The 66,892-nt window shown below is 27.6% G+C and overlaps 1 protein-coding gene across 1 annotated transcript; it reads right to left on the bottom strand.

The window, feature by feature from the left end:
• Window positions 1-45,688: 45,688 nt before the first annotated feature.
• On the bottom strand, window positions 45,689-46,906 carry LOC125774311 (uncharacterized). Its single transcript, XM_049444586.1, has one exon. The coding sequence runs from the start codon at window positions 46,904-46,906 to the stop codon at window positions 45,689-45,691; it is 1,218 nt and encodes a 405-aa protein (XP_049300543.1).
• Between the last annotated feature and the right edge of the window lie 19,986 nt (window positions 46,907-66,892).

The raw sequence follows: 66,892 nt of genomic DNA, 5'->3' as shown, positions 1-66,892 counted from the left end.
GTTAGGTTTTTTCGAAAAAGTTAGTTTTGGTATAAGTTAGGTTTTTTCGAAAAAGTTAGTTTTGGTATAAGTTAGGTTTTTTCGAAAAAGTTAGTTTTGGTATAAGTTAGGTTTTTTTAGAAAAAGTTAGTTTTGGTATAAGTAAGGTTTTTTAGAAAAAGTTAGTTTTGGTAAAAGTTAGGTTTTTTTAGAAAAAGTAAGTACTGGTATAAGTTAGGTTTTTTCGAAAAAGTTAGTTTTGGTATAAGTTAGGTTTTTTCGAAAAAGTTAGTTTTGGTATAAGTTAGGTTTTTTTAGAAAAAGTTAGTTTTGGTATAAGTTAGGTTGTTATGAGAAAGTTAGGTTTTTTCGAAAAAGTTAGTTTTGGTATAAGTTAGGTTTTTTCGAAAAAGTTAGTTTTGGTATAAGTTAGGTTTTTTCGAAAAAGTTAGTTTTGGTATAAGTTAGGTTTTTTCGAAAAAGTTAGTTTTGGTATAAGTTAGGTTTTTTTAGAAAAAGTTAGTTTTGGTATAAGTAAGGTTTTTTAGAAAAAGTTAGTTTTGGTAAAAGTTAGGTTTTTTAGAAAAAGTTAGGTTTTTTCGAAAAAGTTAGTTTTGGTATAAATTAGGTTTTTTCGAAAAAGTTAGTTTTGGTATAAGTTAGGTTTTTTTAGAAAAAGTTAGTTTTGGTATAAGTTAGGTTTTTTCGAAAAAGTTAGTTTTGGTATAAGTTAGGTTTTTTCGAAAAAGTTAGTTTTGGTATAAGTTAGGTTTTTTTAGAAAAAGTTAGTTTTGGTATAAGTAAGGTTTTTTAGAAAAAGTTAGTTTTGGTAAAAGTTAGGTTTTTTAGAAAAAGTTAGGTTTTTTCGAAAAAGTTAGTTTTGGTATAAGTTAGGTTTTTTCGAAAAAGTTAGTTTTGGTATAAGTTAGGTTTTTAAGAAAAAGTTAGTTTTGGTATAAGTTAGGTTTTTTCGAAAAAGTTAGTTTTGGTATAAGTTAGGTTTTTTCGAAAAAGTTAGTTTTGGTATAAGTTAGGTTTTTAAGAAAAAGTTAGTTTTGGTATAAGTTAGGTTTTTAAGAAAAAGTTAGTTTTGGTATAAGTTAGGTTTTTAAGAAAAAGTTAGTTTTGGTATAAGTTAGGTTGTTATGAGAAAGTTAGGTTTTTTCGAAAAAGTTAGTTTTGGTAAAAGTAAGGTTTTTTAGAAAAAGTTAGTTTTGGTATAAGTTAGGTTTTTTCGAAAAAGTTAGTTTTGGTATAAGTTAGGTTTTTTCGAAAAAGTTAGTTTTGGTATAAGTTAGGTTTTTATGAAAAAGTTAGGTTTTTTCGAAAAAGTTAGTTTTGGTATAAGTTAGGTTTTTAAGAAAAAGTTAGGTTTTTTCGAAAAAGTTAGTTTTGGTATAAGTTAGGTTTTTTAGAAAAAGTTAGTTTTGGTATAAGTTAGGTTTTTTCGAAAAAGTTAGTTTTGGTAAAAGTAAGGTTTTTTAGAAAAAGTTAGTTTTGGTATAAGTTAGGTTTTTTCGAAAAAGTTAGTTTTGGTATAAATTAGGTTTTTTCGAAAAAGTTAGTTTTGGCATAAGTTAGGTTTTTTCGAAAAATTTAGTTTTGGTATAAGTTAGGTTTTTAAGAAAAAGTTAGGTTTTTTCGAAAAAGTTAGTTTTGGTATAAGTTAGGTTTTTAAGAAAAAGTTAGTTTTGGTATAAGTTAGGTTTTTTCGAAAAAGTTAGTTTTGGTATAAGTTAGGTTTTTTCGAAAAAGTTAGTTTTGGTATAAATTAGGTTTTTTCGAAAAAGTTAGTTTTGGTATAAGTTAGGTTTTTTTAGAAAAAGTTAGTTTTGGTATAAGTTAGGTTTTTTCGAAAAAGTTAGTTTTGGTATAAGTTAGGTTTTTTCGAAAAAGTTAGTTTTGGTATAAGTTAGGTTTTTTCGAAAAAGTTAGTTTTGGTATAAGTTAGGTTTTTATGAAAAAGTTAGGTTTTTTCGAAAAAGTTAGTTTTGGTATAAGTTAGGTTTTTATGAAAAAGTTAGATTTTTAAGAAAAAGTTAGGTTTTTAAGAAAAAAATAGTTTTGGTATAAGTTAGGTTTTTGAGAAAAAGTAAGGTTTTTAAGAAAAAGTTAGTTTTGGTATAAGTTAGGTTTTTAAGAAAAAGTTAGGTTTTTAAGAAAAAGTTAATTTTGGTATAAGTTAGGTTTTTGAGAAAAAGTTAGTTTTGGTATAAGTTAGGTTTTTAAGAAAAAGTTAGGTTTTTTCGAAAAAGTTAGTTTTGGTATAAGTTAGGTTTTTTCGAAAAAGTTAGTTTTGGTATAAGTTAGGTTTTTTCGAAAAAGTTAGTTTTGGTATAAGTTAGGTTTTTTTAGAAAAAGTTAGTTTTGGTATAAGTAAGGTTTTTTAGAAAAAGTTAGTTTTGGTAAAAGTTAGGTTTTTTTAGAAAAAGTAAGTTTTGGTATAAGTTAGGTTTTTTCGAAAAAGTTAGTTTTGGTATAAGTTAGGTTTTTTCGAAAAAGTTAGTTTTGGTATAAGTTAGGTTTTTTTAGAAAAAGTTAGTTTTGGTATAAGTTAGGTTTTTAAGAAAAAGTTAGTTTTGGTATAAGTTAGGTTTTTTCGAAAAAGTTAGTTTTGGTATAAGTTAGGTTGTTATGAGAAAGTTAGGTTTTTTCGAAAAAGTTAGTTTTTTTATAAGTTAGGTTTTTATGAAAAAGTTAGGTTTTTTAGAAAAAGTTAGTTTTGGTAAAAGTTAGGTTTTTTCGAAAAAGTTAGGTTTTTTCGAAAAAGTTAGTTTTGGTATAAGTTAGGTTTTTTCGAAAAAGTTAGTTTTGGTATAAGTTAGGTTTTTAAGAAAAAGTTAGTTTTGGTATAAGTTAGGTTTTTTCGAAAAAGTTAGTTTTGGTATAAGTTAGGTTTTTGAGAAAAAGTTAGTTTTGGTATAAGTTAGGTTTTTTCGAAAAAGTTAGTTTTGGTATAAGTTAGGTTTTTAAGAAAAAGTTAGTTTTGGTATAAGTTAGGTTTTTAAGAAAAAGTTAGTTTTGGTATAAGTTAGGTTTTTTCGAAAAAGTTAGTTTTGGTATAAGTTAGGTTGTTATGAGAAAGTTAGGTTTTTTCGAAAAAGTTAGTTTTGGTAAAAGTTAGGGTTTTAAGAAAAAGTTAGTTTTGGTATAAGTTAGGTTTTTTTTAGAAAAAGTTAGTTTTGGTATAAGTTAGGTTTTTTCGAAAAAGTTAGTTTTGGTATAAGTTAGGTTTTTATGAAAAAGTTAGTTTTGGTATAAGTTAGGTTTTTTCGAAAAAGTTAGTTTTGGTATAAGTTAGGTTTTTTTAGAAAAAGTTAGTTTTGGTATAAGTAAGGTTTTTTAGAAAAAGTTAGTTTTGGTAAAAGTTAGGTTTTTTAGAAAAAGTTAGGTTTTTTCGAAAAAGTTAGTTTTGGTATAAGTTAGGTTTTTTCGAAAAAGTTAGTTTTGGTAAAAGTTAGGTTTTTTAGAAAAAGTTAGTTTTGGTATAAGTTAGGTTTTTTCGAAAAAGTTAGTTTTGGTATAAATTAGGTTTTTTCGAAAAAGTTAGTTTTGGTATAAGTTAGGTTTTTTTAGAAAAAGTTAGTTTTGGTATAAGTTAGGTTTTTTCGAAAAAGTTAGTTTTGGTATAAGTTAGGTTTTTTCGAAAAAGTTAGTTTTGGTATAAGTTAGGTTTTTTTAGAAAAAGTTAGTTTTGGTATAAGTAAGGTTTTTTAGAAAAAGTTAGTTTTGGTAAAAGTTAGGTTTTTTCGAAAAAGTTAGTTTTGGTATGAGTTAGGTTTTTTCGAAAAAGTTAGTTTTGGTATAAGTTAGGTTTTTTCGAAAAAGTTAGTATTGGTATAAGTAAGGTTTTTTCGAAAAAGTTAGTTTTGGTATAAGTTAGGTTTTTTAGAAAAAGTTAGTTTTGGTATAAGTTAGGTTTTTTAGAAAAAGTTAGTTTTGGTATAAGTTAGGTTTTTTAGAAAAAGTTAGTTTTGGTATAAGTTAGGTTTTTTAGAAAAAGTTAGTTTTGGTATAAGTTAGGTTTTTTCGAAAAAGTTAGTTTTGGTATGAGTTAGGTTTTTTCGAAAAAGTTAGTTTTGGTATAAGTTAGGTTTTTTCGAAAAAGTTAGTATTGGTATAAGTAAGGTTTTTTCGAAAAAGTTAGTTTTGGTATAAGTTAGGTTTTTTAGAAAAAGTTAGTTTTGGTATAAGTTAGGTTTTTAAGAAAAAGTTAGTTTTGGTATAAGTTAGGTTTTTAAGAAAAAGTTAGTTTTGGTATAAGTTAGGTTTTTTCGAAAAAGTTAGTTTTGGTATAAGTTAGGTTTTTTAGAAAAAGTTAGTTTTGGTATAAGTTAGGTTTTTTAGAAAAAGTTAGTTTTGGTATAAGTTAGGTTTTTTTAGAAAAAGTTAGTTTTGGTATAAGTTAGGTTTTTATGAAAAAGTTAGGTTTTTTCGAAAAAGTTAGTTTTGGTATAAATTAGGTTTTTTAGAAAAAGTTAGTTTTGGTATAAGTTAGGTTTTTAAGAAAAAGTTAGTTTTGGTATAAGTTAGGTTTTTTCGAAAAAGTTAGTTTTGGTATAAGTTAGGTTTTTTAGAAAAAGTTAGTTTTGGTATAAGTTAGGTTTTTAAGAAAAAGTTAGGTTTTTTAGAAAAAGTTAGTTTTGGTATAAGTTAGGTTTTTTAGAAAAAGTTAGTTTTGGTATAAGTTAGGTTTTTTCGAAAAAGTTAGTTTTGGTATAAGTTAGGTTTTTAAGAAAAAGTTAGTTTTGGTATAAGTTAGGTTTTTTCGAAAAAGTTAGTTTTGGTATAAGTTAGGTTTTTTAGAAAAAGTTAGTTTTGGTATAAGTTAGGTTTTTTAGAAAAAGTTAGTTTTGGTATAAGTTAGGTTTTTAAGAAAAAGTTAGTTTTGGTATAAGTTAGGTTTTTAAGAAAAAGTTAGTTTTGGTATAAGTTAGGTTTTTTCGAAAAAGTTAGTTTTGGTATAAGCTAGGTTTTTTAGAAAAAGTTAGTTTTGGTATAAGTTAGGTTTTTTAGAAAAAGTTAGTTTTGGTATAAGTTAGGTTTTTTCGAAAAAGTTAGTTTTGGTATGAGTTAGGTTTTTTCGAAAAAGTTAGTTTTGGTATAAGTTAGGTTTTTTCGAAAAAGTTAGTATTGGTATAAGTAAGGTTTTTTCGAAAAAGTTAGTTTTGGTATAAGTTAGGTTTTTTAGAAAAAGTTAGTTTTGGTATAAGTTAGGTTTTTTAGAAAAAGTTAGTTTTGGTATAAGTTAGGTTTTTAAGAAAAAGTTAGTTTTGGTATAAGTTAGGTTTTTAAGAAAAAGTTAGGTTTTTTAGAAAAAGTTAGTTTTGGTATAAGTTAGGTTTTTTAGAAAAAGTTAGTTTTGGTATAAGTTAGGTTTTTTCGAAAAAGTTAGTTTTGGTATAAGTTAGGTTTTTAAGAAAAAGTAAGTTTTGGTATAAGTTAGGTTTTTTCGAAAAAGTTAGTTTTGGTATAAGTTAGGTTTTTTAGAAAAAGTTAGTTTTGGTATAAGTTAGGTTTTTTAGAAAAAGTTAGTTTTGGTATAAGTTAGGTTTTTAAGAAAAAGTTAGTTTTGGTATAAGTTAGGTTTTTAAGAAAAAGTTAGTTTTGGTATAAGTTAGGTTTTTTCGAAAAAGTTAGTTTTGGTATAAGTTAGGTTTTTTAGAAAAAGTTAGTTTTGGTATAAGTTAGGTTTTTTAGAAAAAGTTAGTTTTGGTATAAGTTAGGTTTTTTCGAAAAAGTTAGTTTTGGTATAAGTTAGGTTTTTTAGAAAAAGTTAGTTTTGGTATAAGTTAGGTTTTTTCGAAAAAGTTAGTTTTGGTATAAGTTAGGTTTTTAAGAAAAAGTTAGTTTTGGTATAAGTTAGGTTTTTTCGAAAAAGTTAGTTTTGGTATAAGTTAGGTTTTTGAGAAAAAGTTAGTTTTGGTATAAGTTAGGTTTTTTCGAAAAAGTTAGTTTTGGTATAAGTTAGGTTTTTAAGAAAAAGTTAGTTTTGGTATAAGTTAGGTTTTTATGAAAAAGTTAGGTTTTTTCGAAAAAGTTAGTTTTGGTATAAGTTAGGTTTTTAAGAAAAAGTTAGTTTTGGTATAAGTTAGGTTTTTATGAAAAAGTTAGGTTTTTTCGAAAAAGTTAGTTTTGGTATAAGTTAGGTTTTTAAGAAAAAGTTAGTTTTGGTATAAGTTAGGTTTTTTCGAAAAAGTTAGTTTTGGTATAAGTTAGGTTTTTATGAAAAAGTTAGGTTTTTTCGAAAAAGTTAGTTTTGGTATAAGTTAGGTTTTTATGAAAAAGTTAGTTTTGGTATAAGTTAGGTTTTTTCGAAAAAGTTAGTTTTGGTATAAGTTAGGTTTTTCCGAAAAAGTTAGTTTTGGTATAAATTAGGTTTTTTCGAAAAAGTTAGTTTTGGTATAAGTTAGGTTTTTTAGAAAAAGTTAGGTTTTTTCGAAAAAGTTAGTTTTGGTATAAGTTAGGTTTTTAAGAAAAAGTTAGTTTTGGTATAAGTTAGGTTTTTATGAAAAAGTTAGTTTTGGTATAAGTTAGGTTTTTTCGAAAAAGTTAGTTTTGGTATAAGTTAGGTTTTTTCGAAAAAGTTAGTTTTGGTATAAGTTAGGTTTTTATGAAAAAGTTAGTTTTGGTAAAAGTTAGGTTTTTATGAAAAAGTTAGTTTTGGTATAAGTTAGGTTTTTTCGAAAAAGTAAGGTTTTTTAGAAAAAGTTAGTTTTGGTATAAGTTAGGTTTTTTCGAAAAAGTTAGTTTTGGTATAAATTAGGTTTTTTCGAAAAAGTTAGTTTTGGTATAAGTTAGGTTTTTTAGAAAAAGTTAGGTTTTTTCGAAAAAGTTAGTTTTGGTATAAGTTAGGTTTTTATGAAAAAGTTAGTTTTGGTATAAGTTAGGTTTTTTAGAAAAAGTTAGTTTTGGTAAAAGTTAGGTTTTTTCGAAAAAGTAAGGTTTTTTAGAAAAAGTTAGTTTTGGTATAAGTTAGGTTTTTTCGAAAAAGTTAGTTTTGGTATAAGTTAGGTTTTTAAGAAAAAGTTAGTTTTGGTATAAGTTAGGTTTTTTCGAAAAAGTTAGTTTTGGTATAAGTTAGGTTTTTTCGAAAAAGTTAGTTTTGGTATAAGTTAGGTTTTTTAGAAAAAGTTAGTTTTGGTATAAGTTAGGTTTTTTCGAAAAAGTTAGTTTTGGTATAAGTAAGGTTTTTATGAAAAAGTTAGGTTTTTTCGAAAAAGTTAGTTTTGGTATAAGTTAGGTTTTTAAGAAAAAGTTAGTTTTGGTATAAGTTAGGTTTTTTCGAAAAAGTTAGTTTTGGTATAAGTTAGGTTTTTTAGAAAAAGTTATTTTTGTTATAAGTTAGGTTTTTTCGAAAAAGTTAGTTTTGGTAAAAGTTAGGTTTTTTCGAAAAAGTAAGGTTTTTTCGAAAAAGTTAGTTTTGGTATAAGTTAGGTTTTTGAGAAAAAGTTAGTTTTGGTATAAGTTAGGTTTTTGAGAAAAAGTTAGTTTTGGTATAAGTTAGGTTTTTTAGAAAAAGTTAGTTTTGGTATAAGTTAGGTTTTTTCGAAAAAGTTAGTTTTGGTATAAGTTAGGTTTTTTCGAAAAAGTTAGTTTTGGTATAAATTAGGTTTTTTCGAAAAAGTTAGTTTTGGTATAAGTTAGGTTTTTTAGAAAAAGTTAGTTTCGGTATAAGTTAGGTTTTTTAGAAAAAGTTAGTTTTGGTATAAGTTAGGTTTTTATGAAAAAGTTAGGTTTTTTCGAAAAAGTTAGTTTTGGTAAAAGTTAGGTTTTTTCGAAAAAGTAAGGTTTTTTAGAAAAAGTTAGTTTTGGTATAAGTTAGGTTTTTTCGAAAAAGTTAGTTTTGGTATAAGTTAGGTTTTTGAGAAAAAGTTAGTTTTGGTATAAGTTAGGTTTTTTCGAAAAAGTTAGTTTTGGTATAAATTAGGTTTTTTCGAAAAAGTTAGTTTTGGTATAAGTTAGGTTTTTTTAGAAAAAGTTAGTTTTGGTATAAGTAAGGTTTTTATGAAAAAGTTAGGTTTTTTCGAAAAAGTTAGTTTTGGTAAAAGTTAGGTTTTTTCGAAAAAGTAAGGTTTTTTAGAAAAAGTTAGTTTTGGTATAAGTTAGGTTTTTTCGAAAAAGTTAGTTTTGGTATAAGTTAGGTTTTTAAGAAAAAGTTAGTTTTGGTATAAGTTAGGTTATTTCGAAAAAGTTAGTTTTGGTATAAGTTAGGTTTTTAAGAAAAAGTTAGTTTTGGTATAAGTTAGGTTTTTTCGAAAAAGTTAGTTTTGGTAAAAGTTAGGTTTTTTCGAAAAAGTAAGGTTTTTAAAAAAAAGTTAGTTTTGGTATAAGTTAGGTTTTTTCGAAAAAGTTAGTTTTGGTATAAGTTAGGTTTTTATGAAAAAGTTAGGTTTTTTCGAAAAAGTTAGTTTTGGTATAAGTTAGGTTTTTTCGAAAAAGTTAGTTTTGGTATAAGTTAGGTTTTTTCGAAAAAGTTAGTTTTGGTATAAGTTAGGTTTTTATGAAAAAGTTAGTTTTGGTATAAGTTAGGTTTTTATGAAAAAGTTAGGTTTTTTCGAAAAAGTTAGTTTTGGTAAAAGTTAGGTTTTTTCGAAAAAGTAAGGTTTTTTCGAAAAAGTTAGTTTTGGTATAAGTTAGGTTTTTATGAAAAAGTAAGGTTTTTTAGAAAAAGTTAGTTTTGGTATAAGTTAGGTTTTTGAGAAAAAGTTAGTTTTGGTATAAGTTAGGTTTTTTAGAAAAAGTTAGTTTTGGTATAAGTTAGGTTTTTTCGAAAAAGTTAGTTTTGGTATAAGTTAGGTTTTTTCGAAAAAGTTAGTTTTGGTATAAATTAGGTTTTTTCGAAAAAGTTAGTTTTGGTATAAGTTAGGTTTTTTCGAAAAAGTTAGTTTTGGTATAAGTTAGGTTTTTTCGAAAAAGTTAGTTTTGGTATAAGTTAGGTTTTTTCGAAAAAGTTAGTTTTGGTATAAGTTAGGTTTTTAAGAAAAAGTTAGTTTTTTTATAAGTTAGGTTTTTTCGAAAAAGTTAGTTTTGGTATAAGTTAGGTTTTTGAGAAAAAGTTAGTTTTGGTATAAGTTAGGTTTTTTAGAAAAAGTTAGTTTTGGTATAAGTTAGGTTTTTTCGAAAAAGTTAGTTTTGGTATAAGTTAGGTTTTTTCGAAAAAGTTAGTTTTGGTATAAATTAGGTTTTTTCGAAAAAGTTAGTTTTGGTATAAGTTAGGTTTTTTCGAAAAAGTTAGTTTTGGTATAAGTTAGGTTTTTAAGAAAAAGTTAGTTTTGGTATAAGTTAGGTTTTTATGAAAAAGTTAGGTTTTTTCGAAAAAGTTAGTTTTGGTATAAGTTAGGTTTTTATGAAAAAGTTAGTTTTGGTATAAGTTAGGTTTTTTCGAAAAAGTTAGTTTTGGTATAAGTTAGGTTTTTATGAAAAAGTTAGGTTTTTTCGAATAAGTTAGTTTTGGTAAAAGTTAGGTTTTTTCGAAAAAGTAAGGTTTTTTAGAAAAAGTTAGTTTTGGTATAAGTTAGGTTTTTTCGAAAAAGTTAGTTTTGGTATAAGTTAGGTTTTTAAGAAAAAGTTAGTTTTGGTATAAGTTAGGTTTTTTCGAAAAAGTTAGTTTTGGTATAAGTTAGGTTTTTTAGAAAAAGTTAGGTTTTTAAGAAAAAGTTAATTTTGGTATAAGTTAGGTTTTTGAGAAAAAGTTAGGTTTTTTAGAAAAAGTTAGTTTTGGTAAAAGTTAGGTTTTTTCGAAAAAGTTAGTTTTGGTATAAGTTAGGTTTTTTCGAAAAAGTTAGTTTTGGTATAAGTTAGGTTTTTTAGAAAAAGTGAGTTTTGGTATAAGTTAGGTTTTTTCGAAAAAGTTGGTTTTTTTATAAGTTAGGTTTTTTCGAAAAAGTTAGTTTTGGTATGAGTTAGGTTTTTTCGAAAAAGTTAGTTTTGGTATAAGTTAGGTTTTTTCGAAAAAGTTAGTATTGGTATAAGTTAGGTTTTTTCGAAAAAGTTAGTATTGGTATAAGTTAGGTTTTTTCGAAAAAGTTAGTTTTGGTATAAGTTAGGTTTTTAAGAAAAAGTTAGATTTTTAAGAAAAAGTTAGGTTTTTAAGAAAAAGTTAGTTTTGGTATAAGTTAGGTTTTTGAGAAAAAGTTAGGTTTTTTATAATAAGTTAGTTTTGGTAAAAGTTAGGTTTTTTAGAAAAAGTTAGGTTTTTTCGAAAAAGTTAGTTTTGGTATAAGTTAGGTTTTTTCAAAAAAGTTAGTTTTGGTATAAGTTAGGTTTTTTCGAAAAAGTTAGTTTTGGTATAAGTTAGGTTTTTGAGAAAAAGTTAGTTTTGGTATAAGTTGGGTTTTTTCTTAAAAGTTAGTTTTGGTATAAGTTAGGTTTTTTCGAAAAAGTTAGTTTTGGTATAAATTAGGTTTTTTCGAAAAAGTTAGTTTTGGTATAAGTTAGGTTTTTTAGAAAAAGTTAGTTTTGGTATAAGTTAGGATTTTTCGAAAAAGTTAGTTTTGGTAAAAGTTAGGTTTTTGAGAAAAAGTTAGGTTTTTTAGAAAAAGTGAGTTTTGGTATAAGTTAGGTTTTTTAGAAAAAGTTAGTTTTGGTATAAGTTAGGTTTTTTCGAAAAAGTTAGTTTTGGTATAAGTTAGGTTTTTTCGAAAAAGTTAGTTTTGGTATAAATTAGGTTTTTTCGAAAAAGTTAGTTTTGGTATAAGTTAGGTTTTTTAGAAAAAGTTAGTTTTGGTATAAGTTAGGATTTTTCGAAAAAGTTAGTTTTGGTATAAGTTAGGTTTTTTAGAAAAAGTTAGTTTTGGTATAAGTTGGGTTTTTTCTTAAAAGTTAGTTTTGGTATCAGTTAGGTTTTTTCGAAAAAGTTAGTTTTGGTATAAGTTAGGTTTTTGAGAAAAAGTTAGTTTTGGTATAAGTTAGGTTTTTTAGAAAAAGTTAGTTTTGGTATAAGTTAGGTTTTTTCGAAAAAGTAAGTTTTGGTATAAGTTAGGTTTTTATGAAAAAGTTAGGTTTTTTCGAAAAAGTTAGTTTTGGTATAAGTTAGGTTTTTAAGAAAAAGTTAGTTTTGGTATAAGTTAGGTTTTTAAGAAAAAGTTAGTTTTGGTATAAGTTAGGTTTTTAAGAAAAAGTTAGTTTTGGTATAAGTTAGGTTTTTTCGAAAAAGTTAGTTTTGGTATAAGTTGGGTTTTTTCTTAAAAGTAAGTTTTGGTATAAGTTAGGTTTTTTTAGAAAAAGTTAGTTTTGGTATAAGTTAGGTTTTTTCGAAAAAGTTAGTTTTGGTATAAGTTGGGTTTTTTCTTAAAAGTTAGTTTTGGTATAAGTTAGGTTTTTAAGAAAAAGTTAGTTTTGGTATAAGTTAGGTTTTTTCGAAAAAGTTAGGTTTTTTCGAAAAAGTTAGTTTTGGTAAAAGTTAGGTTTTTTCGAAAAAGTAAGGTTTTTTAGAAAAAGTGAGTTTTGGTATAAGTTAGGTTTGTTCGAAAAAGTTAGTTTTTTTATAAGTTAGGTTTTTTCGAAAAAGTTAGTTTTGGTATGAGTTAGGTTTTTTCGAAAAAGTTAGTTTTGGTATAAGTTAGGTTTTTTCGAAAAAGTTAGTATTGGTATAAGTTAGGTTTTTTCGAAAAAGTTAGTTTTGGTATAAGTTAGGTTTTTAAGAAAAAGTTAGTTTTGGTATAAGTTAGGTTTTTAAGAAAAAGTTAGTTTTGGTATAAGTTAGGTTTTTTCGAAAAAGTTAGTTTTGGTATAAGTTAGGTTTTTTCGAAAAAGTTAGTTTTGGTAAAAGTAAGGTTTTTTAGAAAAAGTTAGTTTTGGTATAAGTTAGGTTTTTTCGAAAAAGTTTGTTTTGGTATAAGTTAGGTTTTTTCGAAAAAGTTAGTTTTGGTATAAATTAGGTTTTTTCGAAAAAGTTAGTTTTGGTATAAGTTAGGTTTTTTAGAAAAAGTTAGTTTTGGTATAAGTTAGGATTTTTCGAAAAAGTTAGTTTTGGTATAAGTTAGGTTTTTTCGAAAAAGTTAGTTTTGGTATAAGTTAGGTTTTTTCGAAAAAGTTAGTATTGGTATAAGTTAGGTATTTTCGAAAAAGTTAGTTTTGGTATAAGTTAGGTTTTTAAGATAAAGTTAGTTTTGGTATAAGTTAGGTTTTTTCGAAAAAGTTAGTTTTGGTATAAGTTAGGTTTTTATGAAAAAGTTAGGTTTTTTCGAAAAAGTTAGTTTTGGTATAAGTTAGGTTTTTTAGAAAAAGTTAGGTTTTTTCGAAAAAGTTAGTTTTGGTATAAGTTAGGTTTTTAAGAAAAAGTTAGTTTTCTTATAAGTTAGGTTTTTATGAAAAAGTTAGGTTTTTTCGAAAAAGTTAGTTTTGGTATAAGTTAGGTTTTTAAGAAAAAGTTAGTTTTGGTATATGTTATTTTTTTTCGAAAAAGTTAGTTTTGGTATAAGTTAGGTTTTTAAGAAAAAGTTAGTTTTGGTATAAGTTAGGTTTTTTCGAAAAAGTTAGTTTTGGTATAAGTTAGGTTTTTTCGAAAAAGTTAGTTTTGGTAAAAGTAAGGTTTTTTAGAAAAAGTTAGTTTTGGTATAAGTTAGGTTTTTTCGAAAAAAATAGTTTTGGTATAAGTTAGGTTTTTTCGAAAAAGTTAGTTTTGGTATAAGTTGGGTTTTTTCTTAAAAGTTAGTTTTGGTATAAGTTAGGTTTTTAAGAAAAAGTTAGTTTTGGTATAAGTTAGGTTTTTTCGAAAAAGTTAGATTTGGTATAAGTTAGGTTTTTTCGAAAAAGTTAGTTTTGGTATAAATTAGGTTTTTTAGAAAAAGTTAGTTTTGGTATAAGTTAGGTTTTTTCGAAAAAGTTAGTTTTGGTATAAGTTGGGTTTTTTCTTAAAAGTTAGTTTTGGTATAAGTTAGGTTTTTAAGAAAAAGTTAGTTTTGGTATAAGTTAGGTTTTTTCGAAAAAGTTAGTTTTGGTATAAGTTAGGTTTTTAAGAAAAAGTTAGGTTTTTTCGAAAAAGTTAGTTTTGGTATAAGTTAGGTTTTTTCGAAAAAGTTAGTTTTGGTATAAGTTAGGTTTTTTCGAAAAAGTTAGTTTTGGTATAAGTTAGGTTTTTAAGAAAAAGTTAGTTTTGGTATAAGTTAGGTTTTTTCGAAAAAGTTAGTTTTGGTATAAGTTAGGTTTTTAACAAAAAGTTAGTTTTGGTATAAGTTAGGTTTTTTCGAAAAAGTTAGTTTTGGTATAAGTTAGGTTTTTAAGAAAAAGTTAGTTTTGGTATAAGTTATTTTTTTTTCGAAAAAGTTAGTTTTGGTATAAGTTAGGTTTTTAAGAAAAAGTTAGTTTTGGTATAAGTTAGGTTTTTTCGAAAAAGTTAGTTTTGGTATAAGTTAGGTTTTTTCGAAAAAGTTAGTTTTGGTAAAAGTAAGGTTTTTTAGAAAATGTTAGTTTTGGTATAAGTTAGGTTTTTTCGAAAAAGTTAGTTTTGGTATAAGTTAGGTTTTTTCGAAAAAGTTAGTTTTGGTATAAGTTAGGTTTTTAAGAAAAAGTTAGTTTTGGTATAAGTTATTTTTTTTCGAAAAAGTTAGTTTTGGTATAAGTTAGGTTTTTAAGAAAAAGTTAGTTTTGGTATAAGTTAGGTTTTTATGAAAAAGTTAGGTTTTTTCGAAAAAGTTAGTTTTGGTATAAGTTAGGTTTTTAAGAAAAAGTTAGTTTTGGTATAAGTTAGGTTTTTTCGAAAAAGTTAGTTTTGGTATAAGTTAGGTTTTTTCGAAAAAGTTAGTTTTGGTATAAGTTGGGTTTTTTCTTAAAAGTTAGTTTTGGTATAATTTAGGTTTTTAAGAAAAAGTTAGTTTTGGTATAAGTTAGGTTTTTTCGAAAAAGTTAGTTTTGGTATAAGTTAGGTTTTTAAGAAAAAGTTAGTTTTGGTATAAGTTAGGTTTTTTCGAAAAAGTTAGTTTTGGTATAAGTTAGGTTTTTTCGAAAAAGTTAGTTTTGGTATAAGTTGGGTTTTTTCTTAAAAGTTAGTTTTGGTATAAGTTAGGTTTTTAAGAAAAAGTTAGTTTTGGTATAAGTTAGGTTTTTTCGAAAAAGTTAGTTTTGGTATAAGTTAGGTTTTTAAGAAAAAGTTAGTTTTGGTATAAGTTAGGTTTTTTCGAAAAAGTTAGTTTTGGTATAAGTTAGGTTTTTAAGAAAAAGTTAGTTTTGGTATAAGTTATTTTTTTTCGAAAAAGTTAGTTTTGGTATAAGTTAGGTTTTTAAGAAAAAGTTAGTTTTGGTATAAGTTAGGTTTTTATGAAAAAGTTAGGTTTTTTAGAAAAAGTTAGTTTTGGTAAAAGTTAGGTTTTTTAGAAAAAGTTAGGTTTTTTAGAAAAAGTGAGTTTTGGTATAAGTTAGGTTTTTTAGAAAAAGTTAGTTTTGGTATAAGTTAGGTTTTTTCGAAAAAGTTAGTTTTGGTTTGAGTTAGGTTTTTTCGAAAAAGTTAGTTTTGGTATAAGTTAGGTTTTTTCGAAAAAGTTAGTTTTGGTATAAGTTAGGTTTTTTCGAAAAAGTTAGTTTTGGTATAAGTTGGGTTTTTTCTTAAAAGTTAGTTTTGGTATAAGTTAGGTTTTTAAGAAAAAGTTAGTTTTGGTATAAGTTAGGTTTTTTCGAAAAAGTTAGTTTTGGTATAAGTTAGGTTTTTAAGAAAAAGTTAGTTTTGGTATAAATTAGGTTTTTTCGAAAAAGTTAGTTTTGGTATAAGTTAGGTTTTTTAGAAAAAGTTAGTTTTGGTATAAGTTAGGTTTTTTCGAAAAAGTTAGTTTTGGTATAAGTTAGGGTTTTAAGAAAAAGTTAGTTTTGGTATAAGTTATTTTTTTTCGAAAAAGTTAGTTTTGGTATAAGTTAGGTTTTTAAGAAAAAGTTAGTTTTGGTATAAGTTAGGTTTTTATGAAAAAGTTAGGTTTTTTCGAAAAAGTTAGTTTTGGTATAAGTTAGGTTTTTAAGAAAAAGTTAGTTTTGGTATAAGTTATTTTTTTTCGAAAAAGTTAGTTTTGGTATAAGTTAGGTTTTTAAGAAAAAGTTAGTTTTGGTATAAGTTAGGTTTTTTCGAAAAAGTTAGTTTTGGTAAAAGTAAGGTTTTTTAGAAAAAGTTAGTTTTGGTATAAGTTAGGTTTTTTCGAAAAAGTTAGTTTTGGTATAAGTTAGGTTTTTTCGAAAAAGTTAGTTTTGGTATAAATTAGGTTTTTTCGAAAAAGTTAGTTTTGGTATAAGTTAGGTTTTTTAGAAAAAGTTAGTTTTGGTATAAGTTAGGATTTTTCGAAAAAGTTAGTTTTGGTATAAGTTAGGTTTTTTAGAAAAAGTTAGTTTTGGTATAAGTTAGGTTTTTTCGAAAAAGTTAGTTTTGGTATAAGTTAGGTTTTTTCGAAAAAGTTAGTTTTGGTATAAATTAGGTTTTTTCGAAAAAGTTAGTTTTGGTATAAGTTAGGTTTTTAAGAAAAAGTTAGTTTTGGTATAAGTTAGGTTTTTTCGAAAAAGTTAGTTTTGGTATAAGTTAGGTTTTTTCGAAAAAGTTAGTTTTGGTATAAGTTGGGTTTTTTCTTAAAAGTTAGTTTTGGTATAAGTTAGGTTTTTTTAGAAAAAGTTATTTTTGGTATAAGTTAGGTTTTTCCGAAAAAGTTAGTTTTGGTATAAGTTGGGTTTTTTCTTAAAAGTTAGTTTTGGTATAAGTTAGGTTTTTAAGAAAAAGTTAGTTTTGGTATAAGTTAGGTTTTTTCGAAAAAAGTTAGTTTTGGTATAAGTTAGGTTTTTAAGAAAAAGTTAGTTTTGGTATAAGTTAGGTTTTTTCGAAAAAGTTAGTTTTGGTATAAGTTAGGTTTTTAAGAAAAAGTTAGTTTTGGTATAAGTTAGGTTTTTTCGAAAAAGTTAGTTTTGGTATAAGTTAGGTTTTTAAGAAAAAGTTAGTTTTGGTATAAGTTATTTTTTTTCGAAAAAGTTAGTTTTGGTATAAGTTAGGTTTTTAAAGAAAAAGTTAGTTTTGGTATAAGTTAGGTTTTTTCGAAAAAGTTAGTTTTGGTATAAGTTAGGTTTTTATGAAAAAAGTTAGGTTTTTTCGAAAAAGTTAGTTTTGGTATAAGTTAGGTTTTTTCGAAAAAAGTAAGGTTTTTTAGAAAAAGTTAGTTTTGGTATAAGTTAGGTTTTTTCTTAAAAGTTAGTTTTGGTATAAGTTAGGTTTTTTCGAAAAAGTTAGTTTTGGTATAAGTAAGGTTTTTATGAAAAAGTTAGGTTTTTTCGAAAAAGTTAGTTTTGGTATAAGTTAGGTTTTTAAGAAAAAGTTAGTTTTGGTATAAGTTAGGTTTTTTAGAAAAAGTTAGTTTTGGTATAAGTTAGGTTTTTTCGAAAAAGTTAGTTTTGGTATAAGTTAGGTTTTTTCGAAAAAGTTAGTTTTGGTATAAATTAGGTTTTTTCGAAAAAGTTAGTTTTGGTATAAGTTAGGTTTTTTTAGAAAAAGTTAGTTTTGGTATAAGTTAGGTTTTTAAGAAAAAGTTAGTTTTGGTATAAGTTAGGTTTTTTCGAAAAAGTTAGTTTTGGTATAAATTAGGTTTTTTCGAAAAAGTTAGTTTTGGTATAAGTTAGGTTTTATTAGAAAAAGTTAGTTTTGGTATAAGTTAGGTTTTTAAGAAAAAGTTAGTTTTGGTATAAGTTAGGTTTTTCGAAAAAGTTAGGTTTTTTCGAAAAAGTTAGTTTTGGTATAAGTTAGGTTTTTATGAAAAAGTTAGGTTTTTTCGAAAAAGTTAGTTTTGGTATAAGTTAGGTTTTTAAGAAAAAATTAGTTTTGGTATAAGTTAGGTTTTTTCGAAAAAGTTAGTTTTAATATAAGTTAGGTTTTTTCGAAAAAGTTAGTTTTGGTATAAGTTAGGTTTTTTCGAAAAAGTTAGTTTTGGTATAAATTAGGTTTTTTCGAAAAAGTTAGTTTTGGTATAAGTTAGGTTTTTTTTAGAAAAAGTTAATTTTGGTATAAGTTAGGTTTTTAAGAAAAAGTTAGTTTTGGTATAAGTTAGGTTTTTTCGAAAAAGTTAGTTTTGGTATAAGTTAGGTTTTTTCGAAAAAAGTTAGTTTTGGTATAAATTAGGTTTTTTCGAAAAAGTTAGTTTTGGTATAAGTTAGGTTTTTAAGAAAAAGTTAGTTTTGGTATAAGTTAGGTTTTTTCGAAAAAGTTAGTTTTGGTATAAATTAGGTTTTTTCGAAAAAGTTAGTTTTGGTATAAGTTAGGTTTTTTTAGAAAAAGTTAGTTTTGGTATAAGTTAGGTTTTTAAGAAAAGTTAGTTTTTGGTATAAGTTAGGTTTTTTCGAAAAAGTTAGTTTTGGTATAAGTTAGGTTTTTAAGAAAAAGTTAGTTTTGGTATAAGTTAGGTTTTTTCGAAAAAGTTAGTTTTGGTATAAGTTAGGTTTTTTCGAAAAAGTTAGTTTTGGTATAAGTTAGGTTTTTAAGAAAAAGTTAGTTTTGGTATAAGTTAGGTTTTTTCGAAAAAGTTAGTTTTGGTATAAGTTAGGTTTTTTCGAAAAGTTAGTTTTGGTATAAGTTAGGTTTTTTCGAAAAAGTTAGTTTTGGTATAAGTTAGGTTTTTTAGAAAAAGTTAGTTTTGGTATAAGTTAGGTTTTTTAGAAAAAGTTAGTTTTGGTATAAGTTAGGTTTTTAAGAAAAAGTTAGTTTTTGGTATAAGTTAGGGTTTTTTAGAAAAAGTTAGTTTTGGTATAAGTTAGGTTTTTTAGAAAAAGTTAGTTTTGGTATAAGTTAGGTTTTTTAGAAAAGTTAGTTTTGGTATAAGTTAGGTTTTTATGAAAAAGTTAGGTTTTTTCGAAAAAGTTAGTTTTGGTAAAAGTTAGGTTTTTAAGAAAAAGTTAGTTTTGGTATAAGTTAGGTTTTTATGAAAAAGTTAGGTTTTTTCGAAAAAGTTAGTTTTGGTAAAAGTTAGGTTTTTAAGAAAAAGTTAGTTTTGGTATAAGTTAGGTTTTTATGAAAAAGTTAGGTTTTTTCGATAAAGTTAGTTTTGGTAAAAGTTAGGTTTTTTCGAAAAAGTAAGGTTTTTTAGAAAAAGTTAGTTTTGGTATAAGTTAGGTTTTTTCGAAAAAGTTAGTTTTGGTATAAGTTAGGTTTTTAAGAAAAAGTTAGTTTTGGTATAAGTTAGGTTTTTTTCGAAAAAGTTAGTTTTGGTATAAGTTAGGTTTTTTAGAAAAAGTTAGGTTTTTAAGAAAAAATTAATTTTGGTATAAGTTAGGTTTTTGAGAAAAAGTTAGGTTTTTTAGAATAAGTTAGTTTTGGTAAAAGTTGGGTTTTTTCGAAAAAGTTAGTTTTGGTATAAGTTAGGTTTTTTCGAAAAAGTTAGTTTTGGTATAAGTAAGGTTTTTTAGAAAAAGTTAGTTTTGGTATAAGTTAGGTTTTTTAGAAAAAGTGAGTTTTGGTATAAGTTAGGTTTTTTCGAAAAAGTTAGTTTTTTTATAAGTTAGGTTTTTTCGAAAAAGTTAGTTTTGGTATGAGTTAGGTTTTTTCGAAAAAGTTAATTTTGGTATAAATTAGGTTTTTTCGAAAAAGTTAGTTTTGGTATAAGTTAGGTTTTTTCGAAAAAGTTAGTTTTGGTATAAGTAAGGTTTTTTCGAAAAAGTTAGTTTTGGTATGAGTTAGGTTTTTTCGAAAAAGTTAATTTTGGTATGAATTAGGTTTTTTCGAAAAAGTTAGTTTTGGTATAAGTTAGGTTTTTTCGAAAAAGTTAGTTTTGGTATAAGTTAGGTTTTTAAGAAAAAGTTAGTTTTGGTATAAGTTAGGTTTTTTAGAAAAAGTTAGTTTTGGTATAAGTTAGGTTTTTTCGAAAAAGTTAGTTTTGGTATAAGTAAGGTTTTTTCGAAAAAGTTAGTTTTGGTATAAGTTAGGTTTTTAAGAAAAAGTTAGTTTTGGTATAAGTTAGGTTTTTAAGAAAAAGTTAGTTTTGGTATAAGTTAGGTTTTTTATAAAAAGTTAGTTTTGGTATAAGTTAGGTTTTTTAGAAAAAGTTAATTTTGGTATAAATTAGGTTTTTAAGAAAAAGTTAGTTTTGGTATAAGTTAGGTTTTTTATAAAAAGTTAGTTTTGGTATAAGTTAGGTTTTTTTCGAAAAAGTTAGTTTTGGTATAAGTTAGGTTTTTTAGAAAAAGTTAGTTTTGGTATAAGTTAGGTTTTTTCGAAAAAGTTAGTTTTGGTATAAGTTAGGTTTTTTCGAAAAAGTTAGTTTTGGTATAAGTTAGGTTTTTTATAAAAAGTTAGTTTTGGTATAAGTTAGGTTTTTAAGAAAAAGTTAGTTTTGGTATAAGTTAGGTTTTTTAGAAAAAGTTAATTTTGGTATAAATTAGGTTTTTTCGAAAAAGTTAGTTTTGGTATAAGTTAGGTTTTTTCGAAAAAGTTAGTTTTGGTATAAGTAAGGTTTTTTCGAAAAAGTTAGTTTTGGTATAAGTTAGGTTTTTAAGAAAAAGTTAGTTTTGGTATAAGTTAGGTTTTTAAGAAAAAGTTAGTTTTGGTATAAGTTAGGTTTTTTCAAAAAAGTTAGTTTTGGTATAAGTTAGGTTTTTTCGAAAAAGTTAGTTTTGGTATAAGTTAGGTTTTTAAGAAAAAGTTAGTTTTGGTATAAGTTAGGTTTTTTATAAAAAGTTAGTTTTGGTATAAGTTAGGTTTTTTAGAAAAAGTTAATTTTGGTATAAATTAGGTTTTTTCGAAAAAGTTAGTTTTGGTATAAGTTAGGTTTTTTCGAAAAAGTTAGTTTTGGTATAAGTTAGGTTTTTAAGAAAAAGTTAGTTTTGGTATAAGTTAGGTTTTTTAGAAAAAGTTAGTTTTGGTATAAGTTAGGTTTTTTAGAAAAAGTTAGTTTTGGTATAAGTTAGGTTTTTTCGAAAAAGTTAGTTTTGGTATAAGTTAGGTTTTTTCGAAAAAGTTAGTTTTGGTATAAATTAGGATTTTTCGAAAAAGTTAGTTTTGGTATAAGTTAGGTTTTTTTGAAAAAGTTAGTTTTGGTATAAGTTAGGTTTTTTAGAAAAAGTTAATTTTGGTATAAATTAGGTTTTTTTCGAAAAAGTTAGTTTTGGTATAAGTTAGGTTTTTTCGAAAAAGTTAGTTTTGGTATAAGTTAGGTTTTTTAGAAAAAGTTAGTTTTGGTATAAGTTAGGTTTTTTAGAAAAAGTTAGTTTTGGTATAAGTTAGGTTTTTAAGAAAAAGTTAGTTTTGGTATAAGTTAGGTTTTTTAGAAAAAGTTAGTTTTGGTATAAGTTAGGTTTTTTCGAAAAAGTTAGTTTTGGTATAAGTTAGGTTTTTTAGAAAAAGTTAGTTTTGGTATAAGTGTAGGAGTGTGAGTGTCACTCGGTGACTAATAATTCTGTATATAAGTTGTTGAAAATAAACCAGCAAAACAGTTGCTGCCTGGACTTCAAAAAGGAAACAAGCGCTATTTGCTTTCCTACATGGGGGCTCGTCCGGGAACAGAATTCCGCGAATAAGTGTATTGTGCTTTGTGCGCTGTGGTAAACACTTCGCGTGTTGAGAGTGTACTGTGTGTACGCTGATTACGCTGTGTGCGTTGTGTACTGTGTGTACGCTGGTTACGCTGTGTGCGTTGTGTACTGTGTGTACGCTGATTACGCTGTGTGCGTGTGTACTGTGTGTACGCTGATTACGCTGTGTGCGTGTGTACTGTGTGTACGCTGATTACGCTGTGTGCGTTGTGTACTGTGTGTACGCTGATTACGCTGTGTTCGTTGTGTACTGTGTGTACGCTGGTCAAGCTGTGTGCGTCGGGTTAGTGTGCTGTGTGCACGCCGGTTTTGCTGTGTGCGTTGCGTGTAGTGCGTGTTGCGCGCGTCGGTAGAAAGTTCGATAACACGTGTCCATTAGCCAAAAATGGAAAAGTTGATCGAAGAGTTTACGCGAACGGGACTAGTGCGCAAGTGTGAAACGGCCGGATTGCCAACAGCCGGTAACAAGGAAGATCTGGCAAAGCGGTTGGTCGACGCTGGCCTAGAAAACATGGAAGGTGATCCCGAGAAGGATCCCATGAATTCCACCGGTTATCTCGATGCTGAAACGATGCCAGCCGTTAGCACAGCATTGGTGCAAAAAACGGATCATGTCCATCCATACTCCTTTCGCGACGTAGAAGATGGCATAGAGACGTTTGGCGAGGACATCAGTCGAGACGTAAACGAGTGGATCGCCGATTTTGAGAGCGTGGCTAACATTGCCGGGTGGTCAAAGAGTCAAATGTTTATCATGTGCCGAAAGAAACTCGTGAAAACGGCTAGGAAATTCGCGACTACTTTGCGTGATATTAAACATTATGATCAGCTACGTGACGCGCTAATTAAAGAATTCGGAACCATCGTCAGGGGAAAGGATGTTCACCGGAAACTTGCATCGCGTGCGAAAAGAAAAAATGAAAATATGTTGGATTACATATACGAGATGCAAAGGATTGCGGCGAGTATCGAACTCGACCAGGATAGTTTGATCGAGTACATAGTTGACGGTGTGACCACGGAGGTCAAAACTCGAGCGTTGCTGTATCGAGCTAAAACAATTGCGGGTTTGAAAGAAGAGCTCGTGTTGCTGGAGCGAGCCGAGAGAAAAACCGAAAAACCATTTCTTAGAAATCCACGATCGGCAACGGAAGCTATACCACAAAAAGCATGTTACAATTGTGGTGAAATGGGTCATTTTCGTAAGGACTGTAAGAAGGTTGAAAGTGTTCCGAAAAAAGAAAATAGAAAAGAGAAAAAAACGAAGTGCTATTCGTGCGGTGACAGTGGGCACATTTCGACAGCTTGCCCGAAAAAGTTGAAACCAGCAGTGAACAATATAACTAGTCGATACCCGACAATTTCTGTGAAAATTGACGGACACTCCTTCGATGGAATGATCGACACGGGCAGCGATGTGACATTGTTACGCGAAGACGTGGTGCAAACAATTCGGCGAAAGTATAAGAACAGTAATCGAATTGTTCGCGGGTATGGCGGAGAGCGTCAGTGTGTTAGAGGAGAGTTATTCGTAGAAGCCGAAGTTGGTATCGTAAAAAGAAAAATTAACTTTCTTGTGGTTCTGTGTAAGGCAATCGACACACAGGTACTGATCGGTATGGATTTCCTCAACACAGTGGAGTATGTTATCAATAATAGTGTGGTAGAGATACGTGAGAAAAATGATCATTGTGATCAAGACGACGAACAATGGATACATCACTTGGATTGTGGTGTGCAAGAATCGTTGGACGTTCCCAGTAAGTACGAGAAAGAGGTGCTGACCATAGTATCGGACTATGAGAGTGGGAAGTTGTGTGATGATTCCTTTGAAAACGACAAAACCGTAGGTGAAATGAGGATCAAATTACACGACGATGAAATTGTGTGTGCGCGACCTCGTCGTTTAGCTCCGTTGGAAAAGCAAATCGTGAAGGAGCAAGTGCGTGAGTGGATTAAAGATGGAATTGTTCGACCATCGTTTAGTCCGTACTCCAGTGCGGTTGTTGTTGTGCCAAAAAAAGGAGGAAAACATCGTGTGTGCATCGATTATCGCGAGTTGAACAAAAAGATAGAGCGCGACAAATACCCGACACCGAACATTGAAGATCAAATTGATGCATTGGCTGAGGCGCGTGTGTATACAACGCTTGATTTAAAAAATTCATATTTTCACGTGAAGCTTAGTGCGGAAAGTTGTAAATATACGTCGTTTATTACAACAGAAGGACAATATGAATTCCTGAGAGCACCATTCGGGTTGTGTACAAGCGGCAGTTCGTTTTGCAGATTTATCAATTCAGTGTTCAAGGAATTGATCGACGCGGGTGAAATTCTGTCGTATATCGATGACATTATTATTCCGTCCAGGAGCGAGGACGAAGGGCTCGTTAAGCTACGACGTGTTATGGAGCTAGCTGCAAAGGCTAATCTGCAGTTTAATTGGAGAAAATGTGCTTTCTTGAAAAGGCGCGTTGAATACCTCGGTTATTCGGTGTATGAAGGGAAAATCGAGCCATCGCAAGAAAAGATTGAGAAGGTGCGACATTTTCCGAAGCCAAGAACGGTTAAGGCATTGCAACGATTTCTTGGACTGGCAAGCTATTTTCGGAAGTTTGTTCCGGATTTTGCCAAACGATCGCGTTCGTTGACCATGCTGCTGAAGAAGGATGCTGAGTTCGTCTTTAATGCTGATGCTGATTGTGCATTTGAGGACCTCAAAGCCGCGTTGTCGCAGTATCCAGTGCTGATGATTTTCAAGCCCGGTGTGGAAACTGAAGTTCACACAGACGCTAGCAAGGAAGGGTTAGCGGGAATCTTGATGCAGCGGTCGGTAGAAGATGGATTATTCCACCCCTGTTATTTTTACAGTCGCGTAACGAACAGTGCGGAGCGGAATTATCATTCGTATGATTTGGAAGCATTAGCGGTCGTGGAATCGTTGAAAAAATTTAGGTATTACCTTTTAGGACAAAAGGTTACGGTCATAACAGATTGTATTGCATTCAAGCAATCGATGTCGAAAGTAAATCCAAATGCAAGAGTCGCTAGATGGTTCGTTGTGTTGTCAGAGTTCGATTATCAGATTCAACATCGATCGGCTGAAAAGATGAAACATGTAGATGCGTTATCTAGGGCGACTATAATGCGAATATCTCTCACGGTGAGCAAGAGAATTATTCAGGCTCAACAGGAAGATGCGAAAATAGCAGCAATTAGAAATGCGATAAGTTCTGGTGAATGTTGCGAAGACTTTCATATTGTTAACGGTGTGTTATACAAGACAGAACATGGTAAAGAAAAAGTTGTCATACCAACACAAATTGAGTCGAGCATCATCAGGGAAGCTCATGAGCAAGGTCATTTTAGTGTTAAAAAGACAAAAGAACGTTTATCGGATGATTACTATATTGCTGATATAGAGTCCAAAATAAGGAAATGCGTTGATAATTGCGTTAGGTGTATTGTGAGTGAGAGGAAACGTGGTAAGGCTGAAGGTGAGCTTAAACCTATCCCGAAGGGGGAGTTGCCCCTCGATACTTTCCATGTGGATCATTTGGGTCCGATGCCTTCGACACGTAAATCATACAATTACCTTTTTACTATCGTGGACGCATTTACAAAGTACGTATGGTTATTCCCAACAAAAACCACAAATGCGGAAGAAGTGGTTAAAAAGTTGAAGATAGTTTCAGAAATATTCGGAGATCCGAGACGCATAGTTTGTGATCGTGGAGCGGCATTTACGTCCGGATTATTTATAAACTATTGTGCGGAACGCGAAATTGAATTACATACAATTGTAACGGGTGTCCCCCGAGGAAATGGACAAGTGGAGAGAATCCACAGGATTATTATACCTGCTTTGACAAAGTTATCGGTTCAGAACCCAGAAGAATGGTTTAAGCATGTCAGTTACGTTCAGATTGCGATTAATAATAGTTGGCAGCGTGCCATACGAATGACACCGTTTGAACTTTTAACAGGAGTAAAAATGAAAACGAAAGCAGATATTGTTATACACGACATTTTGGAAGAGGAATTACAAAATGGATTTGTAAATGATCGGGCTGAGTTAAGAAAGTTAGCTGGCCAAGGAATCGAAAGGATTCAGCAAGAAAATATTCGATCTTACAATTTGCGTCGTAAACCGGTACGAAAATATCAAATAGGAGATTTGGTGGGTGTACCAGTGACCCAATTTGGGGTAGGACGTAAGGTGAAGGCTAAATTTTATGGACCTTATAGAATTTCAAAGATACTTCCGAATGATCGCATAGAAGTAAAGAAATTAGACCAGGAATCAGAAGGTCCACAAGTAACGACAACAGCCACGGATTGCGTGAAACCGTGGAACAATTATGATGATTAGAATGTTTGTAAGTCTTTCTTCCAGGTGGAAGAACAGTCAGGAAAGGCCGTGTAGGAGTGTGAGTGTCACTCGGTGACTAATAATTCTGTATATAAGTTGTTGAAAATAAACCAGCAAAACAGTTGCTGCCTGGACTTCAAAAAGGAAACAAGCGCTATTTGCTTTCCTACATAAGTTAGGTTTTTATGAAAAAGTTAGGCTTTTTCGAAAAAGTTAGTTTTGGTAAAAGTTAGGTTTTTAAGAAAAAGTTAGTTTTGGTATAAGTTAGGTTTTTTCGAAAAAGTTAGTTTTGGTATAAGTTAGGTTTTTTCGAAAAAGTTAGTTTTGGTATGAGTTAGGTTTTTTCGAAAAAGTTAGTTTTGGTATAAGTAAGGTTTTTTAGAAAAAGTTAGTTTTGGTATAAGTTAGGTTTTTTAGAAAAAGTGAGTTTTGGTATAAGTTAGGTTTTTTCGAAAAAGTTAGTTTTTTTATAAGTTAGGTTTTTTCGAAAAAGTTAGTTTTGGTATGAGTTAGGTTTTTTCGAAAAAGTTAGTTTTGGTATAAGTTAGGTTTTTTCGAAAAAGTTAGTTTTGGTATAAGTAAGGTTTTTAAGAAAAAGTTAGTTTTGGTATAAGTTAGGTTTTTTATAAAAAGTTAGTTTTGGTATAAGTTAGGTTTTTTAGAAAAAGTTAATTTTGGTATAAATTAGGTTTTTTCGAAAAAGTTAGTTTTGGTATAAGTTAGGTTTTTTCGAAAAAGTTAGTTTTGGTATAAGTAAGGTTTTTTCGAAAAAGTTAGTTTTGGTATAAGTTAGGTTTTTAAGAAAAAGTTAGTTTTGGTATAAGTTAGGTTTTTAAGAAAAAGTTAGTTTTGGTATAAGTTAGGTTTTTTAGAAAAAGTGAGTTTTGGTATAAGTTAGGTTTTTTCGAAAAAGTTAGTTTTTTTATAAGTTAGGTTTTTTCGAAAAAGTTAGTTTTGGTATGAGTTAGGTTTTTTCGAAAAAGTTAGTTTTGGTATAAGTTAGGTTTTTTCGAAAAAGTTAGTTTTGGTATAAGTAAGGTTTTTAAGAAAAAGTTAGTTTTGGTATAAGTTAGGTTTTTTATAAAAAGTTAGTTTTGGTATAAGTTAGGTTTTTTAGAAAAGGTTAATTTTGGTATAAATTAGGTTTTTTCGAAAAAGTTAGTTTTGGTATAAGTTAGGTTTTTTCGAAAAAGTTAGTTTTGGTATAAGTTAGGTTTTTTAGAAAAAGTTAGTTTTGGTATAAGTTAGGTTTTTTAGAAAAAGTTAGTTTTGGTATAAGTTAGGTTTTTTCGAAAAAGTTAGTTTTGGTATGAGTTAGGTTTTTTCGAAAAAGTTAGTTTTGGTATGAGTTAGGTTTTTTCGAAAAAGTTAGTATTGGTATAAGTAAGGTTTTTTCGAAAAAGTTAGTTTTGGTATAAGTTAGGTTTTTTCGAAAAAGTTAGTTTTGGTATAAGTTAGGTTTTTAAGAAAAAGTTAGTTTTGGTATAAGTTAGGTTTTTTCGAAAAAGTTAGTTTTGGTATAAGTTAGGTTTTTTCGAAAAAGTTAGTTTTGGTATAAGTTAGGTTTTTTCGAAAAAGTTAGTTTTGGTATAAATTAGGTTTTTTCGAAAAAGTTAGTTTTGGTATAAGTTAGGTTTTTTCGAAAAAGTTAGTTTTGGTATAAGTTAGGTTTTTAAGAAAAAGTTAGTTTTGGTATAAGTTAGGTTTTTTAGAAAAAGTTAGTTTTGGTATAAGTTAGGTTTTTATGAAAAAGTTAGTTTTGGTATAAGTTAGGTTTTTAAGAAAAAGTTAGTTTTGGTATAAGTTAGGTTTTTTAGAAAAAGTTAGTTTTGGTATAAGTTAGGTTTTTTAGAAAAAGTTAGTTTTGGTATAAGTTAGGTTTTTTAGAAAAAGTTAGTTTTGGTATAAGTTAGGTTTTTTCGAAAAAGTTAGTTTTGGTATAAGTTAGGTTTTTAAGAAAAAGTTAGTTTTGGTATAAGTTAGGTTTTTTAGAAAAAGTTAGTTTTGGTATAAGTTAGGTTTTTTAGAAAAAGTTAGTTTTGGTAAAAGTTAGGTTTTTTAGAAAAAGTTAGGTTTTTTCGAAAAAGTGAGTTTTGGTATAAGTTAGGTTTTTTCGAAAAAGTTAGTTTTTTTATAAGTTAGGTTTTTTCGAAAAAGTTAGTTTTGGTATAAGTTAGGTTTTTAAGAAAAAGTTAGTTTTGGTATAAGTTAGGTTTTTTCGAAAAAGTTAGTTTTGGTATAAGTTAGGTTTTTTAGAAAAAGTTAGTTTTGGTATAAGTTAGGTTATTTAGAAAAAGTTAGTTTTGGTATAAGTTAGGTTTTTAAGAAAAAGTTAGTTTTGGTATAAGTTAGGTTTTTAAGAAAAAGTTAGTTTTGGTATAAGTTAGGTTTTTTAGAAAAAGTTAGTTTTGGTATAAGTTAGGTTTTTTAGAAAAAGTTAGTTTTGGTATAAGTTAGGTTTTTTAGAAAAAGTTAGTTTTGGTATAAGTTAGGTTTTTTCGAAAAAGTTAGTTTTGGTATGAGTTAGGTTTTTTCGAAAAAGTTAGTTTTGGTATAAGTTAGGTTTTTTCGAAAAAGTTAGTATTGGTATAAGTAAGGTTTTTTCGAAAAAGTTAGTTTTGGTATAAGTTAGGTTTTTTAGAAAAAGTTAGTTTTGGTATAAGTTAGGTTTTTTAGAAAAAGTTAGTTTTGGTATAAGTTAGGTTTTTTTTTAGAAAAAGTTAGTTTTGGTATAAGTTAGGTTTTTATGAAAAAGTTAGGTTTTTTCGAAAAAGTTAGTTTTGGTATAAGTTAGGTTTTTTCGAAAAAGTAAGGTTTTTTAGAAAAAGTTAGTTTTGGTATAAGTTAGGTTTTTTCGAAAAAGTTAGTTTTGGTATAAGTTAGGTTTTTAAGAAAAAGTTAGTTTTGGTATAAGTTAGGTTTTTTCGAAAAAGTTAGTTTTGGTATAAGTTAGGTTTTTGAGAAAAAGTTAGTTTTGGTATAAGTTAGGTTTTTTAGAAAAAGTTAGTTTTGGTATAAGTTAGGTTTTTTCGAAAAAGTTAGTTTTGGTATAAGTTAGGTTTTTTCGAAAAAGTTAGTTTTGGTATAAATTAGGTTTTTTCGAAAAAGTTAGTTTTGGTATAAGTTAGGTTTTTTCGAAAAAGTTAGTTTTGGTATAAGTTAGGTTTTTTCGAAAAAGTAAGGTTTTTTCGAAAAAGTTAGTTTTGGTATAAGTTAGGTTTTTTCGAAAAAGTTAGTTTTGGTATAAGTTAGGTTTTTTCGAAAAAGTTAGTTTTGGTATAAGTTAGGTTTTTAAGAAAAAGTTAGTTTTGGTATAAGTTAGGTTTTTTCGAAAAAGTTAGTTTTGGTATAAGTTAGGTTTTTTCGAAAAAGTTAGTTTTGGTATAAGTTAGGTTTTTAAGAAAAAGTTAGTTTTGGTATAAGTTAGGTTTTTTCGAAAAAGTTAGTTTTGGTATAAGTTAGGTTTTTAAGAAAAAGTTAGTTTTGGTATAAGTTAGGTTTTTTCGAAAAAGTTAGTTTTGGTATAAGTTAGGTTTTTGAGAAAAAGTTAGTTTTGGTATAAGTTAGGTTTTTGAGAAAAAGTTAGTTTTGGTATAAGTTAGGTTTTTTAGAAAAAGTTAGTTTTGGTATAAGTTAGGTTTTTTCGAAAAAGTTAGTTTTGGTATAAGTTAGGTTTTTTCGAAAAAGTTAGTTTTGGTATAAATTAGGTTTTTTCGAAAAAGTTAGTTTTGGTATAAGTTAGGTTTTTTCGAAAAAGTTAGTTTTGGTATAAGTTAGGTTTTTTCGAAAAAGTTAGTTTTGGTATAAGTTAGGTTTTTTTAGAAAAAGTTAGTTTTGGTATAAGTTAGGTTTTTTAGAAAAAGTTAGTTTTGGTAAAAGTTAGGTTTTTTAGAAAAAATTAGGTTTTTTAGAAAAAGTGAGTTTTGGTATAAGTTAGGTTTTTAAGAAAAAGTTAGTTTTGATATAAGTTAGGTTTTTTCGAAAAAGTTAGTTTTGGTATAAATTAGGTTTTTTCGAAAAAGTTAGTTTTGGTATAAGTTAGGTTTTTTTAGAAAAAGTTAGTTTTGGTATAAGTTAGGTTTTTAAGAAAAAGTGAGTTTTGGTATAAGTTAGGTTTTTTCGAAAAAGTTAGTTTTGGTATAAGTTAGGTTTTTTCGAAAAAGTTAGTTTTGGTATAAGTTAGGTTTTTTCGAAAAAGTTAGTTTTGGTATAAATTAGGTTTTTTCGAAAAAGTTAGTTTTGGTATAAGTTAGGTTTTTTTAGAAAAAGTTAGTTTTGGTATAAGTTAGGTTTTTAAGAAAAAGTTAGTTTTGGTATAAGTTAGGTTTTTTCAAAAAAGTTAGTTTTGGTATAAGTTAGGTTTTTTCGAAAAAGTTAGTTTTGGTATAAGTTAGGTTTTTAAGAAAAAGTTAGTTTTGGTATAAGTTAGGTTTTTTCGAAAAAGTTAGTTTTGGTATAAGTTAGGTTTTTTCGAAAAAGTTAGTTTTGGTATAAGTTAGGTTTTTTAGAAAAAGTTAGTTTTGGTATAAGTTAGGTTTTTAAGAAAAAGTTAGTTTTGGTATAAGTTAGGTTTTTTCGAAAAAGTTAGTTTTGGTATAAGTTAGGTTTTTAAGAAAAAGTTAGTTTTGGTATAAGTTAGGTTTTTTCGAAAAAGTTAGTTTTGGTATAAGTTAGGTTTTTTCGAAAAAGTTAGCTTTGGTATAAGTTAGGTTTTTTAGAAAAAGTTAGTTTTGGTATAAGTTAGGTTTTTTCGAAAAAGTTAGTTTTGGTATAAGTTAGGTTTTTATGAAAAAGTTAGGTTTTTTCGAAAAAGTTAGTTTTGGTATAAGTTAGGTTTTTTTAGAAAAAGTTAGTTTTGGTATAAGTTAGGTTTTTAAGAAAAAGTTAGTTTTGGTATAAGTTAGGTTTTTTCGAAAAAGTTAGTTTTGGTATAAGTTAGGTTTTTTCGAAAAAGTTAGTTTTGGTATAAGTTAGGTTTTTAAGAAAAAGTTAGTTTTGGTATAAGTTAGGTTTTTTCGAAAAAGTTAGTTTTGGTATAAGTTAGGTTTTTAAGAAAAAGTTAGTTTTGGTATAAGTTAGGTTTTTAAGAAAAAGTTAGTTTTGGTATAAGTTAGGTTTTTGAGAAAAAGTTAGTTTTGGTATAAGTTAGGTTTTTGAGAAAAAGTTAGTTTTGGTATAAGTTAGGTTTTTTAGAAAAAGTTAGTTTTGGTATAAGTTAGGTTTTTTCGAAAAAGTTAGTTTTGGTATAAGTTAGGTTTTTTCGAAAAAGTTAGTTATTTTATAAGTTAGGTTTTTTCGAAAAAGTTAGTTTTGGTATGAGTTAGGTTTTTTCGAAAAAGTTAGTTTTGGTATAAGTTAGGTTTTTTCGAAAAAGTTAGTATTGGTATAAGTTAGGTTTTTTCGAAAAAGTTAGTTTTGGTATAAGTTAGGTTTTTATGAAAAAGTTAGTTTTGGTATAAGTTAGGTTTTTAAGAAAAAGTTAGTTTTGGTATAAGTTAGGTTTTTTCGAAAAAGTTAGTTTTGGTATAAGTTAGGTTTTTTCGAAAAAGTTAGTTTTGGTAAAAGTAAGGTTTTTTTAGAAAAAGTTAGTTTTGGTATAAGTTAGGTTTTTTCGAAAAAGTTAGTTTTGGTATAAGTTAGGTTTTTAAGAAAAAGTTAGTTTTGGTATAAGTTAGGTTTTTAAGAAAAAGTTAGTTTTGGTATAAGTTAGGTTTTTTCGAAAAAGTTAGTTTTGGTATAAGTTGGGTTTTTTCTTAAAAGTTAGTTTTGGTATAAGTTAGGTTTTTAAGAAAAAGTTAGTTTTGGTATAAGTTAGGTTTTTAAGAAAAAGTTTGTTTTGGTATAAGTTAGGTTTTTATGTAAAAGTTAGGTTTTTTCGAAAAAGTTAGTTTTGGTAAAAGTTAGGTTTTTAAGAAAAAGTTAGTTTTGGTATAAGTTAGGTTTTTTCGAAAAAGTTAGTTTTGGTATAAGTTAGGTTTTTATGAAAAAGTTAGGTTTTTTCGAAAAAGTTAGTTTTGGTAAAAGTTAGGTTTTTTCGAAAAAGTAAGGTTTTTTAGAAAAAGTTAGTTTTGGTATAAGTTAGGTTTTTTCGAAAAAGTTAGTTTTGGTATAAGTTAGGTTTTTTCGAAAAAGTTAGTTTTGGTATAAGTTAGGTTTTTATGAAAAAGTTAGGTTTTTTCGAAAAAGTTAGTTTTGGTATAAGTTAGGTTTTTAAGAAAAAGTTAGTTTTGGTATAAGTTAGGTTTTTTCGAAAAAGTTAGTTTTGGTATAAGTTAGGTTTTTACGAAAAAGTTTGTTTTGGTATAAATTAGGTTTTTTCGAAAAAGTTAGTTTTGGTATAAGTTAGGTTTTTTTAGAAAAAGTTAGTTTTGGTATAAGTTAGGTTTTTTCGAAAAAGTTAGTTTTGGTATAAGTTAGGTTTTTAAGAAAAAGTTAGTTTTGGTATAAGTTAGGTTTTTTCGAAAAAGTTAGTTTTGGTATAAGTTAGGTTTTTGAGAAAAAGTTAGTTTTGGTATAAGTTAGGTTTTTTCGAAAAAGTTAGTTTTGGTATAAATTAGGTTTTTTCGAAAAAGTTAGTTTTGGTATAAGTAAGGTTTTTTAGAAAAAGTTAGTTTTGGTATAAGTTAGGTTTTTTCGAAAAAGTTAGTTTTTTTATAAGTTAGGTTTTTTCGAAAAAGTTAGTTTTGGTATGAGTTAGGTTTTTTCGAAAAAGTTAGTTTTGGTATAAGTTAGGTTTTTTCGAAAAAGTTAGTATTGGTATAAGTTAGGTTTTTTCGAAAAAGTTAGTTTTGGTATAAGTTAGGTTTTTAAGAAAAAGTTAGTTTTGGTATAAATTAGGTTTTTTCGAAAAAGTTAGTTTTGGTATAAGTTAGGTTTTTTTAGAAAAAGTTAGTTTTGGTATAAGCTAGGTTTTTATGAAAAAGTTAGGTTTTTTCGAAAAAGTTAGTTTTGGTAAAAGTTAGGTTTTTTTCGAAAAAGTTAGTTTTGGTATAAGTTAGGTTTTTTCGAAAAAGTTAGTTTTGGTATAAGTTAGGTTTTTATGAAAAAGTTAGTTTTGGTATAAGTTAGGTTTTTAAGAAAAAGTTAGTTTTGGTATAAATTAGGTTTTTTCGAAAAAGTTAGTTTTGGTATAAGTTAGGTTTTTTTAGAAAAAGTTAGTTTTGGTATAAGTTAGGTTTTTATGAAAAAGTTAGGTTTTTTCGAAAAAGTTAGTTTTGGTAAAAGTTAGGTTTTTTCGAAAAAGTTAGTTTTGGTATAAGTTAGGTTTTTTCGAAAAAGTTAGTTTTGGTATAAGTTAGGTTTTTTCGAAAAAGTTAGTTTTGGTATAAGTTAGGTTTTTTTAGAAAAAGTGAGTTTTGGTATAAGTTAGGTTTTTATGAAAAAGTTAGGTTTTTTCGAAAAAGTTAGTTTTGGTAAAAGTTAGGTTTTTTCGAAAAAGTTAGTTTTGGTATAAGTTAGGTTTTTTCGAAAAAGTTAGTATTGGTATAAGTTAGGTTTTTTCGAAAAAGTTAGTTTTGGTATAAGTTAGGTTTTTAAGAAAAAGTTAGTTTTGGTATAAATTAGGTTTTTTCGAAAAAGTTAGTTTTGGTATAAGTTAGGTTTTTATGAAAAAGTTAGTTTTGGTATAAGTTAGGTTTTTTCGAAAAAGTTAGTTTTGGTATAAGTTAGGTTTTTTCGAAAAAGTTAGTTTTGGTATAAGTTAGGTTTTTTTAGAAAAAGTTAGTTTTGGTATAAGTTAGGTTTTTATGAAAAAGTTAGGTTTTTTCGAAAAAGTTAGTTTTGGTAAAAGTTAGGTTTTTTCGAAAAAGTTAGTTTTGGTATAAGTTAGGTTTTTTCGAAAAAGTTAGTTTTGGTATAAGTTAGGTTTTTTCGAAAAAGTTAGTTTTGGTATAAGTTAGGTTTTTTTAGAAAAAGTGAGTTTTGGTATAAGTTAGGTTTTTATGAAAAAGTTAGGTTTTTTCGAAAAAGTTAGTTTTGGTAAAAGTTAGGTTTTTTCGAAAAAGTTAGTTTTGGTATAAGTTAGGTTTTTTCGAAAAAGTTAGTATTGGTATAAGTTAGGTTTTTTCGAAAAAGTTAGTTTTGGTATAAGTTAGGTTTTTAAGAAAAAGTTAGTTTTGGTATAAATTAGGTTTTTTCGAAAAAGTTAGTTTTGGTATAAGTTAGGTTTTTATGAAAAAGTTAGTTTTGGTATAAGTTAGGTTTTTTCGAAAAAGTTAGTTTTGGTATAAGTTAGGTTTTTTCGAAAAAGTTAGTTTTGGTATAAGTTAGGTTTTTTTAGAAAAAGTTAGTTTTGGTATAAGTTAGGTTTTTATGAAAAAGTTAGGTTTTTTCGAAAAAGTTAGTTTTGGTAAAAGTTAGGTTTTTTCGAAAAAGTTAGTTTTGGTATAAGTTAGGTTTTTTCGAAAAAGTTAGTTTTGGTATAAGTTAGGTTTTTAAGAAAAAGTTAGTTTTGGTATAAGTTAGGTTTTTAAGAAAAAGTTAGTTTTGGTATAAGTTAGGTTTTTTCGAAAAAGTTAGTTTTGGTAAAAGTTAGGTTTTTTCGAAAAAGTAAGGTTTTTTAGAAAAAGTTAGTTTTGGTATAAGTTAGGTTTTTTCGAAAAAGTTAGTTTTGGTATAAGTTAGGTTTTTTCGAAAAAGTTAGTTTTGGTATAAGTTAGGTTTTTATGAAAAAGTTAGGTTTTTTCGAAAAAGTTAGTTTTTGTATAAGTTAGGTTTTTAAGAAAAAGTTAGTTTTGGTATAAGTTAGGTTTTTTCGAAAAAGTTAGTTTTGGTATAAGTTAGGCTTTTGAGAAAAAGTTAGTTTTGGTATAAGTTAGGTTTTTTAGAAAAAGTTAGTTTTGGTATAAGTTAGGTTTTTTCGAAAAAGTTAGTTTTGGTATCAGTTAGGTTTTTTTAGAAAAAGTTAGTTTTGGTATAAGTTAGGTTTTTAAGAAAAAGTTAGTTTTGGTATAAGTTAGGTTTTTTCGAAAAAGTTAGTTTTGGTATAAGTTAGGTTTTTATGAAAAAGTTAGGTTTTTTCTAAAAAGTTAGTTTTGGTATAAGTTAGGTTTTTATGAAAAAGTTAGTTTTGGTATAAGTTAGGTTTTTTCGAAAAAGTTAGTTTTGGTATAAGTTAGGCTTTTGAGAAAAAGTTAGTTTTGGTATAAGTTAGGTTTTTTAGAAAAAGTTAGTTTTGGTATAAGTTAGGTTTTTTCGAAAAAGTTAGTTTTGGTATAAGTTAGGTTTTTTTAGAAAAAGTTAGTTTTGGTATAAGTTAGGTTTTTAAGAAAAAGTTAGTTTTGGTATAAGTTAGGTTTTTGAGAAAAAGTTAGTTTTGGTATAAGTTAGGTTTTTTAGAAAAAGTTAGTTTTGGTATAAGTTAGGTTTTTTCGAAAAAGTTAGTTTTGGTTAGGTTTTTTCGAAAAAGTTAGTTTTGGTATAAATTAGGTTTTTTAGAAAAAGTTAGTTTTGGTATAAGTTAGGTTTTTTAGAAAAAGTTAGTTTTGGTTTAAGTTAGGTTTTTATGAAAAAGTTAGGTTTTTTCGAAAAAGTTTGTTTTGGTATAAGTTAGGTTTTTAAGAAAAAGTTAGTTTTGGTATAAGTTAGGTTTTTTCGAAAAAGTTAGTTTTGGTATAAGTTAGGTTTTTTTGAAAAAGTTAGGTTTTTTCGAAAAAGTTAGTTTTGGTAAAAGTTAGGTTTTTTCGAAAAAGTAAGGTTTTTTAGAAAAAGTTAGTTTTGGTATAAGTTAGGTTTTTTCGAAAAAGTTAGTTTTGGTATAAGTTAGGTTTTTAAGAAAAAGTTAGTTTTGGTATAAGTTAGGTTTTTTCGAAAAAGTTAGTTTTGGTATAAGTTAGGTTTTTTAGAAAAAGTTAGGTTTTTAAGAAAAAGTTAATTTTGGTATAAGTTAGGTTTTTGAGAAAAAGTTAGGTTTTTTAGAATAAGTTAGTTTTGGTAAAAGTTAGGTTTTTTCGAAAAAGTTAGTTTTGGTATAAGTTAGGTTTTTTCGAAAAAGTTAGTTTTGGTATAAGTTAGGTTTTTTAGAAAAAGTGAGTTTTGGTATAAGTTAGGTTTTTTCGAAAAAGTTAGTTTTTTTATAAGTTAGGTTTTTTCGAAAAAGTTAGTTTTGGTATAAGTTAGGTTTTTAAGAAAAAGTTAGTTTTGGTATAAGTTAGGTTTTTAAGAAAAAGTTAGTTTTGGTATAAGTTAGGTTTTTTCGAAAAAGTTAGTTTTGGTATAAGTTAGGTTTTTAAGAAAAAGTTAGATTTTTAAGAAAAAGTTAGGTTTTTAAGAAAAATTTAGTTTTGGTATAAGTTAGGTTTTTGAGAAAAAGTTAGGTTTTTTATAATAAGTTAGTTTTGGTAAAAGTTAGGTTTTTTAGAAAAAGTTAGGTTTTTTCGAAAAAGTTAGTTTTGGTATAAGTTAGGTTTTTTCAAAAAAGTTAGTTTTGGTATAAGTTAGGTTTTTGAGAAAAAGTTAGTTTTGGTATAAGTTAGGTTTTTTCGAAAAAGTTAGTTTTGGTATAAGTTAGGTTTTTAAGAAAAAGTTAGTTTTGGTATAAGTTAGGTTTTTTTGAAAAAGTTAGTTTTGGTATAAGTTAGGTTTTTATGAAAAAGTTAGGTTTTTTCGAAAAAGTTAGTTTTGGTAAAAGTTAGGTTTTTTCGAAAAAGTAAGGTTTTTTAGAAAAAGTTAGTTTTGGTATAAGTTAGGTTTTTTCGAAAAAGTTAGTTTTGGTATAAGTTAGGTTTTTAAGAAAAAGTTAGTTTTGGTATAAGTTAGGTTTTTAAGAAAAAGTTAGTTTTGGTATAAGTTAGGTTTTTTCGAAAAAGTTAGTTTTGGTATAAGTTAGGTTTTTTCGAAAAAGTTAGTTTTGGTATAAATTAGGTTTTTTCGAAAAAGTTAGTTTTGGTATAAGTTAGGTTTTTTCGAAAAAGTTAGTTTTGGTATAAGTTAGGTTTTTAAGAAAAAGTTAGTTTTGGTATAAGTTAGGTTTTTAAGAAAAAGTTAGTTTTGGTATAAGTTAGGTTTTTTCGAAAAAGTTAGTTTTGGTATAAGTTAGGTTTTTAAGAAAAAGTTAGATTTTTAAGAAAAAGTTAGGTTTTTAAGAAAAATTTAGTTTTGGTATAAGTTAGGTTTTTGAGAAAAAGTTAGTTTTGGTATAAGTTAGGTTTTTATGAAAAAGTTAGTTTTGGTATAAGTTAGGTTTTTATGAAAAAGTTAATTTTTTTCGAAAAAGTTAGTTTTGGTATAAGTTAGGTTTTTAAGAAAAAGTTAGTTTTGGTATAAGTTAGGTTTTTTCGAAAAAGTTAGTTTTGGTATAAGTTAGGTTTTTGAGAAAAAGTTAGTTTTGGTATAAGTTAGGTTTTTTAGAAAAAGTTAGTTTTGGTATAAGTTAGGTTTTTTCGAAAAAGTTAGTTTTGGTATAAGTTAGGTTTTTTCGAAAAAGTTAGTTTTGGTATAAATTAGGTTTTTTCGAAAAAGTTAGTTTTGGTATAAGTTAGGTTTTTTTAGAAAAAGTTAGTTTTGGTATAAGTTAGGTTTTTAAGAAAAAGTTAGTTTTGGTATAAGTTAGGTTTTTTCGAAAAAGTTAGTTTTGGTATAAGTTAGGTTTTTATGAAAAAGTTAGGTTTTTTCGAAAAAGTTAGTTTTGGTATAAGTTAGGTTTTTATGAAAAAGTTAGTTTTGGTATAAGTTAGGTTTTTATGAAAAAGTTAGTTTTGGTATAAGTTAGGTTTTTATGAAAAAGTTAATTTTTTTCGAAAAAGTTAGTTTTGGTATAAGTTAGGTTTTTAAGAAAAAGTTAGTTTTGGTATAAGTTAGGTTTTTTTCGAAAAAGTTAGTTTTGGTATAAGTTAGGTTTTTGAGAAAAAGTTAGTTTTGGTATAAGTTAGGTTTTTTAGAAAAAGTTAGTTTTGGTATAAGTTAGGTTTTTTCGAAAAAGTTAGTTTTGGTATAAGTTAGGTTTTTTCGAAAAAGTTAGTTTTGGTATAAATTAGGTTTTTTCGAAAAAGTTAGTTTTGGTATAAGTTAGGTTTTTTTAGAAAAAGTTAGTTTTGGTATAAGTTAGGTTTTTAAGAAAAAGTTAGTTTTGGTATAAGTTAGGTTTTTTCGAAAAAGTTAGTTTTGGTATAAGTTAGGTTTTTATGAAAAAGTTAGGTTTTTTCGAAAAAGTTAGTTTTGGTAAAAGTTAGGTTTTTTCGAAAAAGTAAGGTTTTTTAGAAAAAGTTAGTTTTGGTATAAGTTAGGTTTTTTCGAAAAAGTTAGTTTTGGTATAAGTTAGGTTTTTAAGAAAAAGTTAGTTTTGGTATAAGTTAGGTTTTTAAGAAAAAGTTAGTTTTGGTATAAGTTAGGTTTTTTCGAAAAAGTTAGTTTTGGTATAAGTTAGGTTTTTATGAAAAAGTTAGGTTTTTTCGAAAAAGTTAGTATTGGTATAAGTTAGGTTTTTATGAAAAAGTTAGTTTTGGTATAAGTTAGGTTTTTGAGAAAAAGTTAGTTTTGGTATAAGTTAGGTTTTTTCGAAAAAGTTAGTTTTGGTATAAGTTAGGTTTTTTCGAAAAAGTAAGGTTTTTTCGAAAAAGTTAGTTTTGGTATAAGTTAGGTTTTTTCGAAAAAGTTAGTTTTGGTATAAGTTAGGTTTTTTCGAAAAAGTTAGTTTTGGTATAAGTTAGGTTTTTAAGAAAAAGTTAGTTTTGGTATAAGTTAGGTTTTTTCGAAAAAGTTAGTTTTGGTATAAGTTAAGTTTTTAAGAAAAAGTTAGTTTTGGTATAAGTTGGGTTTTTTCGAAAAAGTTAGTTTTGGTATAAGTTAGGTTTTTGAGAAAAAGTTAGTTTTGGTATAAGTTAGGTTTTTGAGAAAAAGTTAGTTTTGGTATAAGTTAGGTTTTTTAGAAAAAGTTAGTTTTGGTATAAGTTAGGTTTTTTCGAAAAAGTTAGTTTTGGTATAAGTTAGGTTTTTTCGAAAAAGTTAGTTTTGGTATAAGTTAGGTTTTTAAGAAAAAGTTAGTTTTGGTATAAGTTAGGTTTTTGAGAAAAAGTTAGTTTTGGTATAAGTTAGGTTTTTGAGAAAAAGTTAGTTTTGGTATAAATTAGGTTTTTTCGAAAAAGTTAGTTTTGGTATAAGTTAGGTTTTTAAGAAAAAGTTAGTTTTGGTATAAGTTAGGTTTTTTTCGAAAAAGTTAGTTTTGGTATAAGTTAGGTTTTTAAGAAAAAGTTAGTTTTGGTATAAGTTAGGTTTTTTCGAAAAAGTTAGTTTTGGTATAAGTTAAGTTTTTAAGAAAAAGTTAGTTTTGGTATAAGTTGGGTTTTTTCGAAAAAGTTAGTTTTGGTATAAGTTAGGTTTTTGAGAAAAAGTTAGTTTTGGTATAAGTTAGGTTTTTGAGAAAAAGTTAGTTTTGGTATAAGTTAGGTTTTTTAGAAAAAGTTAGTTTTGGTATAAGTTAGGTTTTTTCGAAAAAGTTAGTTTTGGTATAAGTTAGGTTTTTTCGAAAAAGTTAGTTTTGGTATAAATTAGGTTTTTTCGAAAAAGTTAGTTTTGGTATAAGTTAGGTTTTTTCGAAAAAGTTAGTTTTGGTATAAGTTAGGTTTTTTCGAAAAAGTTAGTTTTGGTATAAGTTAGGTTTTTTTAGAAAAAGTTAGTTTTGGTATAAGTTAGGTTTTTTAGAAAAAGTTAGTTTTGGTATAAGTTAGGTTTTTTAGAAAAAGTTAGGTTTTTTAGAAAAAGTGAGTTTTGGTATAAGTTAGGTTTTTGAGAAAAAGTTAGTTTTGGTATAAGTTAGGTTTTTTCGAAAAAGTAAGGTTTTTTAGAAAAAGTTAGTTTTGGTATAAGTTAGGTTTTTTCGAAAAAGTTAGTTTTGGTATAAGTTAGGTTTTTTCGAAAAAGTTAGTTTTGGTATAAGTTAGGTTTTTTTAGAAAAAGTGAGTTTTGGTATAAGTTAGGTTTTTTAGAAAAAGTTAGTTTTGGTATAAGTTAGGTTTTTTCGAAAAAGTTAGTTTTGGTATAAGTTAGGTTTTTTCGAAAAAGTAAGGTTTTTTAGAAAAAGTTAGTTTTGGTATAAGTTAGGTTTTTTCGAAAAAGTTAGTTTTGGTATAAGTTAGGTTTTTTCGAAAAAGTTAGTTTTGGTATAAGTTAGGTTTTTTTAGAAAAAGCGAGTTTTGGTATAAGTTAGGTTTTTATGAAAAAGTTAGGTTTTTTCGAAAAAGTTAGTTTTGGTAAAAGTTAGGTTTTTTCGAAAAAGTTAGTTTTGGTATAAGTTAGGTTTTTTCGAAAAAGTTAGTATTGGTATAAGTTAGGTTTTTTCGAAAAAGTTAGTTTTGGTATAAGTTAGGTTTTTAAGAAAAAGTTAGTTTTTGTATAAATTAGGTTTTTTCGAAAAAGTTAGTTTTGGTATAAGTTAGGTTTTTTTAGAAAAAGTTAGTTTTGGTATAAGTTAGGTTTTTATGAAAAAGTTAGGTTTTTTCGAAAAAGTTAGTTTTGGTAAAAGTTAGGTTTTTTCGAAAAAGTTAGTTTTGGTATAAGTTAGGTTTTTTCGAAAAAGTTAGTTTTGGTATAAGTTAGGTTTTTAAGAAAAAGTTAGTTTTGGTATAAGTTAGGTTTTTAAGAAAAAGTTAGTTTTGGTATAAGTTAGGTTTTTAAGAAAAAGTTAGTTTTGGTATAAGTTAGGTTTTTTCGAAAAAGTTAGTTTTGGTATAAGTTAGGTTTTTAAGAAAAAGTTAGTTTTGGTATAAGTTAGGTTTTTTCGAAAAAGTTAGTTTTGGTATAAATTAGGTTTTTTCGAAAAAGTTAGTTTTGGTATAAGTTCGGTTTTTTCGAAAAAGTTAGTTTTGGTATAAGTTAGGTTTTTTCGAAAAAGTTAGTTTTGGTATAAGTTAGGTTTTTTCGAAAAAGTTAGTTTTGGTATAAGTTAGGTTTTTATGAAAAAGTTAGGTTTTTTCGAAAAAGTTAGTTTTGGTAAAAGTTAGGTTTTTTCGAAAAAGTTAGTTTTGGTATAAATTAGGTTTTTTCGAAAAAGTTAGTTTTGGTAAAAGTTAGGTTTTTAAGAAAAAGTTAGTTTTGGTATAAGTTAGGTTTTTTCGAAAAAGTTAGTTTTGGTATAAGTTAGGTTTTTTCGAAAAAGTTAGTTTTGGTATAAATTAGGTTTTTTCGAAAAAGTTAGTTTTGGTATAAGTTAGGTTTTTTTAGAAAAAGTTAGTTTTGGTATAAGTTAGGTTTTTAAGAAAAAGTTAGTTTTGGTATAAGTTAGGTTTTTGAGAAAAAGTTAGGTTTTTTAGAATAAGTTAGTTTTGGTATAAGTTAGGTTTTTGAGAAAAAGTAAGGTTTTTAAGAAAAAGTTAGTTTTGGTATAAGTTAGGTTTTTTCGAAAAAGTTAATTTTGGTATAAGTTAGGTTTTTTCGAAAAAGTTAATGTTGGTATAAGTTAGGTTTTTATGAAAAAGTTAGGTTTTTTCGAAAAAGTTAGTTTTGGTATAAGTTAGGTTTTTATGAAAAAGTTAGGTTTTTTCGAAAAAGTTAGTTTTGGTAAAAGTTAGGTTTTTTCGAAAAAGTAAGGTTTTTTAGAAAAAGTTAGTTTTGGTATAAGTTAGGTTTTTTCGAAAAAGTTAGTTTTGGTATAAGTTAGGTTTTTAAGAAAAAGTTAGTTTTGGTATAAGTTAGGTTTTTTCGAAAAAGTTAGTTTTGGTATAAGTTAGGTTTTTTCGAAAAAGTTAGTTTTGGTATAAGTTAGGTTTTTTCGAAAAAGTTAGTTTTGGTATAAGTTAGGTTTTTTCGAAAAAGTTAGTTTTGGTATAAGTTAGGTTTTTAAGAAAAAGTTAGTTTTGGTATAAGTTAGGTTTTTAAGAAAAAGTTAGTTTTAATATAAGTTAGGTTTTTTCGAAAAAGTTAGTTTTGGTAAAAGTTAGGTTTTTTCGAAAAAGTTAGGTTTTTAAGAAAAAGTTAGTTTTGGTATAAGTTAGGTTTTTTCGAAAAAGTTAGTTTTGGTATAAATTAGGTTTTTTCGAAAAAGTTAGTTTTGGTATAAGTTAGGTTTTTTCGAAAAAGTTAGTTTTGGTATAAGTTAGGTTTTTAAGAAAAAGTTAGGTTTTTAAGAAAAAGTTAGTTTTGGTATAAGTTAGGTTTTTAAGAAAAAGTTAATTTTGGTATAAGTTAGGTTTTTGAGAAAAAGTTAGGTTTTTTAGAATAAGTTAGTTTTGGTATAAGTTAGGTTTTTGAGAAAAAGTAAGGTTTTTAAGAAAAAGTTAGTTTTGGTATAAGTTAGGTTTTTTCGAAAAAGTTAATTTTGGTATAAGTTAGGTTTTTGAGAAAAAGTAAGTTTTGGTATAAGTTAGGTTTTTAAGAAAAAGTTAGGTTTTTTCGAAAAAGCTAGTTTTGGTATAAGTTAGGTTTTTTCGAAAAAGTTAGTTTTGGTATAAATTAGGTTTTTTCGAAAAAGTTAGTTTTGGTATAAGTTAGGTTTTTTAGAAAAAGCTAGTTTTGGTAAATGTTAGGTTTTTTAGAAAAAGTTAGGTTTTTTAGAAAAAGTTAGTTTTGGTATAAGTTAGGTTTTTTCGAAAAAGTTAGTTTTGGTAAAAGTTAGGTTTTTTCGAAAAAGTTAGGTTTTTTCGAAAAAGTTAGGTTTTTAAGAAAAAGTTAGTTTTGGTATAAGTTAGGTTTTTAAGAAAAAGTTAGTTTTGGTATAAATTAGGTTTTTTCGAAAAAGTTAGTTTTGGTATAAGTTAGGTTTTTTCGAAAAAGTTAGTTTTGGTATAAGTTAGGTTTTTAAGAAAAAGTTAGGTTTTTAAGAAAAAGTTAGTTTTGGTATAAGTTAGGTTTTTGAGAAAAAGTAAGGTTTTTAAGAAAAAGTTAGTTTTGGTATAAGTTAGGTTTTTAAGAAAAAGTTAATTTTGGTATAAGTTAGGTTTTTGAGAAAAAGTTAGGTTTTTTAGAATAAGTTAGTTTTGGTAAAAGTTAGGTTTTTTCGAAAAAGTTAATTTTGGTATAAGTTAGGTTTTTGAGAAAAAGTTAGTTTTGGTATAAGTTAGGTTTTTAAGAAAAAGTTAGGTTTTTTCGAAAAAGTTAGTTTTGGTATAAGTTAGGTTTTTTCGAAAAAGTTAGTTTTGGTATAAGTTAGGTTTTTTCGAAAAAGTTAGTTTTGGTATAAGTTAGGTTTTTTAGAAAAAGTTAGTTTTGGTATAAGTTAGGTTTTTTAGAAAAAGTTAGTTTTGGTAAAAGTTAGGTTTTTTAGAAAAAGTTAGGTTTTTTAGAAAAAGTTAGTTTTGGTATAAGTTAGGTTTTTAAGAAAAAGTTAGATTTTTAAGAAAAAGTTAGGTTTTTAAGAAAAAGTTAGTTTTGGTATAAGTTAGGTTTTTGAGAAAAAGTTAGGTTTTTTAGAATAAGTTAGTTTTGGTAAAAGTTAGTTTTTTTCGAAAAAGTTAGGTTTTTTCGAAAAAGTTAGGTTTTTAAGAAAAAGTTAGTTTTGGTATAAGTTAGGTTTTTAAGAAAAAGTTAGTTTTGGTATAAGTTAGGTTTTTTCGAAAAAGTTAGTTTTGGTATAAGTTAGGTTTTTAAGAAAAAGTTAGATTTTTAAGAAAAAGTTAGGTTTTTAAGAAAAAGTTAGTTTTGGTATAAGTTAGGTTTTTGAGAAAAAGTTAGGTTTTTTAGAATAAGTTAGTTTTGGTAAAAGTTAGGTTTTTTAGAAAAAGTTAGGTTTTTTCGAAAAAGTTAGTTTTGGTATAAGTTAGATTTTTTCAAAAAAGTTAGTTTTGGTATAAGTTAGGTTTATGAGAAAAAGTTAGTTTTGGTATAAGTTAGGTTTTTTCGAAAAAGTTAGTTTTGGTATAAGTTAGGTTTTTTCGAAAAAGTTAGTTTTGGTATAAGTTAGGTTTTTTAGAAAAAGTTAGTTTTGGTATAAGTTAGGTTTTTTCGAAAAAGTTAGTTTTGGTATAAGTTAGGTTTTTAAGAAAAAGTTAGGTTTTTTCGAAAAAGTTAGTTTTGGTATAAGTTACCCCGTGCCTACATGCTTAGCAATTGTCGCGTTTGCGAACGCGACAATCGTAGCACAGTTTTCCCAAAAAATTTTGCGACTTTCGGCGCGACTTCAAGGTTGTTTAAGTTTTCTCCTGCAAGGTTTGTTTATGTTTTCAATCTGGCCGGTAGCGGGAAATTAATTTCGAATTAAATTAAATTAATTAAAACAACGAAAATTATAATAAATAGTAAATTTATTGTTTGGATGAAGTTGATGAGAAAGGCAAGTTTGTTAAGCCCAGTGACGATGTTTCAAAACAATGAACCATCAAGAAAGCTCGTGGCAGGATGCTGCTGACTCCTGTGGTACAAATAACGGCTGTTGCTAATAGTACCGCAGATTTGTCCGTTTTGTTTTCTTGTGTGTTTGTCGCTGGAAAATCTTGTTATATTTTTTTCCGGTAGCCAGAAGGAATTGTAACAAGATAAATAGGTGAACGAAGATGTGTTTGCCCACCGCGTCATACACCGGGCAAAATAGAATTGGGATCGGCAGCTTCGAGTAGCATAAAGGTAAAAATCTTCGAATACGGGTAATCAAACGTGTATGGCTTCTTTCTCATTTCATGACCGTCACCGTACCCTTAATATACAGGTATTCATAACCACAATTCCAACACAGCTTCCAAACTACCATCAATATGCAGGTATTCATAACCACGATTCATAACACAGCTTCCAAAAGGGATCGAACACTGTGCTGTGGACTTTTTAATATTTTTTAACTCTAATATTTTTTCTAATTAATTAAATTAATTAATTATTAATTAATTTATCTTGTTCAAGCAAGTTCAACATACAAGTAATTAATTCATAAACAATGCAGCCATGCATTTGTCCACGATATGGGATTTTTGTTTTGAATCAACAGCGATTCTTCTGTTTTTAAAATAATATTGACATTCACAATAATAATATACAATACGTACGTACTTTTAAAAAATAAATAGCACTCGATTTGTTAATTTAATTTACAATATTTAATAACACTCAAAATATTTAATTTTTTAATTTGTATTAGTTTACCTTGGTATTGCAATCTTTACCTTGTTATTACAGAAAACTGTCATGGCGTCAAGTCGCGCTTCGAATCGCGATTTTTCGCTGAAAATACACGTATAGCGACTTTTCACAATTTTTTTTATATGGAGTTTCGCAAAATTTTTCTGATTCGCGTTCGCAAACGCGACAATTGCTAAGCGTTTAGAGCCGGGGTTAGGTTTTTTAGAAAAAGTTAGTTTTGGTAAAAGTTAGGTTTTTTAGAAAAAGTTAGGTTTTTTAGAAAAAGTGAGTTTTGGTATAAGTTAGGTTTTTTCGAAAAAGTTAGTTTTTTTATAAGTTAGGTTTTTTCGAAAAAGTTAGTTTTGGTAAAAGTTAGGTTTTTTCGAAAAAGTTAGGTTTTTTCGAAAAAGTTAGTTTTGGTATAAGTTAGGTTTTTAAGAAAAAGTTAGTTTTGGTATAAGTTAGGTTTTTAAGAAAAAGTTAGTTTTTTTCGAAAAAGTTAATTTTGGTATAAGTTAGGTTTTTTAGAAAAAGTTAGTTTTGGTAAAAGTTAGGTTTTTTAGAAAAAGTTAGTGTTCTTTCGCGGATTTTATTTCGGATAAGTTTTCTGTTAATAATTACCAGCCAGTTGTTTCGCTTTTAAAGAATGGAGAGAGCGCAAAAAGCCTTTTCGCCCCCTATTTATTGACTATTTACGGAACTTTAAGTTCCGCCCATCACTATCCGAGAGTGATTCCGCTCCTCCGACAAATCGCATGTCGGATGATTCGTCAAATGTAAATACTGTTCCAACATCCTCCCCCGCCTTGACGGAGGTCAAAACAGTTATCCGATCAGCACGTGTTGTCCTCTTTGTCGGTGGGCAACGGTAAGATGCAAACTTTCGTGATCGGTCGCGTTATTATCCCCTTCGCGGTCTTCAGTGTTACCACTCGCACGATCTGATCCTCCCCGGGGTGAACATGTACGATCCGTGCTAGAGGCCAACGAGTACAAGGTAGCGATTCGTCCATCAATATCACTAACCTGCCTGTAAGTATGTTGTTGTTGTTGCTACCCGGCCCTGTGTAACTCTTTTGCATTTCTTGTAGATACTCGGTGGTCCACTCCCGTGATGGAGAAAGGCCGGCTGGGTGTAATGCGTGATGAGGGAAGTTGACCAATAGGTTGCTGTGCCAGTGCGGGATCCTGGCGAATACATCGAAAGCAATTCCGCACGATGCCTTTCACTAATCGACGTCCGTCTAGTGGCCAATACTGCTCTCTCATCTGGGATAGTAAAAGTCTTCCGCCAGCATGCATAAGCTGTTCGTGGTAATGTTCAGCTACGAGACGTGTAAACTTATGCTGTTTAGGAAGCACCACGGGATGTTTCGATTGGTACGGCAACTGCGACAGTTTTAATCGTCCTCCCACTCGTATTATGCCCTTCTCGTCGATGAAGGGGCTTAGTTTACGTAAAGATGACTGCTTCAGCAAAGCTTCTCCCTTTTTCATGTGCTTGATTTCGGGAGAGAAGGCATCTTGTTGTGCTAGTCTGCAAAGCACAGTTTTGGCGTCTTCTAACCGTGCAAATAGACCTGGAGCGATATTTCTCAGTGAGATATTTCGCAAAGTAGCTCAATTTAGCAAACAAAGGAAAATCGCTGGGTGAGACATTTCTTCGGCTACTGTGATGATATAATTCTATATGTTTCTATGGCAACGACGTTTAGATGCTGTTTTTTATATATGAACTTTTCATCGCATTTCATCGCATCGCAACGAGAGATTTCTCACTGAGAAATATCGCTGCAGGTCTATTTGCACGGTAAGTATTCTTTCGTGATGCTTAGTGGTGCTACGGTGTGGTTTGAAGATGGTTGTGTGCGCGCCTTCTGTTGAGTATTACGCGCAAAACGTACGCAATACCCAATTATACGCACCAACCTGACGGATTTCTAGATCCACTCCGTCGATGGAATCAGGATTCGAGCTGGGCCATGACGATGCAGGAAGAGCTAGCCAATCCGGACCGGAGTGCCACTGTCGACTCTTAAGGAAATTCGCTGCCGACATGCCGCGAGAGACCAAATCGGCAGGGTTGCTGGAACCAGGAACGTGTCGCCATTGTCGCGGATGAGAATAGCGCTGCACTTCAGCGACACGGTTCGCCACGAATGTCTTCCATGTATTGGGTGGAGATGCTATCCATTTCAGCGTTACAGTTGAATCAGACCAGAAGAAGGACTCGACGCTATCGATCTGCATCGCCTTCTGGACCCGGTGCTGGAGATGGGCGCCCAAAACAGCTGCGTTGAGTTCGAGTCTCGGCAGTGTGACGCGTTTAAGAGGTGCTACTCGGGACTTCGACGCCAGTAAGCTGATCCGTATTTCTCCTTCCGCGTTCTTGCAACGCGCGTAGATACAGGCTCCGTAAGCTGCTTCGGAGGCGTCGGTGAACGTGTGGAGTTCTACTTGTGAATTAGGTAAAAGAACATGACGATTAGTTTTATACGTAGATAAAGATTGCCATTCATCACTAATCGTTGTCCATTTGTTGTAGATCTGCTCGGGAACGGGATCATCCCAGCCGGATTTCAGCAGCCATAATTCTTGCATCAGTAGCTTTGCACGGACCAATACAGGTGCAATCAGTCCAAGCGGGTCATACATCTTCGCGATGCATGACAGTATGGATCGCTTCGTTGAGGATGTTGATTCAACACAAACGTTCGAATCAAAGCACAGCTCATCAGATTCTGGTTTCCAGGAGATGCCGAGTGTTTTCACCGTTTCATTGGGAATGAACTGCAACGATGACTGGGTGCCGATTTGATCAGCACTTAAACCGCTGAGAACGCCTAGATGATTCGATGTCCACTTGCGTAACTCGAATCCACCTTTCGCAAGTAGATCCGATAGCTCCTGACGAAGACGGAAAGTATCTTCTATCGTGTTGGCACCACCAATGAAATCATCTACGTAAAAGTTTCGTTTCAGGGCAGCTTGTGCATTCGAATAGTGTGCACCTTCATCATCTGCGAGCTGAAGCAAGGTGCGCGTAGCTAAGAATGATGATGGCGAAAGTCCGTACGTGACGGTGTTGAGTTCGAAAATCTGCATCGGGGCTTGTGGCGAAAAACGGAAAAAGATTCGAACCAATCGACGATCATCAGGATGCAACAAGATTTGTCGATACATTTTTGCTATGTCACCCACAAGCGCAACCTTGTATGTACGGAATCGTAGGATTATATCCAGCAAATCGTCTTGCACTATAGGACCAGTGCATAATATTTCGTTTAATGAATAACCCGAATTCATTTTTGCAGATCCGTCGAACACTACTCTCACTTTCGTTGTTGAGCTGGATGCTTTAAAAACGGGATGATGCGGTAAGTAGTAGGCCTGTTCCTCTTCTCTACTGATATTTATCGGCGACATATGGCCGAGCTCCAAATACTCCTTCATAAATTGGTGATAGTCCGCCTTTAGTTGTGGATCGCGTTCCAGCCTCCTTTCCAGCAACTCGAAGCGTCTCAATGCTGTTGCCTTGGACTGACCGAGCTTTACATTAAAGTCAGGCTGCCGAGGTAAACGTACGATATACCGACCCGATTTGTCACGTTGGGGGGTTTCCTTAAAAACTGTTTCGCATAGTTGTTCTTCAGGTGAGTAGCAATCTCTAACCTGCAACTCTTCCACATTCCAGAATCGTTCGAGCGATTCCTCTAGAGTGCTCATACAAACGATGGAAGCTGCATTAGAGGTTCCGTCAGCAGGATTCAGGGACGATGCTGAGCCGCTCACGACCCATCCGAACACACTTTCGATGAGGACAGGAAGGCCTGACGAGATTTTATGTTGTGCCCCGCTTTGGAAGAATTCATGGTAATGCCGGGCACCGAGGATGAGATCGAGCGGTGCCGACTTATGAAAATGGGGGTCAGCAAGCATAAAATTCGAGGGTATTTGCCAATCATTCGCGTGCACGTCATGTGCTGGCAAATTCCCTATCAAGTTTTCCACGATCAAAAAATCAGCGCTCAACTCATACGGACTCGTTCGTGATGAAACGTTGGCACGCACCGATTTTGTCACTGGTGTGGACGAATTCCCCGCTCCGATAAGGGCAATGTTAGTCGCATCGTACTTAAGCGCTAACCTATGAGCAAGCCGGCGGCTCATAAGATCAGGCTGAGAGCCACTATCCAAAAGTGCTCGCGCAGGATGAACGATACCGTGCGCGTCAACTATCCGAACTACGGCAGTTTGGAGAAAAACGTGATCGTACGTTTGCTTGCTCGCGTGTGCTGCTACGTAGTGTTCTTGTGTGTTCGCCAAGTGATCGTTAGTGTGATTTATGGAAGCATTTCGCGTAGCTGACGTGGTGGGCGCAGTGGGAAATGTGCCGTGTGAAAGGTGTTGTGAGTGTAATAGTGTGTGGTGCGCTAAATTGCAGTGTCGACACTTGTATTGCGAGGAGCAATCACGCGCTCGGTGATTGTACCGCAAGCAATTTAGGCAAATTCGTGCGTCTAAAGCTGATCGGTATCGTTGTGCAGGATCCATAGCAAGGAATCGCTGGCATCTCATAACGGCGTGAGGCATATTGCATACAGGGCAACTGTGAGGTTCTTTATCGGCGGTCGCAAAGCTCGTCGCGCGCGGGAAATTTTGACGTCGTGTGTGTGTGGTCTGCTCAGAGAGTGACGTATCGGGTTTGTTTACTAACAACGTTTCGAGTACTCTCATTCGACGTTGTAAGAAAATTACAAGGCTCTCGTAGCTTGGATTTTCGTCGTTGGAAGCGTGCTCTTCCCAATCACGTAGCGTGATTGTTGGCAGCTTGGTGCATAACAAATGCTCCAAGATACTACTCCAAGCGTCAGTATCTTCACCCAAGTGGTGGAGCGTATTTTTGTGGCGTTCAAATTCGTCAACCAGCTGATGCAGGGTCAACGCACCTTCGTGCTTGATCGGCTTCATGCTAAACATGGCCTGCAGATGACGCTTTTTTAGCAAATATTCATTGGAATATCTTGCAGTGATCATTTTCCAAGCTTGCTCATAATTTGCCGCACTGATTGTAATTGCCTCGATTACTTGCGCCGCTTCACCCTTCAACGCTGCGCGCAAGTAATGAAACTTTTGTATGGCGGGCAAATCTGTGTTGTCGTGTATGAGACACTCGAAAGTGTCCCTAAAGGTCAACCACTGCATGTAATCGCCATTGAATTCCGGGAGTGTGATGGTGGGCAATTTTATCCCCTTTAAGGAGCTGTTGCCTGTTCTTTGCTGCGCGGCTTCATTGCGCGAAATTTCCCTCATTTTCGCCTTCAATTCGCCTTCCAGATATATTAAGCGTGGCTCGAAATCCTGCCTCAACGCGTCGTTATTATCGGATTCTTCAACAGTGGTTGATGCATCTTCCAGCTGTTGTTGAATATTCTCCAAATCCTTTACCAACTGCTGGACTTTATCAAGTCGAATTTCCACGGCATTGGAGTCTCGCTCGGGATCAAATTCCCGCAAAAACTGTTCGTGTCGCACCAAAGTAGCGAGCAAAATCGTCCTTCGTGAAGCCAAAATTGTTTGAGCAGGCATTTTGGTACAAGGTGCGAAAAGTGCGTACTCGAGTGTAGTGTGATGAAATGCGAGCTACTGCCGAAATGCGCGCGCGTGTATTACGTTCACTTATCGAAAAAATCGCGAGTATTTAGGTTGTAGAAATCCTGGTCACGGCACCAATGTTCTTTCGCGGATTTTATTTCGGATAAGTTTTCTGTTAATAATTACCAGCCAGTTGTTTCGCTTTTAAAGAATGGAGAGAGCGCAAAAAGCCTTTTCGCCCCCTATTTATTGACTATTTACGGAACTTTAAGTTCCGCCCATCACTATCCGAGAGTGATTCCGCTCCTCCCACAAATCGCATGTCGGATGATTCGTCAAATGTAAATACTGTTCCAACAGTTAGGTTTTTTAGAAAAAGTGAGTTTTGGTATAAGTTAGGTTTTTTCGAAAAAGTTAGTTTTTTTATAAGTTAGGTTTTTTCGAAAAAGTTAGTTTTGGTATAAGTTAAGTTTTTTCGAAAAAGTTAGTTTTGGTATAAGTTAGGTTTTTAAGAAAAAGTTAGTTTTGGTATAAGTTAGGTTTTTAAGAAAAAGTTAGTTTTGGTATAAGTTAGGTTTTTGAGAAAAAGTTAGGTTTTTTATAATAAGTTAGTTTTGGTAAAAGTTAGGTTTTTTAGAAAAAGTTAGGTTTTTTCGAAAAAGTTAGTTTTTGTATAAGTTAGGTTTTTTTCAAAAAAGTTAGTTTTGGTATAAGTTAGGTTTTTTCGAAAAAGTTAGTTTTGGTATAAGTTAGGTTTTTAAGAAAAAGTTAGTTTTGGTATAAGTTAAGTTTTTTCGAAAAAGTTAGTTTTGGTATAAGTTAGGTTTTTTAGAAAAAGTTAGTTTTGGTATAAGTTAGGTTTTTTCGAAAAAGTAAGGTTTTTAAGAAAAAGTTAGTTTTGGTATAAGTTAGGTTTTTTCGAAAAAGTTAGTTTTGGTATAAATTAGGTTTTTTCGAAAAAGTTAGTTTTGGCATAAGTTAGGTTTTTTCGAAAAAGTTAGTTTTGGTATAAGTTAGGTTTTTAAGAAAAAGTTAGTTTTGGTATAAGTTAGGTTTTTAAGAAAAAGTTAGTTTTGGTATAAGTTAGGTTTTTTCGAAAAAGTTAGTTTTGGTATAAGTTAGGTTTTTTCGAAAAAGTTAGTTTTGGTATAAGTTAGGTTTTCTCGAAAAAGTTAGTTTTGGTATAAGTTAGGTTTTTAAGAAAAAGTTAGTTTTGGTATAAGTTAGATTTTTGAGAAAAAGTAAGGTTTTTAAGAAAAAGTTAGTTTACGTATAAGTTAGGTTTTTAAGAAAAAGTTAGGTTTTTGAGAAAAAGTTAGTTTTGGTATAAGTTAGGTTTTTAAGAAAAAGTTAGTTTTGGTATAAGTTAAGTTTTTTCGAAAAAGTTAGTTTTGGTATAAGTTAGGTTTTTGAGAAAAAGTTAGTTTTGGTATAAGTTAGGTTTTTTAGAAAAAGTTAGTTTTGGTATAAGTTAGGTTTTTTCGAAAAAGTAAGGTTTTTAAGAAAAAGTTAGTTTTGGTATAAGTTAGGTTTTTTCGAAAAAGTTATTTTTGTTATAAATTAGGTTTTTTCGAAAAAGTTAGTTTTGGCATAAGTTAGGTTTTTTCGAAAAAGTTAGTTTTGGTATAAGTTAGGTTTTTAAGAAAAAGTTAGTTTTGGTATAAGTTAGGTTTTTAAGAAAAAGTTAGTTTTGGTATAAGTTAGGTTTTTTCGAAAAAGTTAGTTTTGGTATAAGTTAGGTTTTTAAGAAAAAGTTAGTTTTGGTATAAGTTAGGTTTTTAAGAAAAAGTTAGGTTTTTAAGAAAAAGTTAGTTTTGGTATAAGTTAGGTTTTTAAGAAAAAGTTAGTTTTGGTATAAGTTAGGTTTTTTCGAAAAAGTTAGTTTTGGTATAAGTTAGGTTTTTATGAAAAAGTTAGGTTTTTTCGAAAAAGTTAGTTTTGGTAAAAGTTAGGTTTTTTCGAAAAAGTAAGGTTTTTTAGAAAAAGTTAGTTTTGGTATAAGTTAGGTTTTTTCGAAAAAGTTAGTTTTGGTATAAGTTAGGTTTTTTCGAAAAAGTTAGTTTTGGTATAAGTTAGGTTTTTTCGAAAAAGTTAGGTTTTTTCGAAAAAGTTAGTTTTGGTATAAGTTAGGTTTTTAAGAAAAAGTTAGTTTTGGTATAAGTTAGGTTTTCTCGAAAAAGTTAGTTTTGGTATAAGTTAGGTTTTTTAGAAAAAGTTAGGTTTTTAAGAAAAAGTTAATTTTGGTATAAGTTAGGTTTTTGAGAAAAAGTTAGGTTTTTTAGAATAAGTTAGTTTTGGTAAAAGTTAGGTTTTTTCGAAAAAGTTAGTTTTGGTATAAGTTAGGTTTTTTCGAAAAAGTTAGTTTTGGTATAAGTTAGGTTTTTTCGAAAAAGTTAGTTTTGGTATAAGTTAGGTTTTTTTAGAAAAAGTTAGTTTTGGTATAAGTTAGGTTTTTTCGAAAAAGTTAGTTTTGGTATAAGTTAGGTTGTTATGAGAAAGTTAGGTTTTTTTCGAAAAAGTTAGTTTTGGTAAAAGTTAGGTTTTTTCGAAAAAGTTAGTTTTGGTATAAGTTAGGTTTTTTCGAAAAAGTTAGTTTTGGTATAAGTTAGGTTTTTAAGAAAAAGTTAGTTTTGGTATAAGTTAGGTTTTTTCGAAAAAGTTAGTTTTGGTATAAGTTAGGTTTTTTCGAAAAAATTAGTTTTGGTATAAGTTAGGTTTTTTCGAAAAAGTTAGTTTTGGTAAAAGTTAGGTTTTTTCGAAAAAGTTAGTTTTGGTATAAATTAGGTTTTTTCGAAAAAGTTAGTTTTGGTATAAGTTAGGTTTTTTCGAAAAAGTTAGTTTTGGTATAAGTTAGGTTGTTATGAGAAAGTTAGGTTTTTTCGAAAAAGTTAGTTTTGGTAAAAGTTAGGTTTTTTCGAAAAAGTTAGTTTTGGTATAAGTTAGGTTTTTGAGAAAAAGTTAGTTTTGGTATAAATTAGGTTTTTTCGAAAAAGTTAGTTTTGGTATAAGTTAGGTTTTTTAGAAAAAGTTAGTTTTGGTATAAGTTAGGTTTTTTCGAAAAAGTTAGTTTTGGTATAAGTTAGGTTGTTATGAGAAAGTTAGGTTTTTTCGAAAAAGTTAGTTTTGGTAAAAGTTAGGTTTTTTCGAAAAAGTTAGTTTTGGTATAAGTTAGGTTTTTTCGAAAAAGTTAGTTTTGGTATAAGTTAGGTTTTTAAGAAAAAGTTAGTTTTGGTATAAGTTAGGTTTTTGAGAAAAAGTTAGTTTTGGTATAAATTAGGTTTTTTCGAAAAAATTAGTTTTGGTATAAGTTAGGTTTTTTCGAAAAAGTTAGTTTTGGTATAAGTTAGGTTTTTTCGAAAAAAATAGTTTTGGTATAAGTTAGGTTTTTTCGAAAAAGTTAGTTTTGGTATAAGTTAGGTTTTTTCGAAAAAGTTAGTTTTGGTATAAGTTAGGTTTTTTAGAAAAAGTTAGTTTTGGTATAAGTTAGGTTTTTTCGAAAAAGTTAGTTTTGGTATAAGTTAGGTTGTTATGAGAAAGTTAGGTTTTTTCGAAAAAGTTAGTTTTGGTAAAAGTTAGGTTTTTTAGAAAAAGTTAGTTTTGGTATAAGTTAGGTTTTTTCGAAAAAGTTAGTTTTGGTATAAGTTAGGTTTTTAAGAAAAAGTTAGTTTTGGTATAAGTTAGGTTTTTTCGAAAAAGTTAGTTTTGGTATAAGTTAGGTTTTTAAGAAAAAGTTAGTTTTGGTATAAGTTAGGTTTTTGAGAAAAAGTTAGTTTTGGTATAAGTTAGGTTTTTTCGAAAAAATTAGTTTTGGTATAAGTTAGGTTTTTTCGAAAAAGTTAGTTTTGGTAAAAGTTAGGTTTTTTCGAAAAAGTTAGTTTTGGTATAAATTAGGTTTTTTCGAAAAAGTTAGTTTTGGTATAAGTTAGGTTTTTTTAGAAAAAGTTAGTTTTGGTATAAGTTAGGTTTTTAAGAAAAAGTTAGTTTTGGTATAAGTTAGGTTTTTTCGAAAAAGTTAGTTTTGGTATAAGTTAGGTTTTTATGAAAAAGTTAGGTTTTTTCGAAAAAGTTAGTTTTGGTATAAGTTAGGTTTTTATGAAAAAGTTAGTTTTGGTATAAGTTAGGTTTTTTCGAAAAAGTTAGTTTTGGTATAAGTTAGGTTTTTTAGAAAAAGTTAGTTTTGGTATAAGTTAGGTTTTTTAGAAAAAGTTAGGTTTTTTGGTAAAAGTTAGGTTTTTTCGAAAAAGTTAGTTTTGGTATAAGTTAGGTTTTTTCGAAAAAGTTAGTTTTGGTATAAGTTAGGTTTTTTAGAAAAAGTTAGTTTTGGTATAAGTTAGGTTTTTAAGAAAAAGTTAGTTTTGGTATAAGTTAGGTTTTTTAGAAAAAGTTAGTTTTGGTATAAGTTAGGTTTTTTAGAAAAAGTTAGGTTTTTTGGTAAAAGTTAGGTTTTTTCGAAAAAGTTAGTTTTGGTATAAGTTAGGTTTTTTCGAAAAAGTTAGTTTTGGTATAAGTTAGGTTTTTTAGAAAAAGTTAGTTTTGGTATAAGTTAGGTTTTTAAGAAAAAGTTAGTTTTGGTATAAGTTAGGTTTTTTAGAAAAAGTTAGTTTTGGTATAAGTTAGGTTTTTTAGAAAAAGTTAGTTTTGGTATAAGTTAGGTTTTTTAGAAAAAGTTAGGTTTTTTGGTAAAAGTTAGGTTTTTTCGAAAAAGTTAGTTTTGGTATAAGTTAGGTTTTTTAGAAAAAGTTAGTTTTGGTAAAAGTTAGGTTTTTTAGAAAAAGTTAGGTTTTTTAGAAAAAGTTAGTTTTGGTATAAGTTAGGTTTTTTCGAAAAAGTTAGTTTTGGTATAAGTTAGGTTTTTTCGAAAAAGTTAGTTTTGGTATAAGTTAGGTTTTTAAGAAAAAGTTAGTTTTGGTATAAGTTAGGTTTTTAAGAAAAAGTTAGTTTTGGTATAAGTTAGGTTGTTATGAGAAAGTTAGGTTTTTTTCGAAAAAGTTAGTTTTGGTAAAAGTTAGGTTTTTTCGAAAAAGTTAGTTTTGGTATAAGTTAGGTTTTTTCGAAAAAGTTAGTTTTGGTATAAGTTAGGTTTTTAAGAAAAAGTTAGTTTTGGTATAAGTTAGGTTTTTGAGAAAAAGTTAGTTTTGGTATAAGTTAGGTTTTTTCGAAAAAATTAGTTTTGGTATAAGTTAGGTTTTTTCGAAAAAGTTAGTTTTGGTAAAAGTTAGGTTTTTTCGAAAAAGTTAGTTTTGGTATAAATTAGGTTTTTTCGAAAAAGTTAGTTTTGGTATAAGTTAGGTTTTTTTAGAAAAAGTTAGTTTTGGTATAAGTTAGGTTTTTAAGAAAAAGTTAGTTTTGGTATAAGTTAGGTTTTTTCGAAAAAGTTAGTTTTGGTATAAGTTAGGTTTTTATGAAAAAGTTAGGTTTTTTCGAAAAAGTTAGTTTTGGTATAAGTTAGGTTTTTATGAAAAAGTTAGTTTTGGTATAAGTTAGGTTTTTTCGAAAAAGTTAGTTTTGGTATAAGTTAGGTTTTTTAGAAAAAGTTAGTTTTGGTATAAGTTAGGTTTTTTAGAAAAAGTTAGGTTTTTTGGTAAAAGTTAGGTTTTTTCGAAAAAGTTAGTTTTGGTATAAGTTAGGTTTTTTCGAAAAAGTTAGTTTTGGTATAAGTTAGGTTTTTTAGAAAAAGTTAGTTTTGGTATAAGTTAGGTTTTTAAGAAAAAGTTAGTTTTGGTATAAGTTAGGTTTTTTAGAAAAAGTTAGTTTTGGTATAAGTTAGGTTTTTTAGAAAAAGTTAGGTTTTTTGATAAAAGTTAGGTTTTTTCGAAAAAGTTAGTTTTGGTATAAGTTAGGTTTTTTAGAAAAAGTTAGGTTTTTTCGAAAAAGTTAGTTTTGGTATAAGTTAGGTTTTTTCGAAAAAGTTAGTTTGGGTATAAGTAAGGTTTTTTAGAAAAAGTTAGTTTTGGTATAAGTTAGGTTTTTTAGAAAAAGTTAGGTTTTTTGGTAAAAGTTAGGTTTTTTCGAAAAAGTTAGTTTTGGTATAAGTTAGGTTTTTTAGAAAAAGTTAGGTTTTTTAGAAAAAGTTAGTTTTGGTATAAGTTAGGTTTTTAAGAAAAAGTTAGTTTTGGTATAAGTTAGGTTTTTTAGAAAAAGTTAGTTTTGGTATAAGTTAGGTTTTTATGAAAAAGTTAGTTTTGGTATAAGTTAGGTTTTTTCGAAAAAGTTAGGTTTTTTAGAAAAAGTTAGTTTTGGTATAAGTAAGGTTTTTTCGAAAAAGTTAGTTTTGGTATGAATTAGGTTTTTTCGAAAAAGTTAGTTTTGGTATAAGTTAGGTTTTTTAGAAAAAGTTAGGTTTTTAAGAAAAAGTTAGTTTTGGTATAAGTTAGGTTTTTTAGAAAAAGTTAGTTTTGGTATAAGTTAGGTTTTTTCGAAAAAGTTAGGTTTTTTCGAAAAAGTTAGTTTTGGTATAAGTTAGGTTTTTAAGAAAAAGTTAGTTTTGGTATAAGTTAGGTTTTTTCGAAAAAGTTAGTTTTGGTATAAGTTAGGTTTTTAAGAAAAAGTTAGATTTTTAAGAAAAAGTTAGGTTTTTAAGAAAAAGTTAGTTTTGGTATAAGTTAGGTTTTTGAGAAAAAGTTAGGTTTTTTATAATAAGTTAGTTTTGGTAAAAGTTAGGTTTTTTAGAAAAAGTTAGGTTTTTTCGAAAAAGTTAGTTTTGGTATAAGTTAGGATTTTTCAAAAAAGTTAGTTTTGGTATAAGTTAGGTTTTTTCGAAAAAGTTAGTTTTGGTACAAGTTAGGTTTTTGAGAAAAAGTTAGTTTTGGTATAAGTTAGGTTTTTAAGAAAAAGTTAGGTTTTTTCGAAAAAGTTAGTTTTGGTATAAGTTAGGTTTTCTCGAAAAAGTTAGTTTTGGTATAAAATAGGTTTTTTCGAAAAAGTTAGTTTTGGTAAAAGTAAGGTTTTTTAGAAAAAGTTAGTTTTGGTATAAGTTAGGTTTTTTCGAAAAAGTTAGTTTTGGTATAAATTAGGTTTTTTCGAAAAAGTTAGTTTTGGCATAAGTTAGGTTTTTTCGAAAAAGTTAGTTTTGGTATAAGTTAGGTTTTTATGAAAAAGTTAGGTTTTTTCGAAAAAGTTAGTTTTGGTAAAAGTTAGGTTTTTTCGAAAAAGTAAGGTTTTTTAGAAAAAGTTAGTTTTGGTATAAGTTAGGTTTTTTCGAAAAAGTTAGTTTTGGTATAAGTTAGGTTTTTAAGAAAAAGTTAGTTTTGGTATAAGTTAGGTTTTTTCGAAAAAGTTAGTTTTGGTATAAGTTAGGTTTTTGAGAAAAAGTTAGTTTTGGTATAAGTTAGGTTTTTTCGAAAAAGTTAGTTTTGGTATAAGTTAGGTTTTTAAGAAAAAGTTAGTTTTGTTATAAGTTAGGTTTTTTCGAAAAAGTTAGTTTTGGTATAAGTTAGGTTTTTTCGAAAAAGTTAGTTTTGGTATAAGTTAGGTTTTTGAGAAAAAGTTAGTTTTGGTATAAGTTAGGTTTTTTCGAAAAAGTTAGTTTTGGTATAAGTTAGGTTTTTAAGAAAAAGTTAGTTTTGGTATAAGTTAGGTTTTTTCGAAAAAGTTAGTTTTGGTATAAGTTAGGTTTTTTCGAAAAAGTTAGTTTTGGTATAAGTTAGGTTTTTTCGAAAAAGTTAGTTTTGGTATAAGTTAGGTTTTTATGAAAAAGTTAGTTTTGGTATAAGTTAGGTTTTTGAGAAAAAGTTAGTTTTGGTATAAGTTAGGTTTTTTCGAAAAAGTTAGTTTTGGTATAAGTTAGGTTTTTTAGAAAAAGTTAGTTTTGGTATAAGTTAGGTTTTTTAGAAAAAGTTAGTTTTGGTATAAGTTAGGTTTTTAAGAAAAAGTTAGTTTTGGTATAAGTTAGGTTTTTAAGAAAAAGTTAGTTTTGGTATAAGTTAGGTTTTTTAGAAAAAGTTAGTTTTGGTATAAGTTAGGTTTTTTAGAAAAAGTTAGTTTTGGTATAAGTTAGGTTTTTTCGAAAAAGTTAGTTTTGGTATAAGTTAGGTTTTTAAGAAAAAGTTAGTTTTGGTAAAAGTTAGGTTTTTGAGAAAAAGTTAGGTTTTTTCGAAAAAGTTAGTTTTGGTATAAGTTAGGTTTTTATGAAAAAGTTAGGTTTTTTCGAAAAAGTTAGTTTTGGTAAAAGTTAGGTTTTTTCGAAAAAGTAAGGTTTTTTAGAAAAAGTTAGTTTTGGTATAAGTTAGGTTTTTTCGAAAAAGTTAGTTTTGGTATAAGTTAGGTTTTTAAGAAAAAGTTAGTTTTGGTATAAGTTAGGTTTTTTCGAAAAAGTTAGTTTTGGTATAAGTTAGGTTTTTGAGAAAAAGTTAGTTTTAATATAAGTTAGGCTTTTTCGAAAAAGTTAGTTTTGGTATAAGTTAGGTTTTTATGAAAAAGTTAGGTTTTTTAGAAAAAGTTAGTTTTAATATAAGTTAGGCTTTTTCGAAAAAGTTAGTTTTGGTATAAGTTAGGTTTTTATGAAAAAGTTAGGTTTTTTCGAAAAAGTTAGTTTTGGTATAAGTTAGGTTTTTTCGAAAAAGTTAGTTTTGGTATAAGTTAGGTTTTTATGAAAAAGTTAGGTTTTTTCGAAAAAGTTAGTTTTGGTATAAGTTAGGTTTTTATGAAAAAGTTAGTTTTGGTATAAGTTAGGTTTTTATGAAAAAGTTAGTTTTGGTATAAGTTAGGTTTTTTAGAAAAATTTAGTTTTGGTATAAGTTAGGTTTTTGAGAAAAAGTAAGGTTTTTTCGAAAAAGTTAGTTTTGGTATAAGTTAGGTTTTTTCGAAAAAGTTAGTTTTGGTATAAGTTAGGTTTTTATGAAAAAGTTAGTTTTGGTATAAGTTAGGTTTTTTCGAAAAAGTTAGTTTTGGTATAAGTTAGGTTTTTAAGAAAAAGTTAGTTTTGGTATAAGTTAGGTTTTTATGAAAAAGTTAGTTTTGGTATAAGTTAGGTTTTTATGAAAAAGTTAGGTTTTTTCGAAAAAGTTAGTTTTGGTATAAGTTAGGTTTTTATGAAAAAGTTAGTTTTGGTATAAGTTAGGTTTTTATGAAAAAGTTAGGTTTTTTCGAAAAAGTTAGTTTTGGTATAAGTTAGGTTTTTATGAAAAAGTTAGTTTTGGTATAAGTTAGGTTTTTATGAAAAAGTTAGTTTTGGTATAAGTTAGGTTTTTAAGAAAAAGTTAGTTTTGGAATAAGTTAGGTTTTTATGAAAAAGTTAGGTTTTTTCGAAAAAGTTAGTTTTGGTAAAAGTTAGGTTTTTTCGAAAAAGTAAGGTTTTTTAGAAAAAGTTAGTTTTGGTATAAGTTAGGTTTTTTCGAAAAAGTTAGTTTCGGTATAAGTTAGGTTTTTTCGAAAAAGTTAGTTTTGGTATAAGTAAGGTTTTTGAGAAAAAGTTAGTTTTGGTATAAGTTAGGTTTTTTAGAAAAAGTTAGTTTTGGTATAAGTTAGGTTTTTTCGAAAAAGTTAGTTTTAGTATAAGTTAGGTTTTTAAGAAAAAGTTAGTTTTGGTATAAGTTAGGTTTTTACGAAAAAGTTAGGTTTTTTCGAAAAAGTTAGTTTTGGTAAAAGTTAGGTTTTTTCGAAAAAGTAAGGTTTTTTAGAAAAAGTTAGTTTTGGTATAAGTTAGGTTTTTTCGAAAAAGTTAGTTTCGGTATAAGTTAGGTTTTTTCGAAAAAGTTAGTTTTGGTATAAGTAAAGTTTTTGAGAAAAAGTTAGTTTTGGTATAAGTTAGGTTTTTTAGAAAAAGTTAGTTTTGGTATAAGTTAGGTTTTTTCGAAAAAGTTAGTTTTGGTATAAGTTAGGTTTTTTCGAAAAAGTTAGTTTTGGTATAAGTTAGGTTTTTTCGAGAAAGTTAGTTTTGGTATAAGTTAGGTTTTTAAGAAAAAGTTAGTTTTGGTATAAGTTAGGTTTTTGAGAAAAAGTAAGGTTTTTAAGAAAAAGTTAGTTTTGGTATAAGTTAGGTTTTTGAGAAAAAGTTAGGTTTTTTAGAATAAGTTAGTTTTGGTAAAAGTTAGGTTTTTTCGAAAAAGTTAATTTTGGTATAAGTTAGGTTTTTGAGAAAAAGTAAGTTTTGGTATAAGTTAGGTTTTTAAGAAAAAGTTAGTTTTGGTATAAGTTAGGTTTTTTCGAAAAAGTTAGTTTTGGTATAAGTTAGGTTTTTTCGAAAAAGTTAGTTTTGGTATAAGTTAGGTTTTTTAGAAAAAGTTAGTTTTGGTATAAGTTAGGTTTTTATGAAAAAGTTAGGTTTTTTCGAAAAAGTTAGTTTTGGTAAAAGTTAGGTTTTTTCGAAAAAGTTAGTTTTGGTATAAGTTAGGTTTTTATGAAAAAGTTAGGTTTTTTCTTAAAAGTTAGTTTTGGTATAAGTTAGGTTTTTAAGAAAAAGTTAGTTTTGGTATAAGTTAGGTTTTTATGAAAAAGTTAGGTTTTTTCGAAAAAGTTAGTTTTGGTATAAGTTAGGTTTTTCGAAAAAGTTAGTTTTGGTATAAGTTAGGTTTTTTCGAAAAAGTTGGTTTTGGTATAAGTTAGGTTTTTGAGAAAAAGTTAGTTTTGGTAAAAGTTAGGTTTTTTCGAAAAAGTTAGTTTTGGTATAAGTTAGGTTTTTTAGAAAAAGTTAGTTTTGGTATAAGTTAGGTTTTTAAGAAAAAGTTAGTTTTGGTATAAGTTAGGTTTTTTCGAAAAAGTTAGTTTTGGTATAAGTTAGGTTTTTTCGAAAAAGTTAGTTTTGGTATAAGTTAGGTTTTTAAGAAAAAGTTAGTTTTGGTATAAGTTAGGTTTTTTCGAAAAAGTTAGTTTTGGTATAAGTTAGGTTTTTAAGAAAAAGTTAGTTTTGGTATAAGTTAGGTTTTTATGAAAAAGTTAGGTTTTTTCGAAAAAGTAAGGTTTTTTAGAAAAAGTTAGTTTTGGTATAAGTTAGGTTTTTTCGAAAAAGTTAGTTTTGGTATAAGTTAGGTTTTTTCGAAAAAGTTAGTTTTGGTATAAGTTAGGTTTTTTCGAAAAAGTTAGTTTTGGTATAAGTTAGGTTTTTAAGAAAAAGTTAGTTTTGGTATAAGTTAGGTTTTTATGAAAAAGTTAGGTTTTTTCGAAAAAGTTAGTTTTGGTATAAGTTAGGTTTTTTCGAAAAAGTTAGTTTTGGTATAAGTTAGGTTTTTTCGAAAAAGTTGGTTTTGGTATAAGTTAGGTTTTTGAGAAAAAGTTAGTTTTGGTAAAAGTTAGGTTTTTTCGAAAAAGTTAGTTTTGGTATAAGTTAGGTTTTTTAGAAAAAGTTAGTTTTGGTATAAGTTAGGTTTTTAAGAAAAAGTTAGTTTTGGTTTAAGTTAGGTTTTTTCGAAAAAGTTAGTTTTGGTATAAGTTAGGTTTTTTCGAAAAAGTTAGTTTTGGTATAAGTTAGGTTTTTAAGAAAAAGTTAGTTTTGGTATAAGTTAGGTTTTTTCGAAAAAGTTAGTTTTGGTATAAGTTAGGTTTTTTCGAAAAAGTAAGGTTTTTTAGAAAAAGTTAGTTTTGGTATAAGTTGGGTTTTTTCTTAAAAGTTAGTTTTGGTATAAGTTAGGTTTTTAAGAAAAAGTTAGTTTTGGTATAAGTTAGGTTTTTTCGAAAAAGTTAGTTTTGGTATAAGTTAGGTTTTTGAGAAAAAGTTAGTTTTGGTATAAGTTAGGTTTTTTCGAAAAAGTTAGTTTTGGTATAAGTTAGGTTTTTATGAAAAAGTTAGGTTTTTTCGAAAAAGTTAGTTTTGGTAAAAGTTAGGTTTTTTCGAAAAAGTAAGGTTTTTTCGAAAAAGTTAGTTTTGGTATAAGTTGGGTTTTTTCTAAAAAGTTAGTTTTGGTATAAGTTAGGTTTTTAAGAAAAAGTTAGTTTTGGTATAAGTTAGGTTTTTATGAAAAAGTTAGGTTTTTTCGAAAAAGTTAGTTTTGGTAAAAGTTAGGTTTTTAAGAAAAAGTTAGTTTTGGTATAAGTTAGGTTTTTTCGAAAAAGTTAGTTTTGGTATAAGTTAGGTTTTTATGAAAAAGTTAGGTTTTTTCGAAAAAGTTAGTTTTGGTAAAAGTTAAGTTTTTTCGAAAAAGTAAGGTTTTTTAGAAAAAGTTAGTTTTGGTATAAGTTGGGTTTTTTCTTAAAAGTTAGTTTTGGTATAAGTTAGGTTTTTAAGAAAAAGTTAGTTTTGGTATAAGTTAGGTTTTTTAGAAAAAGTGAGTTTTGGTATAAGTTAGGTTTTTATGAAAAAGTTAGGTTTTTAAGAAAAAGTTAGTTTTGGTATAAGTTAGGTTTTTATGAAAAAGTTAGGTTTTTTCGAAAAAGTTAGTTTTGGTATAAGTTAGGTTTTTAAGAAAAAGTTAGTTTTGGTATAAGTTAGGTTTTTTCGAAAAAGATAGTTTTGGTATAAGTTAGGTTTTTGAGAAAAAGTTAGTTTTGGTATAAGTTAGGTTTTTATGAAAAAGTTAGTTTTGGTATAAGTTAGGTTTTTATGAAAAAGTTAGTTTTGGTAAAAGTTAGGTTTTTTCGAAAAAGTAAGGTTTTTTAAAAAAAGTTAGTTTTGGTATAAGTTGGGTTTTTTCTTAAAAGTTAGTTTTGGTATAAGTTAGGTTTTTTCGAAAAAGTTAGTTTTGGTATAAATTAGGTTTTTTCGAAAAAGTTAGTTTTGGTGTAAATTAGGTTTTTTAGAAAAAGTTAGTTTTGGTATAAGTTAGGTTTTTTCGAAAAAGTTAGTTTTGTTATAAGTTAGGTTTTTTAGAAAAAGTTAGTTTTGGTATAAGTTAGGTTTTTTAGAAAAAGTTAGTTTTGGTATAAGTTAGGTTTTTTCGAAAAAGTTAGTTTTGGTATGAGTTAGGTTTTTTCGAAAAAGTTAGTTTTGGTATAAGTTAGGTTTTTTCGAAAAAGTTAGTATTGGTATAAGTAAGGTTTTTTCGAAAAAGTTAGTTTTGGTATAAGTTAGGTTTTTAAGAAAAAGTTAGTTTTGGTATAAGTTAGGTTTTTAAGAAAAAGTTAGTTTTGGTATAAGTTAGGTTTTTTCGAAAAAGTTAGTTTTGGTATAACTTAGGTTTTTATGAAAAAGTTAGGTTTTTTCGAAAAAGTTAGTTTTGGTATAAGTTAGGTTTTTTCGAAAAAGTTAGTTTTGGTATAAATTAGGTTTTTTCGAAAAAGTTAGTTTTGGTATAAGTTAGGTTTTTTCGAAAAAGTTAGTTTTGGTATAAGTTAGGTTTTTAAGAAAAAGTTAGTTTTGGTAGAAGTTAGGTTTTTTAGAAAAAGTTAGTTTTGGTATAAGTTAGGTTTTTTCGAAAAAGTTAGTTTTGGTATAAGTAAGGTTTTTAAGAAAAAGTTAGTTTTGGTATAAGTTAGGTTTTTTAGAAAAAGTTAGTTTTGGTATAAGTTAGGTTTTTTAGAAAAAGTTAGTTTTGGTATAAGTTAGGTTTTTTCGAAAAAGTTAGTTTTGGTATAAATTAGGTTTTTTCGAAAAAGTTAGTTTTGGTATAAGTTAGGTTTTTTCGAAAAAGTTAGTTTTGGTATAAGTTAGGTTTTTTAGAAAACGTTAGTTTTGGTATAAGTTAGGTTTTTTAGAAAAAGTTAGTTTTGGTATAAGTTAGGTTTTTTAGAAAAAGTTAGTTTTGGTATAAGTTAGGTTTTTTCGAAAAAGTTAGTTTTGGTATAAGTTAGGTTTTTTCGAAAAAGTTAGTTTTGGTATAAATTAGGTTTTTTCGAAAAAGTTAGTTTTGGTATAAGTTAGGTTTTTTCGAAAAAGTTAGTTTTGGTATAAGTTAGGTTTTTTAGAAAAAGTTAGTTTTGGTATAAGTTAGGTTTTTTAGAAAAAGTTAGTTTTGGTATAAGTTAGGTTTTTTCGAAAAAGTTAGTTTTGGTATGAGTTAGGTTTTTTCGAAAAAGTTAGTTTTGGTATAAGTTAGGTTTTTAAGAAAAAGTTAGTTTTGGTATAAGTTAGGTTTTTAAGAAAAAGTTAGGTTTTTTAGAAAAAGTTAGTTTTGGTATAAGTTAGGTTTTTTAGAAAAAGTTAGTTTTGGTAAAAGTTAGGTTTTTTCGAAAAAGTTAGTTTTGGTATAAGTTAGGTTTTTATGAAAAAGTTAGGTTTTTTCGAAAAAGTTAGTTTTGGTATAAGTTGGGTTTTTAAGAAAAAGTTAGTTTTGGTATAAGTTAGGTTTTCAAGAAAAAGTTAGGTTTTTAAGAAAAAGTTAGTTTTGGTATAAGTTAGGTTTTTTAGAAAAAGTTAGGTTTTTTAGAAAAAGTTAGTTTTGGTATAAGTTAGGTTTTTTCGAAAAAGTTAGTATTGGTATAAGTTAGGTTTTTAAGAAAAAGTTAGTTTTGGTATAAGTTAGGTTTTTAAGAAAAAGTTAGGTTTTTAAGAAAAAGTTAGTTTTGGTATAAGTTAGGTTTTTGAGAAAAAGTTAGGTTTTTAAGAAAAAGTTAATTTTGGTATAAGTTAGGTTTTTGAGAAAAAGTTAGGTTTTTTCGAAAAAGTTAGTTTTGGTATAAGTTAGGTTTTTATGAAAAAGTTAGTTTTGGTATAAGTTAGGTTTTTTCGAAAAAGTTAGTTTTGGTATAAGTTAGGTTTTTAAGAAAAAGTTAGTTTTGGTATAAGTTAGGTTTTTAAGAAAAAGTTAGTTTTGGTATAAGTTAGGTTTTTTCGAAAAAGTTAGTTTTGGTATAAGTTAGGTTTTTTCGAAAAAGTTAGTTTTGGTATAAATTAGGTTTTTTCGAAAAAGTTAGTTTTGGTATAAGTTAGGTTTAATCGAAAAAGTTAGTTTTGGTATAAGTTAGGTTTTTTAGAAAAAGTTAGTTTTGGTATAAGTTAGGTTTTTTAGAAAAAGTTAGTTTTGGTATAAGTTAGGTTTTTTCGAAAAAGTTAGTTTTGGTATAAGTTAGGTTTTTAAGAAAAAGTTAATTTTGGTATAAGTTAGGTTTTTAAGAAAAAGTTAGTTTTGGTATAAGTTAGGTTTTTATGAAAAAGTTAGGTTTTTTCGAAAAAGTTAGTTTTGGTATAAGTTAGGTTTTTATGAAAAAGTTAGGTTTTTTCGAAAAAGTTAGTTTTGGTATAAGTTAGGTTTTTTAGAAAAAGTTAGTTTTGGTATAAGTTAGGTTTTTTCGAAAAAGTTAGTTTTGGTATAAGTTAGGTTTTTAAGAAAAAGTTAGTTTTGGTATAAGTTAGGTTTTTTCGAAAAAGTTAGTTTTGGTATAAGTTAGGTTTTTAAGAAAAAGTTAGTTTTGGTATAAGTTAGGTTTTTAAGAAAAAGTTAGGTTTTTTAGAAAAAGTTAGTTTTGGTATAAGTTAGGTTTTTTAGAAAAAGTTAGTTTTGGTAAAAGTTAGGTTTTTTCGAAAAAGTTAGTTTTGGTATAAGTTAGGTTTTTATGAAAAAGTTAGGTTTTTTCGAAAAAGTTAGTTTTGGTATAAGTTGGGTTTTTAAGAAAAAGTTAGTTTTGGTATAAGTTAGGTTTTTAAGAAAAAGTTAGGTTTTTAAGAAAAAGTTAGTTTTGGTATAAGTTAGGTTTTTTAGAAAAAGTTAGGTTTTTTAGAAAAAGTTAGTTTTGGTATAAGTTAGGTTTTTTCGAAAAAGTTAGTATTGGTATAAGTTAGGTTTTTAAGAAAAAGTTAGTTTTGGTATAAGTTAGGTTTTTAAGAAAAAGTTAGGTTTTTAAGAAAAAGTTAGTTTTGGTATAAGTTAGGTTTTTGAGAAAAAGTTAGGTTTTTAAGAAAAAGTTAATTTTGGTATAAGTTAGGTTTTTGAGAAAAAGTTAGGTTTTTTCGAAAAAGTTAGTTTTGGTATAAGTTAGGTTTTTATGAAAAAGTTAGTTTTGGTATAAGTTAGGTTTTTTCGAAAAAGTTAGTTTTGGTATAAGTTAGGTTTTTAAGAAAAAGTTAATTTTGGTATAAGTTAGGTTTTTAAGAAAAAGTTAGTTTTGGTATAAGTTAGGTTTTTTCGAAAAAGTTAGTTTTGGTATAAATTAGGTTTTTTCGAAAAAGTTAGTTTTGGTATAAATTAGGTTTTTTCGAAAAAGTTAGTTTTGGTATAAGTTAGGTTTTTTCGAAAAAGTTAGTTTTGGTATAAGTTAGGTTTTTTAGAAAAAGTTAGTTTTGGTATAAGTTAGGTTTTTTAGAAAAAGTTAGTTTTGGTATAAGTTAGGTTTTTTCGAAAAAGTTAGTTTTGGTATAAGTTAGGTTTTTAAGAAAAAGTTAATTTTGGTATAAGTTAGGTTTTTAAGAAAAAGTTAGTTTTGGTATAAGTTAGGTTTTTTCGAAAAAGTTAGTTTTGGTATAAGTTAGGTTTTTATGAAAAAGTTAGGTTTTTTCGAAAAAGTTAGTTTTGGTATAAGTTAGGTTTTTGAGAAAAAGTTAGTTTTGGTATAAATTAGGTTTTTTCGAAAAAGTTAGTTTTGGTATAAGTTAGGTTTTTTCGAAAAAGTTAGTTTTGGTATAAGTTAGGTTTTTATGAAAAAGTTAGGTTTTTTCGAAAAAGTTAGTTTTGGTATAAGTTAGGTTTTTATGAAAAAGTTAGTTTTGGTATAAGTTAGGTTTTTATGAAAAAGTTAGGTTTTTTCGAAAAAGCTAGTTTTGGTAAAAGTTAGGTTTTTTCGAAAAAGTAAGGTTTTTTAGAAAAAGTTAGTTTTGGTATAAATTAGGTTTTTTCGAAAAAGTTAGTTTTGGTATAAGTTAGGTTTTTATGAAAAAGTTAGGTTTTTTCGAAAAAGTTAGTTTTGGTAAAAGTTAGGTTTTTTCGAAAAAGTAAGGTTTTTTCGAAAAAGTTAGTTTTGGTATAAGTTAGGTTTTTATGAAAAAGTTAGGTTTTTTCGAAAAAGTTAGTTTTGGTATAAGTTAGGTTTTTGAGAAAAAGTTAGTTTTGGTATAAATTAGGTTTTTTCGAAAAAGTTAGTTTTGGTATAAGTTAGGTTTTTTCGAAAAAGTTAGTTTTGGTATAAGTTAGGTTTTTATGAAAAAGTTAGGTTTTTTCGAAAAAGTTAGTTTTGGTATAAGTTAGGTTTTTATGAAAAAGTTAGTTTTGGTATAAGTTAGGTTTTTATGAAAAAGTTAGTTTTGGTATAAGTTAGGTTTTTAAGAAAAAGTTAGTTTTGGTATAAGTTAGGTTTTTATGAAAAAGTTAGGTTTTTTCGAAAAAGCTAGTTTTGGTAAAAGTTAGGTTTTTTCGAAAAAGTAAGGTTTTTTAGAAAAAGTTAGTTTTGGTATAAGTTAGGTTTTTTCGAAAAAGTTAGTTTTGGTATAAGTTAGGTTTTTATGAAAAAGTTAGTTTTGGTATAAGTTAGGTTTTTAAGAAAAAGTTAGTTTTGGTATAAGTTAGGTTTTAAAGAAAAAGTTAGTTTTGGTATAAGTTAGGTTTTTGAGAAAAAGTAAGGTTTTTTCGAAAAAGTTAGTTTTGGTATAAATTAGGTTTTTTCGAAAAAGTTAGTTTTGGTATAAGTTAGGTTTTTTCGAGAAAGTTCGTTTTGGTATAAGTTAGGTTTTTTAGAAAAAGTTAGTTTTGGTATAAGTTA

This window comes from Anopheles funestus, unplaced genomic scaffold (assembly GCF_943734845.2).
Source record: "Anopheles funestus unplaced genomic scaffold, idAnoFuneDA-416_04 scaffold_91_ctg1, whole genome shotgun sequence".
NCBI lineage: Eukaryota > Metazoa > Arthropoda > Insecta > Diptera > Culicidae > Anopheles > Anopheles funestus.
This window is presented reverse-complemented; position numbering and strand designations above follow the sequence as displayed.

Excerpts from the sequence above, each read along its gene's own strand:
- LOC125774311 (XM_049444586.1), bottom strand. The coding sequence starts at position 46,906 with ATGCAGATTTTCGAACTCAACACCGTCACGTACGGACTTTCGCCATCA.